The 63,044-nt window shown below is 48.7% G+C and overlaps 5 protein-coding genes across 5 annotated transcripts; all 5 read right to left on the bottom strand.

Moving 5' to 3' along the window:
• Window positions 1–22,584: 22,584 nt before the first annotated feature.
• LOC146762450 (E3 ubiquitin-protein ligase Topors-like) lies at window positions 22,585–24,050 on the bottom strand. Its single transcript, XM_085541775.1, has one exon. It carries the CDS (start codon window positions 24,033–24,035, stop codon window positions 23,085–23,087), a length of 951 nt encoding a protein of 316 aa, XP_085397901.1. The 5' UTR covers window positions 24,036–24,050; the 3' UTR covers window positions 22,585–23,084.
• A 10,967-nt stretch (window positions 24,051–35,017) lies between these two features.
• LOC146762451 (E3 ubiquitin-protein ligase Topors-like) lies at window positions 35,018–36,045 on the bottom strand. Its single transcript, XM_085541792.1, has one exon. It carries the CDS (start codon window positions 35,969–35,971, stop codon window positions 35,018–35,020), a length of 954 nt encoding a protein of 317 aa, XP_085397918.1. The 5' UTR covers window positions 35,972–36,045.
• Window positions 36,046–40,086: 4,041 nt separating this feature from the next.
• LOC146762452 (E3 ubiquitin-protein ligase Topors-like) lies at window positions 40,087–41,117 on the bottom strand. The gene has a single exon (XM_085541779.1). It carries the CDS (start codon window positions 41,038–41,040, stop codon window positions 40,087–40,089), a length of 954 nt encoding a protein of 317 aa, XP_085397905.1. The 5' UTR covers window positions 41,041–41,117.
• Window positions 41,118–45,150: 4,033 nt separating this feature from the next.
• On the bottom strand, window positions 45,151–46,104 carry LOC146762453 (E3 ubiquitin-protein ligase Topors-like). The gene has a single exon (XM_085541797.1). It carries the CDS (start codon window positions 46,102–46,104, stop codon window positions 45,151–45,153), a length of 954 nt encoding a protein of 317 aa, XP_085397923.1.
• Window positions 46,105–50,214: 4,110 nt separating this feature from the next.
• Window positions 50,215–51,248, bottom strand: LOC146762454 (E3 ubiquitin-protein ligase Topors-like). The gene has a single exon (XM_085536784.1). It carries the CDS (start codon window positions 51,166–51,168, stop codon window positions 50,215–50,217), a length of 954 nt encoding a protein of 317 aa, XP_085392910.1. The 5' UTR covers window positions 51,169–51,248.
• Window positions 51,249–63,044: the final 11,796 nt, after the last annotated feature.

Consider the following 63,044-nt stretch of genomic DNA (forward strand, 5'->3'; position numbering starts at 1 on the left):
TATTTTTAATCTAACTCTCAGCAAGCCAGTCTAAAAAGTCCCAGATTTATTATCACACCTTGAAGAATGTGCTTTTGCTAATCTCTGTTAATCCACAGGAGAGGTACTTGAAAATAATCACTATAACTAAGCTGCAAGTCTTGAAATAACAGTTCTTTCAGCTTTGATTTCACCGATCAATTGGTGACCGGTGTAACAGAAATCAAAAAGGAGAAGGAAAACCTGATGTTTTAACTAAGTCCATGTATTATGTAAATATCCAGGAGCCATTTTGACATTAACCTCAGGACTGCTTGATCTTTGTAGGTTTGGACAGTAGATGCTGTAGTGCTTCACGGACCCCCCTCACATTTTCTTTGGAAGGGCCTGGAGAGGTTTAGGACAAGCCTCCATTATCTATGGGCTCAATGGTCAAGTGAGTGCTCTGAGTGAAATCACCATGTTCCCTTACTCAGACTGCAGGACTTCCTTCAAAAGTATGAGATCACTTTGTTCAGCTCCTTGTAGAATCAAGCCCAAGCAATCCAAGTATAGAAAAGCTGTGACTTCTGCTGACCTTCATTTAGCATGGATGCTAATTAGGATCTGAAGAACTGAAGGAGTGGATCAATTATACACTTGCTGAATAAAGGGCCTCACAGCAGTTAAAGCCAAGGCTCCACTAGTGCAAACTGCCGGCCTGTCCTCTGCTACCATGCTTCAGTCATGAAAGAACCAGCTGTCTCCAGGGCTACTCAGCCCAAGGCTGCCCATCAGTAACTGCCATTGGCTTGGCTATTGGGTCGAATACTTTTAGGTAAAATCCTGTTTATTTGTGAATGAGAAAGAGCCCAAGACTGCTTCTCACCTCCTATTTATCCAGTGCCAAGTGTGGTTTTAGTCATTTTTATCTAGATAAACTTGTGTCTAGTGACCTGAAAGAAAGGGAGGGAGATCTCACAGTGTGTCTGGGACAGGTAGGGAATCAGGCACAGCCAGCGGGTGTTCATGAAAGGCAGGTCCGGATTGACTAACCTCGTCTCCTTCTATGACTGAGTGACCCACCTGGTGGATGAGGGAAAGGCTGTTGATGTGGTCTACTTAGACTTGAGCAAAGCCTTTGATACTGTCTCCCACAGTATGCTCCTAGAAGAGCTGTCAGCCTGTGGCTTCAACAGGTACACTCTGCTGGGTAAAGAACTGGTTGGAGGGCCAGGCCTAGAGAGTGGTGGTGAATGGAGTTAAGTGCAGCTGGTGACTGGTCACAAGTGGTATCCCTCAGGGGTCAGTATTGGGGCTGGCCCTGTTCAGTATCTTTATCAGTGATCTGGATGAGGGGATTGAATGCATCCTCAGTAGCAAGTTGCCTGAATGTCTCTGTCCCTGGAGACATTCAAGAAACATTTAGATATTGTACTGAGGGATGTGCTTGAGTGGGAAATACTGGTCACAGGTGGATGGTTGAACTGGATGGTCTTGGAGTTCTAGAATCATAGAATCTTGGTGATTCTATGATTCTAATACTGAACGCATGGCTAATAATTTTCTCTCTACCGTTCTATATTGTTCTTCTCTGAGCCAGACCTGGGACCAGAACTTTACTGGAGTCCAAATAGAGCCTTGTCACTGCCACAGTCCTCACTCAAAATGCCTCTTGAGTCACAGGCACATCTAATTTGGTGGGGAGACTGGGGTCACAAATACCTAATAGGTGTACCTGTTTTACTGCTAGCTTCACATGCTGAAAGGCATTCTGATGTTAGCCCCCATCCCACACTTGGCCTTTTTTAACCAATTGATACAAGAGTCTCAAGACCTGTGTTAAATGTGTTATAAATGATCACCAGTATACCCAAACTCTTGTAGCTGTCTTACTGTATTAGGCACGTAACTGCTTTAGGTAGGACTTTTTTCTCTTACCCTACCAGACAACACCCCAAGGTTTGACTGATAATCCAGGTCCTTACACCTTTTTGAGGACTGATGGTCCATCTTTTCTCCTGTGAATAAGAAGACAAAGACCCTACCATGTTCTCTATGGCAGATAGAGAAGTGGAGGTTAGCATTAAACCATCAGTGTAATGACATAACTTCATACCAGATGGTTTGTTCCAGTTAGCCATGGTCCTGAGCTGGTGGCATAGCATATTACAAAGATTCAGGCAGTGTAGTACATTCCAAAGAAGATGCAGGCAGTGTGATAGATTCCAAGGAAAGAGGCAGGCAGCATAGAGAATTCCAAAAAAGAGGCAGGCAGCCTAGAAGATTCCAAGAGCCAGGTAGTGTAATAGTCTCCAGGAAGAGCCAGGTGGTGTAGTAGAGGCAAGCAGCATCGTAGATGCAAGAAGAGGCAGGTGGCTTAGTAGATTCCCAGAAGAGCCAGGTGGCAGGCAGCAGCCCTGTCACAATACCAAATGTTGCTTGAAAATCTACTGTGCCACTGCTGTGTCCCTGTATTCATGTAATAGGCAGTACAGTAATAGAGCAGTGCTCAGGGAAGCTGCCAATCAGAGAACCAAACCCTGTGGATGCCCCCTTTCTAGTGTTTGTTTCCATAAACATACAGAAATAAAATGAGAAGCAGAGGCCATAAAGGTCCTTTGAAGGCCCAAATGCTGTATCTATTACTTATCCACTGGTGAAAATGATACTCTGATACAGGTCTTAAAGGGGAGTGAGCTAGGGGGAAGTGCATTGGTTACACCTACATAAAGGGGAAAGAAAGAGACCTTGCGTTCACTTGGACTTGAATGTCAAACAAAACTTCAGACAGATATTTGGGACTTTCTTCAACATCATCAACCAAGAGAAGGGATGATGGTAAGTTTTGTACTGCAGTTTTCAACTGTGCCCTACACTTCTGCAATACATGATGGTGCCTTCCAATGTAAGGTTCTACTGGAGGGGTTATTCTCTATTTTAAGAAACTACCTGACATTACAAAGATGTATACCACCTCAGCCTCTAACGGCTGGGCCTGAGAAACTAGTTTTCCATTGCAACCACTTTCCTACATACAAGGGGATTTGGAGGAGCAGAGGCTGCACCCAGGTGGCTCTAGGCTGCTCAACACTACATTGCCCTTTGCTCTCCCTCATCATATAGGATGAGGGAGAGAACTGGAAATGAAACAGAAACCATGGGCTGAGATGTGAGCTACTTACCACAGAAGAAGAAGAAAATGGTAAAAACACAGCTACTTAGCAGTTACTAACTGGTGTACTATTGATCGAGGCCCAGAACAAGCAAAAATACTATCCAGCAACCCCAGCTGCTCCAGCTGCTATGCAGAAGCCTCAACTGCTGACCAGCTGCTCCAGATGCTAACCAGCAGCTCCAGCTGTTACGCAGAAGCCTCAACTGCTATCCAGCCTTACCAGCTGCTTACCAGCAATACTGACCACCAACCGCCTACTGCCCATTATGATACCTGCATGAATGGCCCCAGCCCACTGGTGGCACTGCCATGGCCTAACCCTGCCCTCACTGCCACCCTTGTCACCCAGCCTGTGGTGTTAGCACCTCTTCAGCTGAATGCAGGACTCTTCCTGCCCCTCAGCCTGTCTCAGGGGCTTTAGCACAGCTTGCCTCTAGCAGTGCTCCACAGGCGTAGGCTGAAGGCAGAAGGGGCTGGCAGTATAAAAAAGCATTCCTTTGGCACTCTGTCATGGAATTGTCTCTAGATCTGAGTCTGTGACAGGGGGCACAGGCCATAAAAAATAATAAAAAGAGAGAGGGGGAAAAAAAAAGATGTTAATGGTTTACAGTCTGGTCCAGCCTGGCCCGGCCCCATGACTAATTAGACAGGGAACTTGCAGGTCTGTGCTTCAGGAGAGGGGAGAAGCGGGAAGGGTAGAGATATAGTAGAAGGGTCTAAAAACAGAGGAGGAACGTGAATTTACTAAATGTGATCTCAGAATGCAAGATAACACATTGCAACACAATACAATTGGATTTGAGACCAGCAAATCAAACAAAATGAGTGTCCAAAACCACAGCCTTACTCTACTACTGCAGGTGAAAGCAGCCTGAGACCATGTGCTCCTCTGCAGCACACAAAGAGAGACTCATGATCTGCCAGGAGCTCCACCTTTTTCCCTCAGACATGCCCGTCTGCTGCTGTTTTGTCTTCACCAATGGAACTGTGCCTATACTGGGTGTTAGGTGGTAATTCAGCCTGTTTGACAGGCCATCAAGTGTGTCTGAGCCATGTGGGGGGCAAGGAACACAGCACCTCTAGGTCTGAGAAGCTCTGTCCCTCACCTCTGCTCTGCAGAGCGTTTGCTCTGTGCCAGGGGTTAGCAGTGTGGCTGCTCTCAGCCTTTCCCCACAGCTATGAGTGTTCTGATCACTTTCTGACACATGAGGACACTCAGAGGAGCAGAGGTTTGGGTGCCAGTGGGCTCTGTGGTGTGGTGTAACCTAGCAGCCACTCAGGCCCACACCATCCTTTGATCAGACTGCTGAATTGGGATGAGGAGAGAACTGGAAATGACATTGAACAGGCTTTTAGATGCAGCCTGCATGCCTTCAATTCTTTCTCAGATCTCTGCACAACATAATTCAGTTCTATTTACTTGTAGCTCATTTGCAGTTCTTTTCAGTTCTGAATTATGAAATTATTCCTCTTAATGCTGCCAGGGAAGTTAATAATATCCAAGATTTCAGATTAAAAATTAAGTATGAGTGTAACATTATTTTCCTCTGATAAATACTCATGTGTGGTACATACCTATCCAGAAGGAAATAGAGTAAGATATGTAGGCATCATTCCTACTTTATTACAAAGCAAAAGTTACAAGAGCTTTAGGCAAGATTTATGTGTGCAAATGGATGTTATTTCTGATGGAGGTGTAATGATGATTTTCAAATATGATGGACTGGTGTTTGCTTTTTGTTGTTGTTTTTTTAATACGTTACTATTTATTTATTTTTTAGTTTATTGAAAACTTTTAATGGGCAAGTTTGTAAATAACACGAACAACTGGGATCCAGAGCAGTACATGGAACTGCTGTTTTGTGTAGGTCGTGACCCAAGAAAATTTCCTTGTTCAGTAAGGACTCTTCAGCTTCTTCACAAATGCTTTCTAATATTGGAGACTTAAATCAGTATTGTTATCTTTGCACTTATTTTCCTCTGCAAACACACTTTCAGTCACTGTTATCTTTAAGTATTAATAGTTATTTTCCTAATGCCATGTTACAATGAAGTATTTTCACTGCTTTAAGGGGCAAGCTTGTTCCAACCCAGGATCATGAGGCGGCATGTGCTGGGGACCCTAAAGACCCTTGGCTGAAGAATGATCCTGGGATGGAACAAAGTGTTCTCTCAGTTTTATAGACAGAGCTGACCTCTTGGTAGTTTATGTTGCTTTTGCAAGGACTTGCTTTGTAGGCAGGTGTTATCTCCCACATGCTCTAGGAACCTCCGGGACTGTTCCCTTTCTACTGCATTGTAATTTCAGGAGATATCTGGGAAGTTGAAGTTCCCCATGAGAACAAGGGTGGAGACCATGAGACCTCACCTAACTGCCTGTAGGAGCCAGGCTCTAAGTTTCTGTGCTACAAATAATGTGTTTGAGTTAATCCGTTTGGCAGGAAAAAGTCTCTGCTTTATTTGTCTAAATATATAGCTCTGAACTGATTGTAAATGAATGTCTGATTTTTAAATAAACATCTGAAATAACAGTCAATGCTGTTAATCAAGTTAGTGATTCAGATTAATTTTTGCATTTTCTCTCAGATACTTAATTTTGCTTTTCAAAATGAGTTTATTATAGGATCATATTCTGAAAGTGCAAAGACTTGGTCGAAACTGCAGAGATTAACCTCACAGAGAACACAGTTTGACAGTATTTAAGTGCTTAATTTCTCATGCTTGTTGTGTTATTTCTAGCTCCTGGCACTCCTCTGTAATAACCAAGCATCGTTCTGGTATTTTGGGGGCTGCTAATAGCAGCAGCCTGCAATATCCCAGTACTAAACAAATGGCTTATGGTGGCATGATCTTTTGAGAAGCCTGCCTTGCCTCTGCTTGTGTAACTCTGGCTAACTAACCTGTCTCACAACGGTCTAATCCCAGCTCACGTTCCCTATTAGGTGAACAATCCAACGCTTGGTGAATTCTGCTTCACAATGATAGGAAGAGCCGACATTGAAGGATCAAAAAGTGACGTCACTATGAACGCTTGGCCACCACAAGCCAGTTATCCCTGTGGTAAGTTTTCTGACACCTCCTGCTTCAAACCTGGAAAGTCGGAAGGATCGTGAGGCCCCACTTTCACGATCTGTATTCGTACTAAAAATCAAGATCAAGCGAGCTTTTGCCCTTCTGCTCCTTTCTGTCTCCTGCAGAAGAATTTCATTTCCCTCACCTGGTGACTTCTATAGTGTTCATCTGAGTCCTTGCAGCTGATAAGGCTATGGTTGGGTTGGGTGTATTGTGATTGATACGTACATCCTGAGAGGAACAATAGGAAACTTCAGCCGGAACCTTAACGTTCCTTCACTTTGGCTTCTGAATCCCTCCTCTGACAAAACAACTCTTGAGTTATTCATTTCTCATTATATTTTAGTATCTATTAATTGTTGACCAGTCTGGCTTCTCAGTACTTCCATTTTCTTCTCAGACTGACAGATAGGAGGGAAAAGGCTGTTTCCGCTATTGGCAGAGTCTGAGCCAAGCTCTGTGTATTTCAGGTTTGTCATGCATTTTGCTTGGAAACACATTGCTCTTGTTGATGTCATTTTTGTTGTTGAAGAATTTCACTTTGCATCAAAATGCTCAGCTGTGAACATTGCAAGTGGTTTAAAAATACCCATGGAGCATATTGTGAAGAGAGTGCTTGGAAGCCTCAGCCAAAACCAACTGTTCTTGTGAATCTGAATGTTTCCCTATTGCTGAGGAATGCTAACTAAGCTTTCAGTGCAGACAGGAAACATATTTAGCACACATTTGCACTGCAAAGGAGCTGATTCCTCTGACCTTCTTCCCTCAGCAAGCAGAGGGAACCTTTTACTAATCTACTTCTCCCACTGGTTATCATGGTTATTTGCCCCAGAAATAGAGAATCAAATGAAATGAGGTTTGTTTGTATTATGATGCATTCATTCTCTTGACTTTCCCAAGGACTTCTGTAGTGCACATGAATGCCTGTGTAATTTCCAGTGAACAATTAGAAACATTTGCAGATTCATCTCTTTTCTCTTAGGGCTCTTACAAATTACGGTCAGCACCAGACAATGCTGGTCTTTATAAGTAATGTAAAACATGTGGGGACACTTTTTGAGCAGCAAGAGGTCGAAGTGATATTGCATGGTGCAAAATGAAGTCAACTGCTTTCTCCAGTAGATGAGTTGACCAGCGTGGATCCATAAATTGCTCCTATCTTTAGTAAGATAAAGGAAAATGTCTCAATGTGCTTTCTGCAATGTCATTCACTCTGGCTTATAGCCAAGTTCTCCACCAATCTGGTGCTATGTTTGTGTGCCCGCTGCCATCTTAAGTACTTCTGGAGCCTTCAAGACCTCAAAACAACTTTTCAGTTTCTCACTGGGTATGGATTAAATTAATCTGGAATTCAAAGGTTTGGTGGTGCTGTGGAAGAGGGCGGTCCATCAAAGGAGGCTATTCTGTTAAGCTCTCACAGTATCCTGCAAGTATCATTTATCAGGTACCAAATGTTCTACTGTCATTTTACCACAAACACAGGAATTAGGTTTCCAGTTTACTGCTTTCTCATCCATGATATCTTACGATTGACAGTATGTCTCCCTGTCTACTAGACAGGATGCCAGTCAGAATTATTTCCTTTTCTATTTGTTTACTACATAGAAAACCTTGATGTAATATGCACATGTGTAGCTTTGATCCAGGGCAAAAAAATAAATACCTAAAGACCTAAAATTTTGGAGGAGGGAAAAGCTTGGACAAATCAAAGATGTAAAAAATAATTCTCTGTGATGAAATGTGGAAAACATGCAAGGTCTTCAAGTAATATAAGCAAGCAGCTCTTATGTCTTTCAACTCAATGTTACATTATAAATACCTCAGCGATGCTGGGACAAATCAAGGATTTATACCTGGTTTCGTTGAGGGAGAAAGAAGAGGTTGGGCTTGGTGAGAGACTTTCTTAAGAGTGTAAGGAACCAAAATGCTCCTGTCACTTTTGATGGGTGTGACTGCAGGTGATCGTAGAGGTGTCCTGTCAGCAGCCTCAGGAAGGCGGTAGAACTTACCTGTTTGGTGTTAATTAGCATCACTTACCAAATGAAACATCATCACTATCCTGAGAAGTGCTAACATAGAAACCCTAGGCTGCCACTAAGAGAAAAGTGTGGAGAGCTTTTGAGATGTGCATGCTTCTAAGCACACAAATCCCTTGGAAATATCAACAGAGCTGTCTGAATGAAAGGGACGTTTATTGCCCTTTGCTTCTCTTGCAAGCTGATTGTTATGGGAAATCTGTGTTTGCAAGTGTCAGGCTGACCTGTGAAAAAGCAGTTCTCTTCTGGGTAATTTTGGCAGAACAACCTGACCTTCAAGAAACTATGACTAAGAGTTGCCCCGTGTTTTCGTGTCACCTTTGCAGTATGTGTTCTGTGGCTGAGTTGTATGATGGAGTAATGGAGTCCAGAGATTCACTTCTGAAAGCTCCTGTCATATAATAGCAGTGGCAGCACTTAGGAAATCTCCAGGTGAACTAGCTTAAAGGTGGTGGTCATGACAGTAGAAGTGTGGAGTCATTTAAAAGCTGATTCTGTGGTGAAAGTATGTCTGGGGCTGAGATGAGGTTTGAGCACAGCTCAAGAACTGACATAAATTCAGGGCCAAAGAGTAGAAAGGTTTCTTCATTGCCTGCTAGGAATTTATGGTGAGCTACAGAGTGACAAAGACTTGGTTTTTTTTTTATTTTTTTTTTTCCAGTGAGGCTTGTGGAGATGCTATGAAACAGAGAGTCTAAGAGCATCGACTGGGAGGGAAAAGGACAGGGAGGAGGAAAGTGATGTGATCCATGTTCAGAGGCTGCTAAAGCTTTTGAAGAGTATACGCTATGGGTAGCCAATGCAGCTTGCCAATTTTGGCTCGCTAATGCTTGCTGAAATGCCATTCAACTTAAAGACTTGCAAGAGAAAGACCGATCCTTTAAAGCAAAGGTATCTTGGAGACAGCTAGTGACCTTGCATGGGACTGTAGGTTTTTCCCAGTGTGACTTTATATATAAAGGTTCCTTCATACAGTCAGAGGAAACAAAGGGGTTTTTTGCTAGATACTTGGTTCCTAAATTGACTTTCTTTTTAAAGTAGTTATGTGGAAATAATGACTGTTGTCATCAGCGGGCGCTCTGTGTGCAGGAACTTGGCAGAGGAAATACCCTTCAGTTCCCAGCTCCATGAGTGGGGAAGGCAGAAGAAGGTGTACTCAGTGAACTGGGGTGAGTAGAGCTGCCACTATTCCATTTTTAAATACAAATGAATAACAAAATGCAAAGGGAAGACCTATAGTTTAAAGAAACAGACAAGCAAACACAAATTATCCACAGTGAATAGAAGAATTTATCTATTTTGCTGGGAATACTTTTAATTTTCGTTCTGTGAGTAAGGCCAATGACAAACATGAAGTAACTGGGTTGAGTTATTGCAACTTGATCACAGCAACTCGTTAATATATGCTAACGTTCCTCTGAGCACATGTGGTCGTGTCTATGGTGGTTGTAATATCACCTCCTTCCTCCCATTTATTTGTCCTTCAGCTTCACCACTGTGTCCTTTGGCTGACCTTTTAGCTGTTTTTCATCAATTTGGCAAATTTCCATGGCTTGTTATACCATAATGCACAACTTTCTATCTTGGTGCACAGTATCTGAAAGCAATTCATATGAAACCCAAGGAAAAGTCCTCGCACATGGTGGATGCCAAGATAAACGTAGCTTATTGTGACTTGACTGCCTCAGTGAAGATCATTTGGGAAAAACAAGACTGTACATACCAAGCAAAGCTAAACTGGGAAACTTTAGAACTATCACACATTAATTCCTTTTTGCTGAACTAATATATTGGTTCTTAAGCTAATATATTGATCCCTGTTGCTAAGCTAACCTCTAACAGGGCTACAAAATATCAGTAGATATGCAGATGTTGGAAACATCTCGGGAAATATTAAGTACTATTCAGATTTCCCATCTTTACCTCTTACATTCTTTTGTAAAAGCTGTAAGAATGGATAGATTGTGTCCATCATGCTATATTCAGCTTATTAGTATAGCCATCCTTATAGAATTATGCTGTATGTATTGATATTACTTACAGTGGTTAATGTTGTGCTGTATGCAGTTAGAATGATGTGTAAGTAAAGAGTATTTAGAATAGCCAGCCTATATATGTCAGATAGAAATAGAAATGTAAAGAAACTGCATGATTATTTCTTGTCCACCATGAGCAGACAGGTACATAAAGAAGGGCTCATTTCCCAGGTATAAATATATCACTAACTGAAGTTATCCCTTATGTAAAATGACAGTAATAACACGTCTCCTAGGGGCACTGTAAGTCAGCAGTGTTTGTGAAAAGGTTTTTCCGTCTTGATGTGAGAGGAACTTTAGAAGTGCAGTGAACGAATGTTTTTTCTCAAATGCTTTTTGAGTGAGTCCTACATGGTCATGGTTTTGTGGCTTGTTATTGGTATTCCACATCATACCATCATGTAGTGCACTGGGAGTTAAAGAGTTAATGCTGCAGTTCTATGGGTTGTTGATAGTTCTGGGTACCTGCTCCCAGAAGAGAATGAACTACAGCTCCCAGAAGACTTCATTATTCTGTTTCCGTTTTCTGTTCAGAGGGAAAGATAAAACTGGAGGAAAGTCAAAAGATCGCCCTCTTTTTCTGCTTCTCTCTGCTGTGTGTCCTCTCTGGCTGTGTTGCCTATAACGTTAAAGTAAGGCCTTTGGTTTTGGATACTCACTCTCTTATTTTTGTAATTTATTAGTCTCAATTCCAATTGTATTATATTGTGTTACATTGCATTCCTCTTCATATTTAGTAAATTGGTTTTCTGTCTTAGCTTACTGCCAGTATTTTCCTCCTCTGGGCCGATCTCCCTGTCTTCCCCCTTATTTCCAGGGCGTGGGCCCGTGGGTCCCTCTGCCCCATTACTCACAGTACTAGCCTGACCCAGGCTGGAACATTGACACTCAGTTCCTGAGAAGTTTACTGGATTAAAGTGCCTTGACCATCCAAGAAACCACAGCCACGTGACTTGATTTCTAATCTCTATTTTTGCTACGTGGTGGTCAGAGTTTAATGAAATGACTGCAGTAGTCAAAGACAGCTGTGGTAGTTGAGATCTTTATGGGGAGGAAGCCCTTAGTTTTGGTTTGATGCTGGTTCACACTGTGAACTCTTCACAGCTCAGAAAATAACTCATCCTGGGACATGCAGTGCTTTCAACTAACTGTGGTGACTAGCTCTCTACACGCAATTCTGTCAGAGCAAATGAGGAGAAGAACATGATTTCTTTTCAGCAGAGGAAACTAAACAGAATTGAAGAGAATACTTCACATCTTAGCTGACTTGTAGCTAATCATCAAAGCTATGCTGCATTACAGCTATGCTGCAGAACTCTAAAGATATATCCTTACTTGGCAGAGTCAAGCTTTCATGCAGATATCTGCATCAAAATCTTCTACTTACAAACAAAATATTGTTACTTGGTAAAGTAGGCCAAGTGTTCATCGGGACCCATAGACTTGTTCAGGTTTCTCAGGTGGTCACAAACCTGATCTTCATTTATAGGGGCAGGGATGTTGCTTCCTTGCTCTTCTCCTTCCAAACAAAGTGTCAGAGGGCTGTGTGGTGAGCAGTTGTCAGGGAGGCAAAAAAGTTGTGAAGTACCTCAGCTGCTCATCATCAAAACGTATCTTTTTATTCTGAATGGAAGGGTGAGCATTTCTATTTCTAATAATCATGGGGAATGCGTAGAGGTTTTTGAGAAGTGAACTTGATAGGGCTGGATCAGAAGTACAGCTCTCTGATTCAAGTGTGAGAAGCAGCATGTGAACTGTGGGAGCGGAGAAGAAGGAGATGCCATCTGACCTGGCTCTTTCTCCACCACTGCAGTCACCACCATTCTTTCTCATGAGGAATCCTGGTGAACTGGTGCAGGTACATTTAAAATGTAAATTTCAAGCCAGCGAGGTCCTGTGGCAGACAGGAAGTCATTTTGCCTTTCTGTTTGGTTCTTCTGCATTCACTATTTTTATGTTCTGAGGTTTGTTTTGTTTTTTCAAGCAATGCAAACAAGCTGGACATTGGCACACAATCGGTTGTCAGCATACTTGTGCAGAATTAATATTGATATTCTCTTCAGTGCGTTCAGGTTATCTGGAAGATCTCAGGAGCAAATTTCACCCTGGATTACTGTTAGAGAGACAGTGGAGCTGTCTCTTCTGAAACCCTTTTTTTTCCTCATTTACTTCCACTGCACTACAGACATTTCTTTCGTCATGTCTGGTGTTGAGACTAAATGGCTCCAGCAGTGAGGATGCCAATGACCGATGAGCATCAGGTGCCAGTGCCAAACAACAGAAGTGTGGATGTAAATCCCTTCTGCATGAACTGCACTGTCACAAGATGGCACAGGCAACCCCTTGTGGATGGAGGGTGCACTGTTTTCTTTAAGTCTGCCACTTTCTATGATAAGCAAAATACTTGGTGAATATCAGCTTTGCTGCATGCTTCATACAGGAAACACTGAGATACACAGTGAACTCCCCCACGGACTTGATAGCCTTTAAAAAATGCATTGCCCAACCTGTAGGTTGGTATTACTGTGCATAGACCCAGACGGTACAAGCCCATGTGTCACTGTGCATTTTCTTTAGATAGAGGTCTAAAAACAAAGCTAAGTCCAATGCTATCTGTGTCAGATTTATTGTGAAAGCAGTAGATGTAAACAGAGATTATGAAGACAGGGAGGGTTTTTGTGAATCTTGGGGCACTGTAGATGCTCAGTTTTTAACCTTTCTTAACCTTAGCCAAAAAATCTATCTTTGGTTGCATCTTTTCAGTTTCAAATCTCAAGCCATTGTCACCAAAAGGATGACTGTATAGTAGTCTGTATATATACTTTGTGACTCAGTATATCCTCACTTGACAGTACCAACTCCATCCACTCTGCTAAGGCCATGTTTAGAAGTTTCTGTGGCAGTGCAAAGTGGGATGTAACCATTGGGGAAATAACAAACTGTGTGTACAGAAAGTTGGAAATGCCAGAATTGGGTGGTCCTACGCAACCTCAGCTTAGGTATTTCCTATTGTCTTGTTGATCCTGTCTAGGTCTGGTTTCTCATATCTGAAGTTGGCTGCAACGGGCCAGCTAATCAGCTGGCACCAGGTACATCACATCATATACAGAAACATGAGTGTTTATACATTCATGAATAAACAATTTCTTCACAGGCTTTCTTAGCTGAGTGGGCAATGTACTGCTAAACAAAGCAGGAACATCCCTTCTACATGGCGCAGCACCACCTTCACTAGGCCTCAGCTCTCTGAGGCCAATTTTCTGCTTTTCCTGCAAAGTCCAGGGGAAGAGAGGAGTTACATTTCCTAGTGAAATATAGCCCTCTGTGGCTCCCTGAGTGAGTATCAGTGCTCAACAGATAGTAAATAGCACTAATAGTTCATTTAAAGCCATGAGGCCTAAAGGTAGTTGAAATTCCTTCTCAACAGCTAATATATCCCTCGTAGTAGTAGGAACAAGACACAGACCATCTCCCCTCTTCTTTCCTGAGGGAAGCAAATAGCCAAGGCTGCTGTTGTTGGCTGAAAATGGACTGCCTTCAGTTTATGCTGTGTACCTGCTGGGAGCCTGGCTCTTCATTTGACAGTTCCAACTCTTTCTCTGAAAAAAGCTGCTGCTGCTGTCTTGTATGAATTCTGCATTATATGTATGTAAAAACAACTATAAAGTAACTAGTAACCTTGACCATAGCATCAGCTAAAGGGGAAGCAAAGAACTCCCTGTGGTATATAGTATCATTTATCAAGGAGCATTTCTATTGACCACGCTTCCTCCAGGGAAAATATTTCAGACTTTATTACTGAAACTTTGGGAAAAGTTTGGGTAATTCTTAACAGTGGAGGCTCAAAAGTTTTAAAGCAGCTAAAAAAAAAGTCTTCTACTATCTGTCTCCTCTGGTCCCAAAGCAATTGCCACAACAGCGGCATAGATCTATGGCACACTCTCTTCCCTTTCTGACTGCTGCAGTCCCTTGTCACTTCAGCCATCAGTGTGCTGATTCTGTGCTCTGCAGCATCCCTGAATTCTGCAAAGTGACAGTCATTGTGCATCCAGCATCATGGGATCTTGTTCTCTTGTAAGCCTCTGATGTTCTTCTGGTTTCAGGGGACAGATGCTGTTTTACCTCAGTGGATGAGTAGGCAAATTGTAAAACTCTTCTTTATAACTCCTAATGGCATAGAAGTATGTATATTTTATGTTAGATAGATAAAATTATACGTACACTTACAGAGAAGTGGCAGGGAGAGAAAGGTTAATTCCCCATGAATATTGTTAGATTTCTTGTCTTTTGTGGACTCTGCCTTTTCAGAGCTGGAGTGCACCTCATTTCCCAGTTACTGTTTTCCCATTCCTCTCTGTCTTCTTTTAAAAGAAAAAGTGGCAATGAATGATCTTCCATCATTTCCTTGCTCTGTTTTTGCAGCTACTATTTCCTTTTGCTGCCCTTATTCTTTCATTTAAGCTATACACAGATGATTTGTCACTTCCTGAACTTGAGAAATATCTGCACAATATAGCAGGTTGAGCCAAGCTTTATTTAATCCAATGGGAAATTCTGGTGCAGTTTAGAAGAGCTCCTAAACATCCCTTGCATAAAGGTTCTCCCCAGTCAGAGAGCCTTCGAGCTTTTCAAGCATTGTTTTTCCTTTCTTCAGAGCACCTTCGTAAAGCTGGCGCCTCTGGACAATGTGTCTGTGTCAACAATAGACTGTATTTTCTTAAAGCATATTATGATGATGGCGCTATGATGATGATTTTATGCTCCAGAAAAACGGGGGATGCTTATGGATCTGCACTGTACTTGCTAGCAGAATGGAAACTCTGGGTTTCTGCACTCAGCTCAGCATCTCAAGGAAATTGCTCAGATTCCTGTTTACCTCAGTTAACCCATTTGAATCCAGGGCACAGTGCCTTTGTGAAGTCTAAATGATGCATGTTTTTGGAACGCTTGAAACAAAAGAGATTATGTAATGTGGGGAGGAAAAACATACAAGTTGTTGAAGAAGAAAAGAAAAATTCTACAGTGTTTTCATAGGCCTGATGAACAAAAGCAAAAAAGGATTTGCTAAATACAGGCTTAAAGCAAAACTTGAAAATGTGCTTTTACTCTTAGTTTGGGATCTCATAACAAACATACCAGCTTCATCATCTCAAAGAAATTAGGTAACGAATGAGAATCTTACCCATACTCTAATCATGCTTCCTGGTACATAAATCAAGCAGACTGACTATTACACTTGTGTCTCTCCCAAAGAGCAGATGCAGTCTCACTTGAAATGTGTTGAGACAGTTATGATGGGCCAAAACACTGTGTCCTCAGCAGTCTGGGCCCATAAAAAACACTGCAGGTGGAAAACCACTGTGTAGCTTGGGTGCATGTAGTCCTGTTCATCCTGTAAGGATGTTTTGCTACATGAACCTGTGGGTGCAGAGCTCATTGATTGAGTGAGCAGGGTGCTGGGCTGCAGAAAAACCTTCAGCACGCATAAAAACATCATCTTATTTCAGCCGTTGCTTCTGCATGACAAATATATTCACCTTATAACTATGCCACATTCCACTAAACTACATGCTCTGTGGTTTGCTGTGATTGTATGATGGCATCACTCACTGTAACCGCAAACCACAGCGAACTGACATTGTTTCCATGATTTCACTGGTTTTGTTATAACCGTATCCCTTTGGCACTTCTGCCAGTTTCACCATAGGAAATGCTAAGCTGGAACACAAGAGAGCACTTCTACATGCACTTATTTTCCAGCTCCTTTAAATGCAAAGGCCTATAGCGCTTCTGTTTAGTGTAAACCTCCTTCTCAATGTGAATGCAGCTTAAGCAGCTTCATCGTGCCCCATTGGATGCCAGGTCATGATGGGAAGCGTGTTGGGCAGATAGCCAAGGTTTGAGCAGGGAGCCAGCCCAGGTTGTCTCAGAGCAATGCTGGGCACTGACGCATGAGCTCTTCTCTGAGCCATCCCAGTACATGCTCCCTGTGGTGCACAGCCACCAACACTGGCACTGAAACCAGTTTGTGGGGATTTAGTAGATCAGCTTTTGGCAGAGCTGCTTCTGCTAGAGGAAGCAGTACAGCCTCAATCAGCATGGCTTCATTCATGAGAGCTGTGCTCTGTAGTGAACCTGAAACTGCCTAGATTCCCTTCATGGCACGGCTTGTCTGGAGGAAAGGGAAATTTGACTGTAAAGTTGCTTCTGTTGGCAGGAATAACACAAAATCTCATTGCAGGGTTGAAAATACATTGCCACCTCTTAGTCAGATCTGTTCCTTGGAAGAACAGTGAACTTCAGTTTCAAATGCTGTTTATCTATCACATTTAGGTAGCACTGAGGTGGTTTCTAAATGGTAGAGGTACAGGCTAAGTGGAGATCTGGTGTATCATGGGTGTGTTTTGTTCCAGGCAGCAGTGGGATTTCTCGCTTCATTAGTTTTCATGTTATCCAGCTGCTCTATTTCAATACATTAGAGCACTTTCATGGCCGAGTTGAGCACTGTGGTGCACAGTCCACTCATGCTGTACAGATAGTTCCACATATATCTCCTGCCAAGGAGGCAGTAAACAAAGGCTGTGAATATCTGCACTCAGCCGCAGTAGTTCTGTGCCTCCATTATAATTTGTGACCAACATGACAAGATATGCTGTATACTAATGCTGGGGCATATATTTGGCTGTTCTGAACGTGCATCCTCCAAGATATTGCATACACACACATGCGCATGTGCACACTCTTGATTTGCTCCTTCTCCGTGAGGGTGTACAAAGAGATGTGACGCACATAAATCTTATTCCAAGAATCTCCTGGCATTAAAAAATCCTTACCTAGAAACAAACTTATATAGAGTGGATTCCAAGGCAGCAGACTTTGTGTTTCAAGTAGATAAATAATGCACAGGCCGGATGCTTAATTGACCTTCCTCTGTTTGCAAATTTAATTAAAAAGAAGTGGAAGAATCACTGTACAGTCTTCTGCATTTTTTTCCTCAGAATTTAGCAGAGTAGTCAAGAAGAAATTCATGGATGTTTTATTTAAACTAGTTGAGCTTTTGGAGTTTCTTTAATTTCAAAGAAAAATGATGCTTCTTCAGCCCTGTTGATTCTCATGAAAGACATTTCTAAACACTGAATTACCATCACTTACCTTCCAGGAATTTATCAGTGCCTGTTTTTATGTAATTACTACCAAATGAACGAGATCTACCCATTTTTGTTTTAAATCTAATGATTTCCCAGCTATAGAGAAGCTAATGAACCCCATCTCTGCACCATCAGTGGGACGGAACTCTGTTGGGAAAGGAAGAAGGTGAGGTTGACATCCCTTCTGCATCTCTATCAGCACCAGCAAGCTGCAGCTGCAATGCCCTCTTAACCTCATCATTTTTGGAAGTTCAGCAGTCATTTGGTAAACAAAGACGGGAGGAAACCTTGAGCTGCTATAAACCAGTGCACCTCTGCTGTCAGAAATGAACCTTGCCAGACTACTCCTTCAAAGGACCTGACCTGAAGTCATGGGAATTTGCTACTGGTATATAAGTCAAACATTTGGGGACTGTATTCCTTCTCCTGAAAACACACATCAGGTTTGGTGATCCTCCAGAGAGCATTTGCAGAGACTGTTTTTTCAATTACTTTGAGATCAGGTAGACAGGAAAAAAATCAGCAGAGCTGGCAAGAAAAGACAGTACTGAGAGGAGAGGGAAACGCTCCAGCTCTGAGGTAGCTTTCAGCTGGCAGAAAGAATGGAAGGAGTCTGTCAAGTGAGTGACTGGAGCCAAGGTGTTTTGCTTCATTTTTCTGGGTTTTTTTAATCGTTGGCACCACTATTGTTAGTGATATGGAGTCTAAGTAAGGTACCTGAAGCAGCTCCTTCGCCATGGAGGTGGAGGGAACCTGCAGAAACCACAGTCAGAAACCGTGAGTCCAGCCAGTGGGTGGTGCAGAGCTGCTGCACACAGGCAGGCTCCTGTCACGAGGTGTGCAGCAGCTTTGGGAGCTTCTAACATTTGACTTTGCATAGTCCCTTGCTAAGCCAAGATTTGCATTTTCTTTTTTCTAGCCTTTTGTGTCCATACACACAAATTCTATCTGTCCTGGCCATCATATCCATGGAGCAGAGCCTCCTGCCCTGTGGCGTGGGCTGTTACAAAAGCAGTGTGCATCAATCATGCTGTGTACACCTATTTGAGATGCTCTCAAATTCAATGTTGTTCCTATTTTTTGCATAAAAAGGCAATTCAGAGGAGACTCTGTTTACAAGGCTGATTGGTTTTACTTTACATACTGAAGAAGCACCAAGAAATTGTATAAATACAGCATGTGGAAAGCTTTAAATGTTATATTTAAAGATAATTTTTGTTGACTGCACTTGGCACTAAGCAGGAGGCATAGCAAAGTAACGTATGGAGTATGCCCAGAGCTTCTGTTATATTTCCAAGGGGAAAGTGAAAACACAGCATGACTTGCTTTGCCAAGCTTAAGATTGCCACCTAGTTTTCAGGAGATTGCTCTAGGCTTGATCGGTCCTGTCTTAAAATTGGCATTTCTAGAATAAATAGTGCTTCACATTTCATTCCTAGGATCATTAGCATTATCTCTGATTACTTTTCCTTGACAGAGCGGTGGTTTTATATCATGAAGACACAGCAACAAATTGTTTGGATTGAAACGTGATGATACTACAGTCTTGAGTAGGACTTCCTTGATGGTTGGATCAGATGATCTTAGAGGTTTTTTCCAACCTTAATGATTCTACGATTCTTTAACTTAACCTCAGACATTAAAAAAAACTGGATATCTAGTCTCGGTCTGAGCCCTATCTGTAGTTAGCAAAAGGAGACGTGCTTCTAGAAGATGATTCATCCTGTCCAAAAATAGGTGTATAGGACTGACTGGATTCTTTTCCCACCAGGGGTATCTTTTTGCATCCACAGACTAGAAAGGGAACTTGTATAAATAAATTGGACAGGATACATGTCTTTAGGTGGCTACATATCTGTGAGAAACGTGTTGAACTCTTGGTTACTTCCTTGTAGCTTCTTCAGTGCTATGGACCGACGTGAGCCTGCAGTAAGGTTGTAGTATAATTGACAACAATACATGAAATAATGTATTTCTTGAGGGGAAAAAGAAATACAAAAGAATATGGTATCTGTATGCATTACATTATAGTTTCTCTTTTTTAGTATACATTATTTATATATTTACATACATTTTTATATTTGTTTACAGTTGCTGTTGACAAATGTGGGTGCATTTGACGAAAAAAAAACCACAACAAAACAACTGAACTATAAGACTTTTGAAAGGCCTCAAAAAAACCACATGTATTACAAAGTACAGAACTGAGACTAACTGGAGACAACCACATTGTAAGCTGGCAAAATAAACACGTTGTGAAGCTGAGGATAAAACCTCATTGTGCAGGATTCACATCCCTGTTCCCCACTCAGTACAAATAGATGCAGTTTATGTAATGGATCTGTGCCCATTCACTTCTGTCTACAGTGTGGCATCTGTGTGCCCTAACCCTCTCTTCCAGGTTCAAATAGTATGCAGGCCTTCACCTAATCCCTCTGATTATCCCAGGCCCAAGAATGGAGTACGTAACAGAAAAATGGGTTGTAAGGAAATAAATCATACAAGTTGGAATCCCTTAAAATATGGTGTTCATCGTCCTTCCTGAGTGAACATGTGAATGAAGAGCAAAACTTTATAAAGTATGTTTTCAGCAGCTCTGTGAGGCAACAGTGACTTTTGCTGGAGTGAAGCAGTACTCAGGAGATACTCAGCCCCACAGTCATGGGTCATACTGGCAGAACTCAGCGCATTGACTGTCTGCTGTGTTTTCCAGAGTTGGGGTGCAAGGTGGTGTCAGAACTTCTGCATTTTTATTTCCATCATTAACCACATCAGACTTCCTCTCCAGGAAAATTCAGTTCTAGGAGAATGGTGACTTTATCCCAGAAAAAAAAAAGCCCTCTGGCTTTAGATACGCACCCTTTATTCCAGAGTGAAAGCAGCCTCTTGTCTAGAACACTGAGCTGGCACAGATTTATTTTGGTCAGCACCCCATACAGAAAAGCTTTGCACTATGTAGTTCTATACTGATTACAGAAAATCCTGAGCTGAAACTCCCTCAATCCCGTGGACAAAAATGAGCTGTCCTTTTGCTGCCCTCTTTCTTCAACTTGCAAGCATATCTCCTGCATGTAGTAGTTTAGCTCCTGCATGTAGTAGTTTAGTGACTTTCTCTTTGATCCGTGGAAGTTGACACGTGGAAATGAGGTGGCAAATTTATACTCAGATTATTTGGGAAATAATCAGAGTAGTCAAAGGATCTTAAATCCATACTCTTACTAAATCCCAGTCTATTTAAATATTAAAAAATGCTTAAAATTTATATGTTGTTAACATTTTAAATCATTATTTAATTTAAAATTCCCCTTGCAGTTGCTTATAGTCACAGTGTTCCTTATTCCTTCTCTAAAGAGTCTGAGCCCTTATACTTCCTTCAGATCATGGAAGCTCACAAGACTTTGGTCTCCTCTGGCCAGCAGGCATGACTTACTTTGCCCTCAGATTATTAGCAGATCCCAGTATCTCAGCCCTATTTGTGAATGACTGTAAAATGAATCAAGAACGTTAAATGACAGTGCTCAGTAAATAGCCTGAATCCCTGAAAAGCAGCAGTACACTGCAGTGATGGGAGGGGAGCAGAAACAGGACAGAAATGGATCCTCATGCTTATGGAGAAGCGGTGGTGGTGGCATTGAGGCTTGGACCAGCTGCAGTGAAAACAAAGCCTGCTTCTCACTGGTAGGTAACTGCTTCTCACTGCCAACTGCCCTCATGAGGATCAGCCAAGTGATTCCTCAATCCTTTTTCTGGGGATGACCAAGAAGGTCCAGAATGACCCCTCTGGATGCTGAGGTAGGGAGGAACAAGGGCAAGAAGAAATGCTTTTACAATTAAATCAACGGTAAGAGAAGAATCAAGGAGAATTTCCATCCTTACTTGATGCAGCAGGGACTGTGACCAATAAGGATGAGGAGAAGGCTGAGGTCATCAACGCCTTCTTTATATCTGCCTTTAATATGCAGATCAGTTATCCTCAGGGTACTTTATGCCCTGGTATGGAAGTCTGGGATGGAACATAGAATACACCCCCAGTGATTCAGTTGGAGACAGTTAAAGAGCTCCTCCTCCATCTGGACTGTCACAAGTCCATGGGACCAGACGTGTTCACCCTTGGGTGCTGAGGGAGCTGGTGGGGGTGATTGCTGAGCACCTTTACCATCTACCAGAGCTCCTGGTTATCTGGAGAGGTCCCAGAGGATTGGAAGCTTGCCGATGTGACTCCCATCTACAAGAAGGGCCATAAGGAGGATCCAGGGAACTACAGGCCTGTCAGCCTGACCTCAGTACCAGGGAAGTTATGGAACAAATCATCTTGAGTGAGATCACACAGCACGTGCACGGCATCCAGGGGATCAGACCCAGCCAACATGGGTTCATGAAGGGCAGGTCGTGCTTGACCAATATCATCTTCTTCTATGACTGGGTGACAAGACTGATAGATGAGGGAAAGGCTGTTTACATTATGTAGTCTACCTAGACATCAGCAAAGCCTTTGACAGTCTCCCATAGTACTCTCCTGGGGAAACTGGCTGCCTGTGGCCTGGACAGGTATACTCTTCTTTGGGTAAGGAACTAGCTAGAGGGCTGTACCCAATGGGTAGTGGTTAATGGAGTTAAGTCCAGCTGGCAATCTGTTACAAGTGGTATCCCCCAGAGGCTGGGGCTGATCCTCTTTAATATCTTCATTGATTACCTAGATGAGGGGATTGAGTGCATCCTCAGTAGGTTTGCAGATGACACCAAGTTGGGAGGTGGTGTTGATCTGCCTGAGGGTAGGGAGGCCCTTCAGAGGGATCGGATAGGCTGGATCGCTGGGCTGAGGTGAATGGGATGAGGTTCAGCAAGGCCAAGTGCCGGGTCCTGCACTTTGGCCACAATTACACCATGCGGTGATATAGACTTGGGGATGAGTGTCTGGATAATTGTGAAGAGGAAAGAGAACTGCGGGTGTTGATTGATGCTCGGCTGAACATGAGCTGACAGTGTGCCAAGGTGGTCAAGAGGACCAACAGCATCCTGGTCTGCATTAGAAATAGTGTGGCCAGCAAGAGCAAAGAGGTGATCATCCCCCTGTACTCAGCACTGGTACAGCTGCATCTCAAGTATTGTGTTCAGTTTTGGGCTACTCACTACAAGAAAGACATTAAGGCCCTGGAATGCGTCCAGAGAAGCCCTGCTCCTAACACTGAGCCCTCCTGCCTTCCAGGGACACCACATCCCACCAAGCCCAGCAAGCCCTGGTCAGGTGGGACAGAGACAGTTTGCACTGCCAGGGGCATGGGCATAAAAAATGAGCAACACGCAGTCCACCTTGCAAGACTCGGTCCACTCCAGATGGCAAACCCCAGCTGTCGTGCGCTCTGGGGATGTTCCCCCAGGTGCAGAAATCTGCCCTTGCCCTCCCTGAAGCCCGTGGGGTTCCTGTCTGGGTTGCAACAGTGCCAGCAATGGCACAGCAGCAGGATAAAGGGGAGAAAGCGTTGAGGATGGGGAAGCAACAACAGCTGTGCCGTTAGCAATACCATGACATATTTTTGTAGTCTTTCTATCTAGTTTATTTGAATGTTGGAAGTGGACCCTGATGGCAAGGGTCCATTGGGGCCGGTGTGTGTCCCAGCTGCTGCCCGGCCCCAGTCTCATCAGCTCTGTGGCTGTTCTATTCCTGTCGGCGGGGTGGCCTCTTCTCTGGTGATGCTGAGGCCTGGCAGTCGCTGGCTTTCCTCTTTGGGGCTCTCTGGGGCTGCTGAGGTTGGCTGTTCCCAGACGGCCCTGCCACAGGCTGTGCTGGCTCCTCGCTGGGTGCTGCCTGCTCCGTGGTGACCGCCGCAGGGTTGGAATGTGGGCGGCTGGGATGCCCATTGATGTCTCCTGTCCTGCCCAGCATTTCTTCCCTGTTGGAGCTGGCAGGGCTGATGGAGGGCGCTGGGTCAGAGACAGGAGCCTCCTGTTGTGGGGCAGCTCTGGGCTCTGATGCTGTGCTGGCTTCTTCTGCCCCAGCAGCAGGGCTGATGTTGAGGCCCAGCAAGCGGTGAGCCTCCCTGCTGCACCTCTGCACAGCGAAGGCAATGAACTGCCTTACAAAGGGCACCGTGTGGCTGTGCAGGTCGGGATCCAGCATTTCTATGAGTGTCTCCTTTGCCAGGCCAACGAGGAGCAGCGCCCAGATGACACTGTTGACCAAAACATTTGCTTCTGGCCCCTCAACGCCCGGGATGCGGCTCAGCTTCCATCGCAGCCAGGAGCGCAGGGGCCGCAGCAGGGCTGGGTGCTCCCTGAAGATGGAAGCCCAGGTGGCAGGGGAGAGGCCGCCCACAGGACGCCTGGGCACTGCAGGCCATGGCCGGGCTGCCTGGGGTCCTGCGGGGCTCCTCGTGGCAACGGGTGCCACAGAAGCTGGTCTGAGGACCAGCTCCTCGTAGTCACCGTCCGCTCGCACGGTGTGAATGATGGACTGCACACCCTGTTTGCAAAGCGGACACTGTGGCCTGGTGCTCGTCCACCGCTGGATGCAGGTGAAGCAGAACTGGTGGCAGCACGGCATGGCATACGCCGCGCTGTCCCAGTTCTCCAGGCACACAGGGCAGCGAGTGTCTAATGCTGCCTCCATGCTTCCACCAGTTGTGGTGGACCAGGGGGAGCGGGAGATGGCAACGCGCTCCCCAGCACTGGCGCTGCAGCAGCAGCAGGTGTCACGCTGGAAGAGGACAAGAGGACAAGAGACGTGAGTCACACAGAGGCCTGGGAAGGGTCCCTCGAGATGCCCCCCACCCCAGCCGGTCCTCATGCCGCCTACCTATGCTGCTGCACTCGCCTCTCTCGGCTGTCCCGTCTGCCTGCTCCCAGCAGGGTCGGGGAAAGAACAAGTGGCTCTGAGACGGCCGCTGAGAGCTGCGCTAGCAGCACCCAGAGCACGTTTCAGCACCAAAGCTCGCCCTGTCCACACTCCAGTCCTCGCACACACGCTCGGTCGGAGGCCAGGCACGAACTGCTGGGCTGAGCCGCTGCGCCCACGTAGAAGGATCCGTGGGCTATGGAGTCACAATCTGTTGCCTGGAGATGTCTCACAGCATGGCCTGGCCAAGCTCCTGGGCGTCACCTTCACTTCACCTTCACCTGGACACATCACTGCCCAACCCCCAGCCATGCCACAGTCCATTGCTGGCTCGTCACAATGAGCTGTCCTTACCTGCAGCATGTGCTCCAGCACAAGTGCCACAAGTTTCTGGGCTTTTCCCTGTGCCGCTGCCCACTCCATTGCCCACATCTCGTGTGCTTGGCATTGGTGTTTCACACCACTCACCGGGGCCTTGGACACATCTTCCCATTGGCCCCATTGGGTTGCTCTGGCCGTGGCTCGCAGCCCCAGGCGTGTACTGCAAGAAGAGTTATTCAATAAAAGTTCATTTTTCTCCTGATAGTTGGACTTGATGATCTCAGAGGTCTTTTCCAGCCTTAAGGATTCTATCATTCTATCATTCTTAGGCTGGAGGAGGAAGTCCTGCAGGCTCTCCCCACACTCCCCCTCTGCTGGCCTGCCCTCTGGGACATCCATGTTCCTCCCAAGGGATATCAAAACCCAATGCTCTTTCTGGGGGATTTTCTCCCCTTTGCAGAGCAATCAAACCACAGGTAGGGCTGCCTCCCGCTGCAAGCCTTGGCCTTCCAATCGTACAAGGCCTTGCAACAGCTGCCCCCTGGTGGCTCGTCCTTATTTTCAGGAGTCATTTGACATTATCTATTCGCCAGTTTGTTGGTCATAGTGAAGGATAAAAGCCTGGTGTCCCTCAGCCAGTGTATGGGAGAGCAGGGGCGGTCCATTTGAGCTCCACTGAAATGACAGAGAGCTGAAGGGCAAGGCAGCATAGCAGGAAAGGTGTCTGGATGCAGGGAGATCTGTAAAACTTGGAAATGTGTGTATGTATTTATACTGAGATTATTTGTGAAAGATTCTGAGTTCAAAATGTCCTGAATCTGTAGCCTTACTTAAGCTCAGTCTATAGATTAATTGTTTATTCTTCAGACAGTTTTTAATTATGTTTTCACGTAAGTACTGAAATTATGTTTTGAGAATATTGGTCCATGCAGAATCATTCCTATAATAGGTCTGCTGCCTTATTGGGTAAATATGATGATGCTCTACCTCATTGTACATAATGGAGTTTGCTTTTCATCAGAAAATACTTATTCTTCCTGGATAAGAATTTTCAACTGCTGATTTAATGAAGACAAAAGATCTGAACAGTTTTTCTAACTGCACTGCATTGCAGTATAGCAGTCCTAAATTGTCAGTAGGCTGACTTTGTCTTCCCTCGTGATATTATAGTTTAAAGGATGACTGCAACTTGCCATTTGGAGCATAAGTGGAATAGACAACACTAAAGTAAGAGTCATCAAATAAAGACAACTTTTCATGTAGTAGTTCTTAATCAGAACACCTTTTACTTAATCTCTCACTGCCAATATCCAAGCATCAGTTATTAGGTTTGTTGTAACCATGTTAAGCATCATATAAGTTACTGCTCAGCATTATAAATCGGTTAGCACAGAGAAGGTCAAATATGAAAGAGATGACGTTTTCTCATTGGCAGAAGATTAGCAGCAGGTGTTGTGATCCATACAGTTGGGTGGTTTCTCTGCTGTTTTTGTTATTGATCGGGAAAACTGAGCGAGAGGTGAGAAACTGTGCAGATGACACAAAATTCCTAAGAAATAGGAAGGTGCAGAACTGGGACACTGAAATGACTGAATCAAAGTGCTCACTGGAAGAGAAACTGTAAAGCTGGGAACTATTGCTTAGAGATGAATGAAAGGAAAAACAGTAGAGCGAGGGTAATGGCTTTGCTTCAGCTTATTCTTTCTTTTCAAACAGATTAAAAGGAATTTAATTAAACGGAGCATTTAAAGCAGATCAAAGAGAACCCTCCTCCGTGGCATATGGTTAATGACAAGGTCTTCTGGCTACAAGAGGTAACAGAACCCAGGACTCGTCCTGTGGGAAGGCTCCTCTCAAAGTTCCCACTTCTGCCTTTGTTTCCCCTTCTTTGGAAGCTTTTGGCAGGGCCCACTCTCGGAGGCTGCCGTGCCACTAAGTGAGTCACTGCTCTGGGATTGCTACTGCAATATTCTTTCATTCAGCATGAGCTCCCTATTCCTTACACTGGGAAATACTTGCAAGGTATTATTTTATACTGCAGGTTCATTTACAGCTAGAAATACTGGCACTCTGCAGGGAATTGCACCAGACTAACTGCAGGGGTGGCACCTGCCAACACATTACTGCTAAATCACTCCAGGTAGCTGATCCTGAACATAACCAGCTACAGGGCTCAAATTATTGTGGTGCAGTTTTCCACCCTTAAGTGGATTTGAAGCTTGAAGACTGTGATTAATTAAGCCTCTGAACAATCCCTACATCCTAAGTGTTATTAGAAGGATACCTAGAATAACTTTTCCAAGGTCACCATGTAGGTAGTTTTGCCAGTCACAAATCTCCAAGTTTCTCTATAGGACTACATTTCCACAGTAATCTTGCTTACTCCTCTCTGAACTTCCAGTCATGGCACTGCAGTTATTACGAGCATCAAAAACCATCTTGCAGGCTCTGCATACCACCAACTCATGAGCAGGAGTTTTTGACAAATGTGTCAACTCTCCTATGTCTTACACTTCACCTTCTAAGTGAATGGAAAATTCCAGTTGTCTAAACGTAGTGTATAAGAAAGATCTGGGAGTGGTACCTACTTTGCATCCCAGAACCTTACAGATCAAAGAATGGTTGGAAGGGACCTCTAGAGATCGAGGCCAACAACCCCCCTAAAGCAGATTCCCTACACAAGAAAGCATCCAGATTTGTCTTGAGTATCACCACAGGAGACTCCACCAACTCTTGGGAAGCCTGCTCCAGTGCTCTGTCGCTCTGATAGTAAAGAAATTCTTCCTTGTGTTTGTATGGAAATTCCTGTGCTCCAGTTTCTGCCCGTTGTAACTTGTCTTGTTGCTGCTCGCCACCAAAAAGAGTCCACTTTAGGTATTTATAAATAGTGATGAGATCCCCTCTCTGCCTTCTCTTTCCAGACTGAAGAGTCACACGTCTCTCAGCATTACAAAGGCCTTATGGAAACTCCCCTGACTTAGGAAGAGAATACAGCATTTGCAGTTGCCAGAAGCACTCTGTAGTTCAGCAAGCTATTTCTGAGGTACCAAAGCCTATAAAAGACAGTGGGAGATTCCTACTGACCTTGATGACCACCACATTTCAATTCTTCACTTTGTGGGTGCTTTAGAAGTGATAGCATCATTCTTTGCTAAAATTCCAGTTTTCCTCTGGATTCTGCCCCTCCAAAAGAAAAGAGCTAGGTAAATGTAGGATGGTGAGCTGGAAAAGACTGGGATTTCATACTATTAGCAGCTTGGCTTTTATTTCAACCGTCAGTTTTTCATTGTGATGGTCAGTTTACAGCTGGGGGAGGGCTAAATGTCAAAACACATGCTGTCTAATTCATAGTGAAGGAATGAAAATGGAAGTAACACTATGATTTTCTCTAACATGAATTATTCTCCTCATAGAAGACACTGGAAGAAGACCCCAGCACACAGAGGGCATTTGTAGGACCCCTGGTGTCAGGGCTGAGGCATCAGGGGTGGCATACAAGATGTTTCTGTTGTCACTTGACTTGCTAAATACTGAATAAATAGTCATAAGCACTTATGAGTATCTAGATCACTAAGAGGAAAGAATCATAGAATCATAGAATGGCTTGGGTTGGAAGGCACTTCAAGAATCACCACATTCCAACCCCCCTGCCAGGCAGGGCTGCCAACCCCCACATTTAATACTAGACCAGGCTGCCTAGAGCCCCATCCAACCTGGCCTTGAATACCTCCAGAGATGGGGCATCCACAACCTCTCTGGGCAGCCTGTGCCTGCATCTCACCAGTCTCTTGGTAAAGAACTTCCCCCTGATATCCAACTTCAGTCTAGAAATCTAAAGCAAGAAAACCTAAAGTAAATTAGCAGCAGTATCATTAAAAGTACTGATTGAATGCTACTTGCAATGCCAGTACTTGTGAGAGCTCGTTTGTTTTGCAGACTAATTTTGGTGGAGTTCTGCATGTAGGGTCTCTCCCCATGGCTGGCTCTTCTCTCCAGAAGTACTTCATCATTCCATCCTACAGCTCCATGATAAAAACACATCACTTGCAATAGTTTCCAGCACCAATTCCATTGAAAGGAAGAGCTTTCTCTCTTTATTTTTTAATTGTTTGCAAAATGGTTGTGCAGACTTTTTTTAAACTATAAGAAATCTGGAGATCTGGATCTGTACGGACACTAGATAACATTAATTTTACCAGTACAGACTGGTATGTCCCATCAAGTTCACTTCAATTGTTATCAGCATTTTGCAGTAATTCCGTGTTTGTACTGATGCAGTGAGGTGTGTACAACAATCCCAGCTCCCTGAGCTGCTCCTCATAAGGCTTGTGTTCCAGACTGCTCACCAGTTTCATTGCCCTTCTCTGGACACATTCCAGGGCCTCAATGTCTTTCTTGTAGTAATGTGCCCAAAACTGAACACAATACTCGAAATGCAGCCTCACCAGAGCTGAGTACAGAGGGATGATTACCTCCCTGTTCCTGCTGGCCACACTATTTCTAATGCAGACCAGGATGCTGTTGGCCTTCTTGGCCACCTAGGCACACTGTTGGCTCATGTTCAGCTGAGCATCAATCAATACCCCCAGGTCCTTTCCTCGTCACAGTCATCCAGACACTCTATAGCCTATAGCAAGCCTATAGCACTGCATGGAGTTATTGTGGCCAAAGTGCAGCACCTGGCACTTGGCCTTGTTGAACCTCATCCCATTCACCTCAGCCCAATGATTCAGCTTATCTAGGTCGCTCTGAAGGGCCTTCCTACCCTCAGGCAGATCAACACCACCTCCCAACTTGGTGTCATCTGCAAACTTACTTACTGAGGGTACAATTTGTATGCATGGGTACAAATATACATGTATGTACATAATGTTTAAGAGAAGACCTTGTGATATAATGGACAGTGTAGAAGCAGCATCTATTTTGCCTGCAAAAGAAAGGGATGTTTAAGAGTCTGTGCAGTTCTCATGCAATCATTGTTTGCTTTCTGCCTTGTAAGCCTTACAAGTTACTGACGATCCTTCACTTGGAGTGGAAACTGCTCATACATCGGAATGAGTGGGCAGAGAGCCGGTCAGATGGAGTGTCCCAGAGGCCAGCAGGAGGTGGTGATCAGATTAGCTGAGTCATAACAGCAAAGCACAGCTATCTATCACAGCTGCCTGCAGATGAACTCTCCTAATGAGACTGGTCCCCGGGAATGTGTCTGCCCTGTCTGGAGCTGTTTTCCTAGGTGCCAGTTCCTGTCAACTTGGGAGTGCTGATATCCCAAAAGTCCTTTTGATTTTTTTCAAATACGAGAAGGTTATGAAATCTCAGTCCCAACTAAATGCCTCATTGTCATCCAGACATGGAAAGCTGCAGTTCAATCCAGCTGTCAGCAAGAAAAATGTGCCTTTCAGTGCCCTCCAGTTCTTTCTGCAGACTTTTACAGAAGCCTTTTTTTTTTTTTTTTTTAGTGGGCTTAAATAAAGTAGCCTATGAGCTTTGAGCATCTTCTCTGCATTTTGAAATCATGCCCTCACATGAACGCCAGAGATCAGTCAGTCAGCCCACAGGAGATCTCAGAGGTGTGTTTTCTGCCCACAGAAGAAATGCCTGTGCTGCTGGGGAGGGATGAGGACAGTTTTTGTGTGCTCACATTCTGCATCTCCGGAGGCACTTTGTTGACCTTACTGATTTTAACATTGGACCCATATAACAACAGCAAAGCCAGAGAAGCTCAAAGCTTTCAACCAATGACCCCGAAAAGGTGAGGAAGAAGTCAGCTGAAGTCATATAGGAGGAGGCGAAGCAATTCCCATTTCCTGTCTCTGAAGTCAAGAGGCTTTTTTGGCCACTTGCATTTGAATCTTTCCCCGTCATTAACCCCTGCAGTGCTGTTCAGGTGACCTGCTCTGATCTGTTAAGGCATAATGGGGAGAAACAAGTGGGAATAGACAATTTGGAAATTTTTCCTCCAGAATCTGCTTGTGTGGATTGCACCAAGGCATCTCTTAAGCTCTCTCCTTGTTACAGACAGCCTATTCGTTCCAGCTCTGCGGAAGCAGTATTTCCTACAGTTTACATTACAGTGCAGCAGTTCTGAGCCAATGAGCTCAACTTCTCTCTGCTGTTTATTTGCAAAAACAAAAGTAAAGGTTTTTATATGGACATCAAGAAGGGCCTTTAAATCATGGGTGTAGTATATACGTGCAGCTGGGAAAAGACCTGGCAGCAGAGAAGTTTTCCCCCAAACCTCTGCAGACATATAAGGCACTATTTTGGAAGCAGCATTAAGCCAACAAAAAAACTCTGTTGCAGTTTAATAGCGCAGAGGGAGCTGCACAATTCCATGTAAGCCAGGGAGACAAAGTCTCTCAACACTAAAGCCATGCCCTGCCCTTTTGCTCTGTGCTCTGCTTTACACTACATTTGTAGCCTCACATTGCTCAGTTTTTCTTCCCTTTTGTTTTTCCAGATTGTTACTGCTGCATAGAAGTCAGTCCACACAATTTTCATGGCTTTTTTTATTTGTTTGTTTTGGTTTTTGTGAACATAACATTGCCATTATTTTTTTTTCACGGTAGCAGTTTGTCTAGAGGGATATTTTGCAGCAATGTGCTTACTAAGAGAAAGAACCGTGAGGCTCCGTTGGCCAGCTGGAAATGCAGTGGTAGGAGATGATCCCGTTTAGCTCCCTCAAAACAGCCCCTGATGCCATTTTACAGCTCTGTGCTCATTCCTTACCCAACGGATCATGGATACCATATTAGCCTGTCATCAGTGTTTGATGAAGGGGAACTGGATGCAAGCACACCTCTTTGTAAGGTCCAGTCGCCTACCGTAGAGCTTTATGAAGTTCCTGAGGTCCCCTGAACTGATTAACTTGAGTAGACATCACAGTGGGTTAGGCAGAGCCAATACTGCAGCAAAAATCCCCCTCTTTCTCCTCTCACAGTGTCAGCATCATGGCAGGACCTCTAGTGCAATTCTGCAGACTTGACTAAAAACATGTTTACATCTTCTTTGTGTCACTCCCTCCCCTTCTCTGATATGCACAGGGTATGTATATCAGTGCAAGGAGGGAAAAGGAATTGTTTAGGGTGGGACAAAGTGTAGCTAGGGGCAATGGGAGGAAACAGAGCAGAGCAATGTCTAGGCTGACTATCAAGAAAAACATCCTAACACTGAAGTCTGAAAGGCTGTTTAATGATCTCCCAAAGGAAGTAGTGGGAACCTTTATCAATGAGTCATTTCAAACTGTGAAGGACAAAGCTCTGAGTGTAGGGAATAGTCATATGTTGGCAGGGCATGAAGGGTCTTTCCCATTCCTCCATGCCGATTCTTTGCCCTCACTCTTCTAAAAGAAACAGAGCCTGAAAAACAGTGCTAGCAGTGGTTTCCTAATGCTCACACACAAAGAAAAACAACATCCCTAAGTGATCCTTCTAGACTGGGAGCCAGAGAAATGCCTTTAAATTAGCATCAATAACATGATGAGTTTAAGAGCAATTCTCTTTTTTGTTTAGCCACATTACCAGAGTGTGTTCATATCCTGGCAGCGGCCTTCTTGCAATATGAAATGAATATGCAATAATGAAATATCAAGGCTGTACTACCAGTCAGATTGGAGGAGTGTATTTAACAGAATCACAGAATGGCCTGGGTTGGAAGGGAAATCAAGTATCATGAATATCCACAACACCCCTGCCAGGCAGGGCCACCGACCTCCTCATTTACTAGACCAGGTTGCCCCGGTCCCCATCCAACCTGGCCTTGAACACCTCCAGGTACAGGGCATCCACAGCCTCTCTGGGCAGCTTGTGCCAGCACCTCACCACTCTGTTAGTAAAGAACTTCCCTCTGACATCCAACCTAAATCTTTCCTCCTTCAACTTAAAGTCATTTCCACTTGTCCTGCTGTTATCCACCCTTTTAAATAGTTGAAAACCCTCCTGTTTATAGGCTCCCTTTAGGTACTGAAAGGCTGCAATGAGGTCACCCCACAGCCTTCTTTTCTCAAGGCTGAACAAGCCCAGCTCCCTCAGCCTGTTTCTGTAGTGGAGGTGCTCCAGCCCTCTGATCATCTTCGTGGCCCTCCTCTGGACCCTCTCCAACAGCTCCATGTCTTTCTTTTGCTCAGGGCTCCACACCTGGACACAGTACTCCAGATGGGGCCTCACAAGAGCAGAGTAGGGAGGAACAATCACCTCCCTGTCCCTGCTGGCCACCCCTCTCCTGATGGAGCCCAGAATCCCATTTGCTTTCTGAGCTGCAAGAGCACACTGCTGGTTCATGTTCAGTTTCTCATCCATTAGGATCCCAAGGTCCTTCTCTGCAGGGCTGCTCTCAAGGACTGCTCCTTCCAGTCTGTATATATGCCTGGGATTCCTCTGGCACAAGTGCAGAACCTTGCACTTTGCTGTGTTGAACCTCATTACTTTCAGCTGGGCCCACCTTTCAATTCTATTGAGGTCCCTCTGAATGGCATCCCTTCCTTTCACTACCGCACCACTTAGGTGCGGTATTTCCAGGAGAGAGTTTGAACTGGCAGATCATCAGCTGCTAGAAATCAATTAAGATAGACAGCTCAATTCCAGTGCAGAGGGCCACTGACTTACAGCAGCAGATGATCTGTCCCATTTCATACTGAAACAGAAATGCTGCTTTCATTTTACGGAGAGCTGGCTTATTTAAAATTTAAATGATACTAAAATTTTAAATCATTCTTAAATTTAAAATTCCCCTTGCAGTTACTTATAGTCACTTATTCCTCCTCCAAAAATTTGAGCCCTTATACTTCAGATCATGGAAGCTCACAAGACTTTGGTCTCCTCTGGCCAGCAGGCATGACTTTCTTTGCTCTCAGATTATTAGCTGATCCCAATATCTCAGCCCTATTTGTGAATGACTGTAAAATGAATCAAGAACGTTAAATGACAGTGCTCAGTAGATAGCCTGAAACATGACAGAAATGGATCCTCATGCTTATGGAGAAGCGGTGGTGGTGGCGCTGAATCTTAGACCAGCTGCAGTGAAAACAAAGCCTGCTTCTAACTGGCATGTCCTACCAGCTGCCCTCATGAGGATCAGCCAAGGGGTTTCTCAATCCTGTCTTTGGTGGACGACTGAGAAGGGTGAGAACATCCACAAAGAATGCTGGGGTAAGGAGGAACAAGGGCAAGAAGAAGCATCCCCCCAGTACAGATGAAAGACACAAGTGAGGCAGAAGTTCAGAATTTGTCTCCTACAGCCAAAGATGTGCTTCAAAACAGAGGCATGCCAGGCTAGGTGTGGCCATTGCTACAGTAGTGACTATGCAAAACCCACTCTGAGCTGGCAACCTGGAGATGGCCTTAAGCACAGCCCTGCCATCCCCATGTCCATTTCTGTGTAGCTGCTTCCCATCCAGGTTCCCCCAGGCTGTCCTGGTGCTGGGGTTCATCCTCCTCAGTGGAGGAGGAGGGGGAGGACTCTACACTGATCTGTGGAGAACTCAGCCCTCGGAGGTGGTTCTTAGCATGGCAGGTCCCTCTCAGCAGAGCTCCTCTACAGCAGGTCAAAAAACTGAAACTGCCCCCAAATCCTCACCCTCCCAGTGTCTGGGAATGGCCTGACCCCAGCATGGTCCTGAAACACCACAGCAGCCAGGAAGTCACAGACAACACATGTCACAGGGGAAGTGTAACATTTTAACTAAAAACACCTCCCACAATAAAGTAGAGGCCGTGTGCAGCCTGTGATGCAGATACTGGAGGACACATCACACATGGGTGGAGGACGGGCTCCTGTCCACGGTGGGGACAAGCCCTGCTCCTCACATGGAGCCCTCCTGCCCTACAAGAACACCACATCCCACCAAGCCCAGCAAGCCCTGGGCAGGTGGGACAAGGACAGTTTGCAATGGACGTGCAAAATGAGCAACACCCGGTCTGCCTTGTGCTGGGGAGCCCAGCTCCGGGCGCAGTGCTCCAGCTGTGGCCTCGTCAGAGCTGAGCAGAGGGCAGGATAACCGCCCTTCACCTGCCGGTAGCACCCGGCTTCATGCAGCCCAGGACAGCGCTCACCAAGGCGGCCTGGGCTCCTTGCTGGCTCAGCCTGGTGTCCTGCAGGACTCCTCGGTCCGCTCCAGCTGGCAAACCCCAGCTGTCGTGCGCTCTGGGCATGTTCCCCCAGGTGCAGAAATCTGCCCTTGCCCTCCCTGAAGCCCGTGGGGTTCCTGTCTGGGTTGCAACAGTGCCAGCAATGGCACAGCAGAAGGATAAAGGGGAGAAAGCGTTGAGGATGGGGAAGCAACAACAGCTGTGCCGTTAGCAATACCAAGACATATTTTTGTAGTCTTTCTATCTAGTTTATTTGAATGTTGGAAGTGGACCCTGATGGCAAGGGTCCATTGGGGCCGGTGTGTGTCCCAGCTGCTGCCCGGCCCCAGTCTCATCAGCTCTGTGGCTGTTCTAATCCTGCCGGTGGGGTGGCCTCTTCTCTGGCGATGCTGAGGCCTGGCAGTTGCTGGCCTTCCTCTTTGGGGCTCTCTGGGGCTGCTGAGGTTGGCTGTTCCCAGAGGGCCCTGCCACAGGCTGTTCTGGCTCCTCGTTGGGCGCTGCCTGCTCCATGGTGACCGCCGCAGGGTTGGAATGTGGGCGGCTGGGACGCCCATTGATGTCTTCTCCTGTCCTGCCCAGCATTTCGTCCCTGTTGGAGCTGGCAGGGCTGATGGAGGGCGCTGGGTCAGAGACAGGAGCCTCCTGTTGTGGGGCAGCTCTGGGCTCTGATGCTGTGCTGGCTTCTTCTGCCCCAGCAGCAGGGCTGATGTTGAGGCCCAGCAAGCGCAGAGCCTCCCTGCTGCACCTCTGCACAGTGAAGGCGATGAACTGCCTTACAAAGGGCACCGTGTGGCTGTGCAGGTCGGGATCCAGCATTTCTATGAGGGTCTCCTTTGCCAGGCCAACGAGGAGCAGCGCCCAGATGACACTGTTGGCCAAAACATTTGCTTCTGGCCCCTCAACGCCCGGGATGCGGCTCAGCTTCCATCTCAGCCAGGAGCGCAGGGGCCGCAGCAGGGCTGGGTGCTCCCTGAAGATGGAAGCCCAGGTGGCAGGGGAGAGGCCGCCCACAGGACGCCTGGGCACTGCAGGCCATGGCCGGGCTGCCTGGGGGCCTGCGGGGCTCCTCGTGGCAACGGATGCCACAGCAGCTGGTCTGAGGACCAGCTCCTCGTAGTCATTGTCCGCTCGCACGGTGTGAATGATGGACTGCACACCCTGTTTGCAAAGCGGACACTGTGGCCTGGTGCTCGTCCACCGCTGGATGCAGGTGAAGCAGAACTGGTGGCAGCACGGCATGGCGTACGCCGCGCTGTCCCAGTTCTCCAGGCACACAGGGCAGCGAGTGTCTAATGCTGCCTCCATGCTTCCACCAGTTGCGGTGGGCCAAGGGGAGCGGGAGATGGCAACGCGCTCCCCAGCACTGGCGCTGCAGCAGCAGCAGGTGTCACGCTGGAAGAGGACAAGAGGACAAGAGACGTGAGTCACACAGAGGCCTGGGAAGGGTCCCTCGAGATGCCCCCCAACCCTGCCGGTCCTCGTGCCGCCTACCTATGCTGCTGCACTCGCCTCTCTGGGCTGCCCCGTCTACCTGCTCCCAGCAGGGTCGGGGAAAGAACAAGTGGCTCTGAGACGGCCGCTGAGAGCTGTGCTAGCAGCACCCAGAGCACGTTCCAGCACCAAAGCTCGCCCTGTCCACACTCCAGTCCTCGCACACACGCTCGGTAGGAGGCCAGGCACGAACTGCTGGGCTGAGCCGCTGCGCCCACATAGAAGGATCTGTGGGCTATGGAGTCACAATCCGTTGCCTGGAGATGTCTCACAGCATGGCCTGGCCAAGCTCCTGGGCGTCACCTTCACTTCACCTTCACCTGGACACATCACTGCCCAACCCACAGCCATGCCACAGTCCATTGCTGGCTCGTCACAATGAGCTGTCCTCACCTGCACCATGTGCTCCAGCACAAGTGCCACAAGTTTCTGGGCTTTTCCCGGTGCCGCTGCCCACTCCATTGCCCACATCTCGTGTGCTTGGCATTGGTGTTTCACACCAGTCACCGGGGCCTTGGACCCATGTTCCCATGGGCCCCATTGGGTTTCTCTGGCCGTGGCTCGCAGCCCCAGGCATGTACTGCAAGAAGGTTTATTCAATAAAAGTTCATTTTTCTCTCTGATAGTTGGACTTGATGATCTCAGAGGTCTTTTCCAACCTTAAGGATTCTATCATTCTATCATTCTTAGGCTGCAGGAGGAAGTCCTGCAGGCTCTCCCCACACTCCCCCTCTGCTGGCCTGCCCTCTGGGACATCCATGTTCCTCCCAAGGGATATCAAAACCCAATGCTCTCTCTGGGGGATTTTCTCCCCTTTGCAGAGCATTCAAACCATAGGTAGGGCTGCCTCCCGCTGCAAGCCTTGGCCTTCCAATCGTACAAGGCCTTGCAACAGTTGGGCCCCAGGTGGCTCATCCTTATTTTCAGGAGTCATTTGACATTATCTAGTTGCCGGTTTGTTGGTCATAGTGAAGGATAAAAGCCTGGTGTCCCTCAGCCAGTGTATGGGAGAGCAGGGGCGGTCCATTTGAGCTCCTCTTAAATGACAGAGAGCTGAAGGGCAAGGCAGCATAGCAGGAAAGGTGTCTGGATGCAGGGAGAGGGGAAAGGAGGCCTCGGGACAGCAGCTAAGAGAAAGGAAGATTGAAGGCAGTATGAAGGGCCTGGAGAGGAGGACAAAGGGAGTAGGAAGAAGGAGGCAGGGGGTAACAGAGCTGCTGAAAAAATCAGGGAAAGGAAGGTAGCCCGTGGATAGGAGTGCTGTGGTGTGTCTGTGGGCAGCACTGCCCTGCGGAGGCCTCTGGCACTGTGCTGGCACCCACACTCGCGCTGACAGGGAGAGCTGCACCATCAACTCAATTCACTGCAAGTTCTCCTGAGCAGATGTGATGTTGCCGTCTTCCGACTCCCAGCTGGATTTATAACTTGACAAGGAAACTACAGGGAGGAAAAAGCACCCCAAACCACATAGTGACAAATAGTTACAACACGTGCATTAGCGCCTCAGCACAAGGCCCAGCTGAGAGCCCACTTTCCGCTGTAATTTTCCTGCACATCTGCCAAGCACTGCATGGAAAGAGCTGCCTGTGACATCTTGTGGGGGCATTTCCCAGTCACAGCTTCCAAAGGGTAATGAAAGCCTGAGTTCTGTAAAACATAAGCCATCACCCAAATGACCAGAGTTTTAAATCATGTAAGTTACAGCCAGGAGAAGAAATGATGACTCCCGCTGTTTGGTCTGCTCTAGCTGTGTCTACTTGGAGTTCATCAGCTCCACTGGCAAAATTAACATCTCATAATTACTTTATAATTCAATTTATGTTTTACGCATTTTATCTAAAGAATTAACAGCCACTGTGTGAACCACTGATCATTAAACATCTTTGGATCAGTCAACATCCTGGATCCCCGTGTCTGTGCTTTCATTTTTATCTCAGGATGACTGACTGCTGCTGGAACCAGCAATCAAGGAAAGCAGCACATTGCCCATTCCTGGGAAGTAACAGCCCCAGGCTGAGCACCTTGATGGGTTTGCCCTGCTACATGTTGTAGAGCAGAGGAAGAAAGCATGCAGATGAAAGTTCATACACAAGGGAGCAGGCAAAATGATCTTACGGTCCCCTTCTGCCTTACAATCTTCAGACAATGAACCAAAATCTAAGAAAATGAGACCACCCAGCAGGGACAGAGCACAACCTATGCAAAGCTGGAACAGGAGATGGTGCAGGGTGATAAGGTGCAGGCGAGAGCCACAGTGCCATGGAACTCAGGGGTTTTGGCAGCTGGAGGAGCTGAGGAAATGTCTCCAGCCCTGCATGACTCCCAGAATCACAGAACCACAAAATCACAGAACCTCAGGGGTTGGAAGGGACCTCCAGAAATCATCGAGTCCAACCCCCAGGCCAAAGCAGGCTCCCTACACCACATTGCACAGGTAGGCGTCCAGGCGGGTCTTGAATATCTCCAGAGAAGGAGACTCCACCACCTCCCTGGGCAGCCTGTTCCAGTGCTCCGTCATCCTCACTGTAAAGAAGTTCTTGCATACATTCATGCAGAACTCCCTATGCTCCAGTTTCTGTCTGTTTTCCCTTGTCCTGTCTCCACACACTACTGAAAAGAGTCTGGCCTTGCCACTTTGACCCCACGCCTCAGATATTTATGAACCTGGATCAGATCCCCTCTCAGCCGTATTTTCTCAAGGCTAAACAGACCCAGTTCACTCAGCCTTTCTTCATAGGGGAGATGCTCCAGGCCCTTCACCATCTTTGTGGCCCTCCGCTGGACTCTTTCCAAGAGATCCCCGTCTTTTTTGTACTGGGGAGCCCAGAACTGGACACAATATTCCAGATGAGGCCTCACCAGGGCAGAGTAGAGGAGGAGGATCACTTCCCTCGGCCTCCTGGACACGCTCTTTTTAATGCACCCCAGAATACCATTGGCCATTTAGGCCACAAGGGCACACTGCCGACTCATGGCCAACCTGTTGTCCACAAGAACGCCCAGGTCCCTCTCAGCAGAGCTCCTCTCCAGCAGGTCAAAAAACTGAAACTGCCCCCAAATCCTCACCCTCCCAGTGTCTGGGAATGGCCTGACCCCAGCATGGTCCTGAAACCCCACAGCAGCCAGGAAGTCACAGACAAAACATGTCACAGGGGAAGTGTAACATTTTAACTAAAAACACCTCCCACAATAAAGTAGAGACTGTGTGCAGCCTGTGATGCAGATGCTGGAGGACACATCACACATGGGTGGAGGACGGGCTCCTGTCCATGGCGGGGACAAGCCCTGCTCCTCACATGGAGCCCTCCTGCCCTACAAGGACACCACATCCCACCAAGCCCAGCAAGCCCTGGGCAGGTGGGACAAGGACAGTTTGCAATGGACGTGCAAAATGAGCAACACCCGGTCTGCCTTGTGCTGGGGAGCCCAGCTCCGGGTGCAGTGCTCCAGCTGTGGCCTCGTCAGAGCTGAGCAGAGGGCAGGATAACCGCCCTTCACCTGCCGGTAGCACCCGGCTTCATGCAGCCCAGGACAGCGCTCACCAAGGCGGCCTGGGCTCCTTGCTGGCTCAGCCTGGTGTCCTGCAGGACTCCTCGGTCCGCTCCAGCTGGCAAACCCCAGCTGTCGTGCGCTCTGGGCATGTTCCCCCAGGTGCAGAAATCTGCCCTTGCCCTCCCTGAAGCCCGTGGGGTTCCTGTCTGGGTTGCAACAGTGCCAGCAATGGCACAGCAGAAGGATAAAGGGGAGAAAGCGTTGAGGATGGGGAAGCAACAACAGCTGTGCCGTTAGCAATACCAAGACATATTTTTGTAGTCTTTCTATCTAGTTTATTTGAATGTTGGAAGTGGACCCTGATGGCAAGGGTCCATTGGGGCCGGTGTGTGTCCCAGCTGCTGCCCGGCCCCAGTCTCATCAGCTCTGTGGCTGTTCTAATCCTGCCGGTGGGGTGGCCTCTTCTCTGGCGATGCTGAGGCCTGGCAGTTGCTGGCCTTCCTCTTTGGGGCTCTCTGGGGCTGCTGAGGTTGGCTGTTCCCAGAGGGCCCTGCCACAGGCTGTTCTGGCTCCTCGTTGGGCGCTGCCTGCTCCATGGTGACCGCCGCAGGGTTGGAATGTGGGCGGCTGGGACGCCCATTGATGTCTTCTCCTGTCCTGCCCAGCATTTCGTCCCTGTTGGAGCTGGCAGGGCTGATGGAGGGCGCTGGGTCAGAGACAGGAGCCTCCTGTTGTGGGGCAGCTCTGGGCTCTGATGCTGTGCTGGCTTCTTCTGCCCCAGCAGCAGGGCTGATGTTGAGGCCCAGCAAGCGCAGAGCCTCCCTGCTGCACCTCTGCACAGTGAAGGCGATGAACTGCCTTACAAAGGGCACCGTGTGGCTGTGCAGGTCGGGATCCAGCATTTCTATGAGGGTCTCCTTTGCCAGGCCAACGAGGAGCAGCGCCCAGATGACACTGTTGGCCAAAACATTTGCTTCTGGCCCCTCAACGCCCGGGATGCGGCTCAGCTTCCATCTCAGCCAGGAGCGCAGGGGCCGCAGCAGGGCTGGGTGCTCCCTGAAGATGGAAGCCCAGGTGGCAGGGGAGAGGCCGCCCACAGGACGCCTGGGCACTGCAGGCCATGGCCGGGCTGCCTGGGGGCCTGCGGGGCTCCTCGTGGCAACGGATGCCACAGCAGCTGGTCTGAGGACCAGCTCCTCGTAGTCATTGTCCGCTCGCACGGTGTGAATGATGGACTGCACACCCTGTTTGCAAAGCGGACACTGTGGCCTGGTGCTCGTCCACCGCTGGATGCAGGTGAAGCAGAACTGGTGGCAGCACGGCATGGCGTACGCCGCGCTGTCCCAGTTCTCCAGGCACACAGGGCAGCGAGTGTCTAATGCTGCCTCCATGCTTCCACCAGTTGCGGTGGGCCAAGGGGAGCGGGAGATGGCAACGCGCTCCCCAGCACTGGCGCTGCAGCAGTAGCAGGTGTCACGCTGGAAGAGGACAAGAGGACAAGAGACGTGAGTCACATGGCGGCCTGGGAAGGGTCCCTCGAGATGCCCCCCAACCCTGCCGGTCCTTGTGCCGCCTACCTATGCTGCTGCACTCGCCTCTCTGGGCTGCCCCGTCTACCTGCTCCCAGCAGGGTCGGGGAAAGAACAAGTGGCTCTGAGACGGCCGCTGAGAGCTGCGCTAGCAGCACCCAGAGCACGTTCCAGCACCAAAGCTCGCCCTGTCCACACTCCAGTCCTCGCACACACGCTCGGTCGGAGGCCAGGCACGAACTGCTGGGCTGAGCCGCTGCGCCCACGTAGAAGGATCCGTGGGCTATGGAGTCACAATCCGTTGCCTGGAGATGTCTCACAGCATGGCCTGGCCAAGCTCCTGGGCGTCACCTTCACTTCACTTTCACCTGGACACATCACTGCCCAACCCACAGCCATGCCACAGTCCATTGCTGGCTCGTCACAATGAGCTGTCCTCACCTGCACCATGTGCTCCAGTACAAGTGCCACAAGTTTCTGGGCTTTTCCCGGTGCCGCTGCCCACTCCATTGCCCACATCTCGTGTGCTTGGCATTGGTGTTTCACACCAATCACCAGGGCCTTGGACCCATGTTCCCATGGGCCCCATTGGGTTTCTCTGGCCGTGGCTCGCAGCCCCAGGCGTGTACTGCAAGAAGGTTTATTCAATAAAAGTTCATTTTTCTCTCTGATAGTTGGACTTGATGATCTCAGAGGTCTTTTCCAACCTTAAGGATTCTATCATTCTATCATTCTTAGGCTGCAGGAGGAAGTCCTGCAGGCTCTCCCCACCCTCCCCCTCTGCTGGCCTGCCCTCTGGGACATCCATGTTCCTCCCAAGGGATATCAAAACCCAATGCTCTTTCTGGGGGATTTTCTCCCCTTTGCAGAGCATTCAAACCATAGGTAGGGCTGCCTCCCGCTGCAAGCCTTGGCCTTCCAATCATACAAGGCCTTGCAACAGTTGGGCCCCAGGTGGCTCGTCCTTGTTGTCAGGAGTCATTTGACATTATCTAGTTGCCGGTTTGTTGGTCATAGTGAAGGATAAAAGTCTGGTGTCCCTCAGCCAGTGTATGGGAGAGCAGGGGCAGTCCATTTGAGCTCCTCTTAAATGACAGAGAGCTGAAGGGCAAGGCAGCATAGCAGGAAAGGTGTCTGGATGCAGGGAGAGGGGAAAGGAGGCCTCAGGACAGCAGCTAAGAGAAAGGAAGATTGAAGGCAGTATGAAGGGCCTGGAGAGGAGGACAAAGGGAGTAGGAAGAAGGAGGCAGGGGGTAACAGAGCTGCTGAAAAAATCAGGGAAAGGAAGGTAGCCCGTGGATAGGAGTGCTGTGGTGTGTCTGTGGGCAGCACTGCCCTGCGGAGGCCTCTGGCACTGTGCTGGCACCCACACACGCGCTGACAGGGAGAGCTGCACCATCAACTCAATTCACTGCAAGTTCTCCTGAGCAGATGTGATGTTGCCGTCTTCCGACTCTCAGCTGGATTTATAACTTGACAAGGAAACTACAGGGAGGAAAAAGCACCCCAAACCACATAGTGACAAATAGTTACAACACGTGCATTAGCGCCTCAGCACAAGGCCCAGCTGAGAGCCCACTTTCTGCTGTAATTTTCCTGCACATCTGCCAAGCACTGCATGGAAAGAGCTGCCTGTGACATCTTGTGGGGGCATTTCCCAGTCACAGCTTCCAAAGGGTAACGAAAGCCTGAGTTCTGTAAAACATAAGCCATCACCCAAATGACCAGAGTTTTAAATCATGTAAGTTACAGCCAGGAGAAGAAATGATGACTCCCGCTGTTTGGTCTGCTCTAGCTGTGTCTACTTGGAGTTCATCAGCTCCACTGGCAAAATTAACATCTCATAATTACTTTATAATTCAATTTATGTTTTACGCATTTTATCTAAAGAATTAACAGCCACTGTGTGAACCACTGATCATTAAACATCTTTGGATCAGTCAACATCCTGGATCCCCGTGTCTGTGCTTTCATTTTTATCTCAGGATGACTGACTGCTGCTGGAACCAGCAATCAAGGAAAGCAGCACATTGCCCATTCCTGGGAAGTAACAGCCCCAGGCTGAGCACCTTGATGGGTTTGCCCTGCTACATGTTGTAGAGCAGAGGAAGAAAGCATGCAGATGAAAGTTCATACACAAGGGAGCAGGCAAAATGATCTTACGGTCCCCTTCTGCCTTACAATCTTCAGACAATGAACCAAAATCTAAGAAAATGAGACCACCCAGCAGGGACAGAGCACAACCTATGCAAAGCTGGAACAGGAGATGGTGCAGGGTGATAAGGTGCAGGCGAGAGCCACAGTGCCATGGAACTCAGGGGTTTTGGCAGCTGGAGGAGCTGAGGAAATGTCTCCAGCCCTGCATGACTCCCAGAATCACAGAACCACAAAATCACAGAACCTCAGGGGTTGGAAGGGACCTCCAGAAATCATCGAGTCCAACCCCCAGGCCAAAGCAGGCTCCCTACACCACATTGCACAGGTAGGCGTCCAGGCGGGTCTTGAATATCTCCAGAGAAGGAGACTCCACCACCTCCCTGGGCAGCCTGTTCCAGTGCTCCGTCATCCTCACTGTAAAGAAGTTCTTGCACACATTCATGCAGAACTCCCTATGCTCCAGTTTGTCTGTTTTCCCTTGTCCTGTCTCCACACACTACTGAAAAGAGTCTGGCCTTGCCACTTTGACCCCACGCCTCAGATATTTATGAACCTGGATCAGATCCCCTCTCAGCCGTATTTTCTCAAGGCTAAACAGACCCAGTTCACTCAGCCTTTCTTCATAGGGGAGATGCTCCAGGCCCTTCACCATCTTTGTGGCCCTCCGCTGGACTCTTTCCAAGAGATCCCCGTCTTTTTTGTACTGGGGAGCCCAGAACTGGACACAATATTCCAGATGAGGCCTCACCAGGGCAGAGTAGAGGAGGAGGATCACTTCCCTCGGCCTCCTGGACACGCTCTTTTTAATGCACCCCAGAATACCATTGGCCATTTAGGCCACAAGGGCACACTGCCGACTCATGGCCAACCTGTTGTCCACAAGAACGCCCAGGTCCCTCTCAGCAGAGCTCCTCTCCAGCAGGTCAAAAAACTGAAACTGCCCCCAAATCCTCACCCTCCCAGTGTCTGGGAATGGCCTGACCCCAGCATGGTCCTGAAACCCCACAGCAGCCAGGAAGTCACAGACAAAACATGTCACAGGGGAAGTGTAACATTTTAACTAAAAACACCTCCCACAATAAAGTAGAGACTGTGTGCAGCCTGTGATGCAGATGCTGGAGGACACATCACACATGGGTGGAGGACGGGCTCCTGTCCATGGCGGGGACAAGCCCTGCTCCTCACATGGAGCCCTCCTGCCCTACAAGGACACCACATCCCACCAAGCCCAGCAAGCCCTGGGCAGGTGGGACAAGGACAGTTTGCAATGGACGTGCAAAATGAGCAACACCCGGTCTGCCTTGTGCTGGGGAGCCCAGCTCCGGGCGCAGTGCTCCAGCTGTGGCCTCGTCAGAGCTGAGCAGAGGGCAGGATAACCGCCCTTCACCTGCCGGTAGCACCCGGCTTCATGCAGCCCAGGACAGCGCTCACCAAGGCGGCCTGGGCTCCTTGCTGGCTCAGCCTGGTGTCCTGCAGGACTCCTCGGTCCGCTCCAGCTGGCAAACCCCAGCTGTCGTGCGCTCTGGGCATGTTCCCCCAGGTGCAGAAATCTGCCCTTGCCCTCCCTGAAGCCCGTGGGGTTCCTGTCTGGGTTGCAACAGTGCCAGCAATGGCACAGCAGGATAAAGGGGAGAAAGCGTTGAGGATGGGGAAGCAACAACAGCTGTGCCGTTAGCAATACCAAGACATATTTTTGTAGTCTTTCTATCTAGTTTATTTGAATGTTGGAAGTGGACCCTGATGGCAAGGGTCCATTGGGGCCGGTGTGTGTCCCAGCTGCTGCCCGGCCCCAGTCTCATCAGCTCTGTGGCTGTTCTAATCCTGCCGGTGGGGTGGCCTCTTCTCTGGCGATGCTGAGGCCTGGCAGTTGCTGGCCTTCCTCTTTGGGGCTCTCTGGGGCTGCTGAGGTTGGCTGTTCCCAGAGGGCCCTGCCACAGGCTGTTCTGGCTCCTCGTTGGGTGCTGCCTGCTCCATGGTGACCGCCGCAGGGTTGGAATGTGGGCGGCTGGGACGCCCATTGATGTCTTCTCCTGTCCTGCCCAGCATTTCGTCCCTGTTGGAGCTGGCAGGGCTGATGGAGGGCGCTGGGTCAGAGACAGGAGCCTCCTGTTGTGGGGCAGCTCTGGGCTCTGATGCTGTGCTGGCTTCTTCTGCCCCAGCAGCAGGGCTGATGTTGAGGCCCAGCAAGCGCAGAGCCTCCCTGCTGCACCTCTGCACAGTGAAGGCGATGAACTGCCTTACAAAGGGCACCGTGTGGCTGTGCAGGTCGGGATCCAGCATTTCTATGAGGGTCTCCTTTGCCAGGCCAACGAGGAGCAGCGCCCAGATGACACTGTTGGCCAAAACATTTGCTTCTGGCCCCTCAACGCCCGGGATGCGGCTCAGCTTCCATCTCAGCCAGGAGCGCAGGGGCCGCAGCAGGGCTGGGTGCTCCCTGAAGATGGAAGCCCAGGTGGCAGGGGAGAGGCCGCCCACAGGACGCCTGGGCACTGCAGGCCATGGCCGGGCTGCCTGGGGGCCTGCGGGGCTCCTCGTGGCAACGGATGCCACAGCAGCTGGTCTGAGGACCAGCTCCTCGTAGTCATTGTCCGCTCGCACGGTGTGAATGATGGACTGCACACCCTGTTTGCAAAGCGGACACTGTGGCCTGGTGCTCGTCCACCGCTGGATGCAGGTGAAGCAGAACTGGTGGCAGCACGGCATGGCGTACGCCGCGCTGTCCCAGTTCTCCAGGCACACAGGGCAGCGAGTGTCTAATGCTGCCTCCATGCTTCCACCAGTTGCGGTGGGCCAAGGGGAGCGGGAGATGGCAACGCGCTCCCCAGCACTGGCGCTGCAGCAGTAGCAGGTGTCACGCTGGAAGAGGACAAGAGGACAAGAGACGTGAGTCACATGGCGGCCTGGGAAGGGTCCCTCGAGATGCCCCCCAACCCTGCCGGTCCTTGTGCCGCCTACCTATGCTGCTGCACTCGCCTCTCTGGGCTGCCCCGTCTACCTGCTCCCAGCAGGGTCGGGGAAAGAACAAGTGGCTCTGAGACGGCCGCTGAGAGCTGCGCTAGCAGCACCCAGAGCACGTTCCAGCACCAAAGCTCGCCCTGTCCACACTCCAGTCCTCGCACACACGCTCGGTCGGAGGCCAGGCACGAACTGCTGGGCTGAGCCGCTGCGCCCACGTAGAAGGATCCGTGGGCTATGGAGTCACAATCCGTTGCCTGGAGATGTCTCACAGCATGGCCTGGCCAAGCTCCTGGGCGTCACCTTCACTTCACTTTCACCTGGACACATCACTGCCCAACCCACAGCCATGCCACAGTCCATTGCTGGCTCGTCACAATGAGCTGTCCTCACCTGCACCATGTGCTCCAGTACAAGTGCCACAAGTTTCTGGGCTTTTCCCGGTGCCGCTGCCCACTCCATTGCCCACATCTCGTGTGCTTGGCATTGGTGTTTCACACCAATCACCAGGGCCTTGGACCCATGTTCCCATGGGCCCCATTGGGTTTCTCTGGCCGTGGCTCGCAGCCCCAGGCGTGTACTGCAAGAAGGTTTATTCAATAAAAGTTCATTTTTCTCTCTGATAGTTGGACTTGATGATCTCAGAGGTCTTTTCCAACCTTAAGGATTCTATCATTCTATCATTCTTAGGCTGCAGGAGGAAGTCCTGCAGGCTCTCCCCACCCTCCCCCTCTGCTGGCCTGCCCTCTGGGACATCCATGTTCCTCCCAAGGGATATCAAAACCCAATGCTCTTTCTGGGGGATTTTCTCCCCTTTGCAGAGCATTCAAACCATAGGTAGGGCTGCCTCCCGCTGCAAGCCTTGGCCTTCCAATCATACAAGGCCTTGCAACAGTTGGGCCCCAGGTGGCTCGTCCTTGTTGTCAGGAGTCATTTGACATTATCTAGTTGCCGGTTTGTTGGTCATAGTGAAGGATAAAAGTCTGGTGTCCCTCAGCCAGTGTATGGGAGAGCAGGGGCAGTCCATTTGAGCTCCTCTTAAATGACAGAGAGCTGAAGGGCAAGGCAGCATAGCAGGAAAGGTGTCTGGATGCAGGGAGAGGGGAAAGGAGGCCTCAGGACAGCAGCTAAGAGAAAGGAAGATTGAAGGCAGTATGAAGGGCCTGGAGAGGAGGACAAAGGGAGTAGGAAGAAGGAGGCAGGGGGTAACAGAGCTGCTGAAAAAATCAGGGAAAGGAAGGTAGCCCGTGGATAGGAGTGCTGTGGTGTGTCTGTGGGCAGCACTGCCCTGTGGAGGCCTCTGGCACTGTGCTGGCACCCACACACGCGCTGACAGGGAGAGCTGCACCATCAACTCAATTCACTGCAAGTTCTCCTGAGCAGATGTGATGTTGCCGTCTTCCGACTCTCAGCTGGATTTATAACTTGACAAGGAAACTACAGGGAGGAAAAAGCACCCCAAACCACATAGTGACAAATAGTTACAACACGTGCATTAGCGCCTCAGCACAAGGCCCAGCTGAGAGCCCACTTTCTGCTGTAATTTTCCTGCACATCTGCCAAGCACTGCATGGAAAGAGCTGCCTGTGACATCTTGTGGGGGCATTTCCCAGTCACAGCTTCCAAAGGGTAACGAAAGCCTGAGTTCTGTAAAACATAAGCCATCACCCAAATGACCAGAGTTTTAAATCATGTAAGTTACAGCCAGGAGAAGAAATGATGACTCCCGCTGTTTGGTCTGCTCTAGCTGTGTCTACTTGGAGTTCATCAGCTCCACTGGCAAAATTAACATCTCATAATTACTTTATAATTCAATTTATGTTTTACGCATTTTATCTAAAGAATTAACAGCCACTGTGTGAACCACTGATCATTAAACATCTTTGGATCAGTCAACATCCTGGATCCCCGTGTCTGTGCTTTCATTTTTATCTCAGGATGACTGACTGCTGCTGGAACCAGCAATCAAGGAAAGCAGCACATTGCCCATTCCTGGGAAGTAACAGCCCCAGGCTGAGCACCTTGATGGGTTTGCCCTGCTACATGTTGTAGAGCAGAGGAAGAAAGCATGCAGATGAAAGTTCATACACAAGGGAGCAGGCAAAATGATCTTACGGTCCCCTTCTGCCTTACAATCTTCAGACAATGAACCAAAATCTAAGAAAATGAGACCACCCAGCAGGGACAGAGCACAACCTATGCAAAGCTGGAACAGGAGATGGTGCAGGGTGATAAGGTGCAGGCGAGAGCCACAGTGCCATGGAACTCAGGGGTTTTGGCAGCTGGAGGAGCTGAGGAAATGTCTCCAGCCCTGCATGACTCCCAGAATCACAGAACCACAAAATCACAGAACCTCAGGGGTTGGAAGGGACCTCCAGAAATCATCAAGTCCAACCCCCAGGCCAAAGCAGGCTCCCTACACCACATTGCACAGGTAGGCGTCCAGGCGGGTCTTGAATATCTCCAGAGAAGGAGACTCCACCACCTCCCTGGGCAGCCTGTTCCAGTGCTCCGTCATCCTCACTGTAAAGAAGTTCTTGCACACATTCATGCAGAACTCCCTATGCTCCAGTTTGTCTGTTTTCCCTTGTCCTGTCTCCACACACTACTGAAAAGAGTCTGGCCTTGCCACTTTGACCCCACGCCTCAGATATTTATGAACCTGGATCAGATCCCCTCTCAGCCGTATTTTCTCAAGGCTAAACAGACCCAGTTCACTCAGCCTTTCTTCATAGGGGAGATGCTCCAGGCCCTTCACCATCTTTGTGGCCCTCCGCTGGACTCTTTCCAAGAGATCCCCGTCTTTTTTGTACTGGGGAGCCCAGAACTGGACACAATATTCCAGATGAGGCCTCACCAGGGCAGAGTAGAGGAGGAGGATCACTTCCCTCGGCCTCCTGGACACGCTCTTTTTAATGCACCCCAGAATACCATTGGCCATTTAGGCCACAAGGGCACACTGCCGACTCATGGCCAACCTGTTGTCCACAAGAACGCCCAGGTCCCTCTCAGCAGAGCTCCTCTCCAGCAGGTCAAAAAACTGAAACTGCCCCCAAATCCTCACCCTCCCAGTGTCTGGGAATGGCCTGACCCCAGCATGGTCCTGAAACCCCACAGCAGCCAGGAAGTCACAGACAAAACATGTCACAGGGGAAGTGTAACATTTTAACTAAAAACACCTCCCACAATAAAGTAGAGACTGTGTGCAGCCTGTGATGCAGATGCTGGAGGACACATCACACATGGGTGGAGGACGGGCTCCTGTCCATGGTGGGGACAAGCCCTGCTCCTCACATGGAGCCCTCCTGCCCTACAAGGACACCACATCCCACCAAGCCCAGCAAGCCCTGGGCAGGTGGGACAAGGACAGTTTGCAATGGACGTGCAAAATGAGCAACACCCGGTCTGCTTTGTGCTGGGGAGCCCAGCTCCGGGTGCAGTGCTCCAGCTGTGGCCTCGTCAGAGCTGAGCAGAGGGCAGGATAACCGCCCTTCACCTGCCGGTAGCACCCGGCTTCATGCAGCCCAGGACAGCGCTCACCAAGGCGGCCTGGGCTCCTTGCTGGCTCAGCCTGGTGTCCTGCAGGACTCCTCGGTCCGCTCCAGCTGGCAAACCCCAGCTGTCGTGCGCTCTGGGCATGTTCCCCCAGGTGCAGAAATCTGCCCTTGCCCTCCCTGAAGCCCGTGGGGTTCCTGTCTGGGTTGCAACAGTGCCAGCAATGGCACAGCAGGATAAAGGGGAGAAAGCGTTGAGGATGGGGAAGCAACAACAGCTGTGCCGTTAGCAATACCAAGACATATTTTTGCAGTCTTTCTATCTAGTTTATTTGAATGTTGGAAGTGGACCCTGATGGCAAGGGTCCATTGGGGCCGGTGTGTGTCCCAGCTGCTGCCCGGCCCCAGTCTCATCAGCTCTGTGGCTGTTCTAATCCTGCCGGTGGGGTGGCCTCTTCTCTGGCGATGCTGAGGCCTGGCAGTTGCTGGCCTTCCTCTTTGGGGCTCTCTGGGGCTGCTGAGGTTGGCTGTTCCCAGAGGGCCCTGCCACAGGCTGTTCTGGCTCCTCGTTGGGTGCTGCCTGCTCCATGGTGACCGCCGCAGGGTTGGAATGTGGGCGGCTGGGACGCCCATTGATGTCTTCTCCTGTCCTGCCCAGCATTTCGTCCCTGTTGGAGCTGGCAGGGCTGATGGAGGGCGCTGGGTCAGAGACAGGAGCCTCCTGTTGTGGGGCAGCTCTGGGCTCTGATGCTGTGCTGGCTTCTTCTGCCCCAGCAGCAGGGCTGATGTTGAGGCCCAGCAAGCGCAGAGCCTCCCTGCTGCACCTCTGCACAGTGAAGGCGATGAACTGCCTTACAAAGGGCACCGTGTGGCTGTGCAGGTCGGGATCCAGCATTTCTATGAGGGTCTCCTTTGCCAGGCCAACGAGGAGCAGCGCCCAGATGACACTGTTGGCCAAAACATTTGCTTCTGGCCCCTCAACGCCCGGGATGCGGCTCAGCTTCCATCTCAGCCAGGAGCGCAGGGGCCGCAGCAGGGCTGGGTGCTCCCTGAAGATGGAAGCCCAGGTGGCAGGGGAGAGGCCGCCCACAGGACGCCTGGGCACTGCAGGCCATGGCCGGGCTGCCTGGGGGCCTGCGGGGCTCCTCGTGGCAACGGATGCCACAGCAGCTGGTCTGAGGACCAGCTCCTCGTAGTCATTGTCCGCTCGCACGGTGTGAATGATGGACTGCACACCCTGTTTGCAAAGCGGACACTGTGGCCTGGTGCTCGTCCACCGCTGGATGCAGGTGAAGCAGAACTGGTGGCAGCACGGCATGGCGTACGCCGCACTGTCCCAGTTCTCCAGGCACACAGGGCAGCGAGTGTCTAATGCTGCCTCCATGCTTCCACCAGTTGCGGTGGGCCAAGGGGAGCGGGAGATGGCAACGCGCTCCCCAGCACTGGCGCTGCAGCAGTAGCAGGTGTCACGCTGGAAGAGGACAAGAGGACAAGAGACGTGAGTCACATGGCGGCCTGGGAAGGGTCCCTCGAGATGCCCCCCAACCCTGCCGGTCCTTGTGCCGCCTACCTATGCTGCTGCACTCGCCTCTCTGGGCTGCCCCGTCTACCTGCTCCCAGCAGGGTCGGGGAAAGAACAAGTGGCTCTGAGACGGCCGCTGAGAGCTGCGCTAGCAGCACCCAGAGCACGTTCCAGCACCAAAGCTCGCCCTGTCCACACTCCAGTCCTCGCACACACGCTCGGTCGGAGGCCAGGCACGAACTGCTGGGCTGAGCCGCTGCGCCCACGTAGAAGGATCCGTGGGCTATGGAGTCACAATCCGTTGCCTGGAGATGTCTCACAGCATGGCCTGGCCAAGCTCCTGGGCGTCACCTTCACTTCACCTTCACCTGGACACATCACTGCCCAACCCACAGCCATGCCACAGTCCATTGCTGGCTCGTCACAATGAGCTGTCCTCACCTGCACCATGTGCTCCAGCACAAGTGCCACAAGTTTCTGGGCTTTTCCCGGTGCCGCTGCCCACTCCATTGCCCACATCTCGTGTGCTTGGCATTGGTGTTTCACACCAGTCACTGGGGCCTTGGACCCATGTTCCCATGGGCCCCATTGGGTTGCTCTGGCCGTGGCTCGCAGCCCCATGCGTGTACTGCAAGAAGGTTTATTCAATAAAAGTTCATTTTTCTCTCTGATAGTTGGACTTGATGATCTCAGAGGTCTTTTCCAACCTTAAGGATTCTATCATTCTATCATTCTTAGGCTGCAGGAGGAAGTCCTGCAGGCTCTCCCCACACTCCCCCTCTGCTAGCCTGCCCTCTGGGACATCCATGTTCCTCCCAAGGGATATCAAAACCCAATGCTCTTTCTGGGGGATTTTCTCCCCTTTGCAGAGCATTCAAACCATAGGTAGGGCTGCCTCCCGCTGCAAGCCTTGGCCTTCCAATCATACAAGGCCTTGCAACAGTTGGGCCCCAGGTGGCTCGTCCTTGTTGTCAGGAGTCATTTGACATTATCTAGTTGCCGGTTTGTTGGTCATAGTGAAGGATAAAAGTCTGGTGTCCCTCAGCCAGTGTATGGGAGAGCAGGGGCAGTCCATTTGAGCTCCTCTTAAATGACAGAGAGCTGAAGGGCAAGGCAGCATAGCAGGAAAGGTGTCTGGATGCAGGGAGAGGGGAAAGGAGGCCTCAGGACAGCAGCTAAGAGAAAGGAAGATTGAAGGCAGTATGAAGGGCCTGGAGAGGAGGACAAAGGGAGTAGGAAGAAGGAGGCAGGGGGTAACAGAGCTGCTGAAAAAATCAGGGAAAGGAAGGTAGCCCGTGGATAGGAGTGCTGTGGTGTGTCTGTGGGCAGCACTGCCCTGCGGAGGCCTCTGGCACTGTGCTGGCACCCACACTCACACTGACAGGGAGAGCTGCACCATCAACTCAATTCACTGCAAGTTCTCCTGAGCAGATGTGATGTTGCCGTCTTCCGACTCTCAGCTGGATTTATAACTTGACAAGGAAACTACAGGGAGGAAAAAGCACCCCAAACCACATAGTGACAAATAGTTACAACACGTGCATTAGCGCCTCAGCACAAGGCCCAGCTGAGAGCCCACTTTCTGCTGTAATTTTCCTGCACATCTGCCAAGCACTGCATGGAAAGAGCTGCCTGTGACATCTTGTGGGGGCATTTCCCAGTCACAGCTTCCAAAGGGTAACGAAAGCCTGAGTTCTGTAAAACATAAGCCATCACCCAAATGACCAGAGTTTTAAATCATGTAAGTTACAGCCAGGAGAAGAAATGATGACTCCCGCTGTTTGGTCTGCTCTAGCTGTGTCTACTTGGAGTTCATCAGCTCCACTGGCAAAATTAACATCTCATAATTACTTTATAATTCAATTTATGTTTTACGTATTTTATCTAAAGAATTAACAGCCACTGTGTGAACCACTGATCATTAAGCATTTTTGGATCAGGCAGCATCCTGGATCCCCGTGTCTGTGCTTTCGTTTTTATCTCAGGATGACTGACTGCTGCTGGAACCAGCAATCAAGGAAAGCAGCACATTGCCCATCCCTGGGAAGTACCAGCCTCAGGCTGAGCACCTTGATGGGTTTGCCCTGCTACATGTTGTAGAGCACAGGAAGAAAGTGTGCAGATGAAAGTTCATACACAAGGGAGCAGGCGAAATGATCTTACAGTCCCCTTCTGCCTTACAATCTTCAAACAATGAATTGAAATCTAAGAAAATGCATCCCCAGATGTATGAATGAGTTGTCTTAATTGCAAATAGGTCAATTAAGCCTCGAATGACAAGCTCCTGGGTCTTCTTTGAAGTAAAGATTGGATTGAAAGGGATAGAAGTATAATTAAACTTCTCCTGTAATTTCAAGCTAATACAGAATTTCTCACTGCCTGTACTATACTCTCGTGTAATATTCCCATGTTCCCCCGCAATGCTGATCCATTGTTTTCCATCTCTTTCTACAAAGATAGCTTCTAGGTGGGTCACAGCATAGTGACTGCAGTGCCAGACTCCCCAGGTGAGAGCCCCTTTCACTCTCTAGGCAGGAGTTGCCGGAAGACCCCTCTGTGTCAGAGCTATCTCAAGAGAATGACCCATGGAGCAGACCAGGTCCTTCCTCTGTGTCTTGTTCCTACTGCCTGCAAGAGACTGCACCAAGGTCCTGAGGGCCTGCTTGACACTGCCACACTGATTAGGATGGATGGGGAGCAATCTGATAAAAGTGACTTCAATGTTTCCCACCCCAGCTTCTTAGCCCTCTCCTCTCCTCTCCTCTCCTCTCCTCTCCTCTCCTCTCCTCTCCTCTCCTCTCCTCTCCTCTCCTCTCCTCTCCTCTCCTCTCCTCTCCTCTCCTCTCCTCTCCTCTCCTCTCCTCTCCTCTCCTCTCCTCTCCTCTCCTCTCCTCTCCTCTCCTCTCCTCTCCTCTCCTCTCCTCTCCTGCCACTGGCAGCTCAGAGCTGCAGTGTCACAATGGGATGCAGTGCATCTGCAATGTTAATAGTGCCATCTTTTGGATAAGGTGGAAAACTGTACTAGCTCCCCGATGCCATCAAAAAACTCTCAGTGCAATCCTTAGAGGGAAAAAGGCAGGTTTTTCTTGCTCTCTTGAAAATCTCTGTCTCAGTTCACCTTAAAGTTCTAATTGGGAAAAGTTATTCTTCCCTTCAGACCCTGAATTGCTCCGTAGTGTCTCTGTGTGGCATCCAGCAGTGCTGTCTCACTTCACTCAACTGCTTTTCAGTGGTATATCACAGAGAAAAATACTTTTAATGACATTTTTCAAAGGAATTTGGGTGCCTGACAAAAGCCACTATGGCTTCTGTAGCTCCTGAAGGCTGAAAGCCCAACTCGTGGGATAACGGCAGCAGTTCCAGGACTGCTCTGCTCTGCTCTCTAGGACTGAATAAAAGGAAAAGGCCAAACACCTCAAATGCCCTGTATGCAATATGATACTGCTACATGTAATACACAAGTGATGCTATCTTAGAAACAAACCCTGCATCTCCTCTGGAACTGGGCCTTTAAAGTTCAGTAAAATGTCCCAGTTTTTGGAGAGGCCAGCCCTAGCTGAGAACACACTCATCCTTGGTAGTCATGCTGATGCTTTTTGTGTCCAAGCCAAGGTTTTATAAATCTAAGTCAGCCCCGTCTCTTGTGCCTCATAATATGAAGCAAGAAATAGCCCAGGCTTATAAAAATTGTGAGGTTTGGCCTCAGCTCGTATTGATTATGCAGCTCATAAATGAAGACCAAACTTCTGGTTCCTGTCCAGACAACAGTTGTCATGGAGCTCAGTGGCAGACATGGGCTGCTCTCTGTTAGCTCGGGCTTGCACTTCATAGTTTAAGCTGAGCTTCCTTTTGTTTGTATACATTTCTCTTAAAAAAAGGTTTATGGTTTCTTTCTTTCTTTCTTTCTTTCTTTCTTTCTTTCTTTCTTTCTTTCTTTCTTTCTTTCTTTCTTTCTTTCTTTCTTTCTTTCTTTTTTTAATTTTTTTAATTTTTTTTTAAATTTTCAGTTGTGTGCTCTTCCCAGAATCAAAATACTGAATTCAAAAGGCTTGTTTTGGTCAAACACTACTGCCATTAAAATGTAGGCAAAAACGTTGCTGATTTTATTATAATCAGGATGTCCCCACTGGGAAACTGCAGTCCTTAGGACAGCTGCTGGAAAGCAGTGTATGCAAGCAGGCAGATGTTCTGCCACCCCTCCAGTAACCACAGAAATGAGGGCTAAACAGACATCCGAGCTACTGCTGTTGGCTCAGCTGGGAAAAAACATAAATCTCTGACTAGCGCTGGTCACTTCTGAGTGCCAGCCTCTATCATCCAATCTGCAGTAGGAATTCTTTCAGTCCACGACTCATCTCATAAAGCAAGCTGGCAGAAGTTAGCCCAGAGCATCTCTCTGTCACCCTGGGTGGCATGGGCCTGGCAGAGGTCCTTAATAGCTTCTCCTGTGTTTGTATGTCTGCAAATTACAGCCACTGATTGTCTGAAATGACTGTGCTCTGCTGAGAGGTTCCCTCCTCCTCTCTTTGCACCTGGAATCCATTTGTGCCACTAAAATACCATTCGTAGATTTAAATAGTGCATATAAAGGCTGCACTGAAATGCTGCTCCAATTATGCCAAATTAAGCACATGCTTTTGAAGAGGTGAACTGGGCCCATAATGAGCTTTAATTCGTAGGTTATTGATGTGAGGATTTCAGCTGCATAGGCAAGCATGCCCCCTAGAACCCAGTTTGGCCCTGGGGCCTTGCTCAGCATGCTTCTGGCAGAACAAGGCTCCATTTCGATGGCTGGTTCAGCTGCTGGCCCTCCTTCCCTGCGGCACAGAGCTGCAGCTCTCCAGAGAAGAGGGGGAAAATTCCTCCACTTGGCACGGGGACACTGATGGAAAGCTCTTGAGCGTGGATGACTTTCCATCCAGCTGGAGAGCCCTTGCACAGGCTGATGGCTACCGCCCAGGTTGAATTCATTTCCTCAGCACTGAACAGCAGAGAAGGGACAAAGCAAACACCAAACAGGGGGTTGCAACCAGTCAGTGAAGGGCACTGGAGCCGTGAAAAAGCAGAGTCCCTGCCGCCTGTTTGGCCAGCTGGGAAGGATGACTATCCTAGGACAATGTGGGTTTTTACCCTGCCCGGGCAGCTGCAGCCTCAGGGAATGCCTTGTGAGTGACGGAGGGTACTGAGCTCCATCATGGACTTTGGGAGAAGCTCTCATCATGCCAGGGATATGCCTGGATTATTACATGTGCACTATTATTCTCTCTGAACTGCTTTGTATGCTGGCTGAAGAACTTCTTGATCCTTTACCAAAACACATGCAAAGGTCCTCGAAGAGGCAGGTTGTATTCTGGGTGCCCACAGGAATTATGGTCCGAAGCCACACTGTGTGATCAGGAGGGAAGGAAAAGCATCCTGGGGTTCATGAGAGCTGTTTTACTAGGAAGTACCATGTCCTGCAGGCAAACACTGTTAGTGCACTGCAGATGTGGCAGGGGAAGCTGTAAGAGTAAGAGTCACCCTGGAGTCCTGCTATGAGGAAGGGATGCCTTAGAGAAATCCAGTCCAGCACAAAAGGACTTTACGAGGCCTCCTCAACAGATGGCTTGAATTATTCAGGCTTAAACTAATGCGAGCTTTCCATGTCAGACACTGTGCATTTCACTTAATGAGAACTAAAATGTTTTGGGCAGTGTCTCTTTAACGTGCTGCTGAAGTTTACATAGAGAGATATGTATTTTGGGCTGCTAAAATAATTCTGTGTAAGAGGGAAACTATGAGCAACCGAGGGAGGAAATAACACTTCTGAAAACTAAAATCTGTTTCAGAAACTGATGTATGCTTCAAAGAAGAAAACACGTTATCACCGAGGATTCCTGGCTTTCCACTGCGTGCCAATCTGAATCTAGTTTTGCAATTTCCACTCAGCCCTATCAGCTCTTGCTCTTGGTGGAATTTCTGTCTGAGTGAAAACAGGAGCAGTGGGCCCTCTGACAGCAGGGCTGTTCCTCCCCCAGGGAGTGCTGGGATGGTGGGGCATGGCAGTGGTTTTCCTGAGAACGTGATGCCACAAATGTACAGCATCTATTTAGCTGTTCGGCTCACCCTGGCAATGTTTATTTCTGGCCCTGGTTTCTTCCAGACAAGCTTAAAAGCAGCCTCCTTGAAACAAAGCTGAGTACGTGCTTGAGTATGTTGCAGGACAATGTTTTCATAGCCTGAAGCCCAAATAACAGAGTGGGGTTTTTTAGTTGGTTTTTTGCTTCGTGAGACATCAAGCTGTTCAAGGCGCACATTCTCAAGCTAAACACTATCAGTTCAGCTGATGGAGTTAACAACAAAAATGTAAAAGGAAACAGAGCCGATGAAATAGCTTGTGATTATTATCTGAGGGCTGGGTGGAGTACCTATTGGAGAGGCAGCAGCACTCCAAGCAAGCACATCCAGATTAGAGAAGCTGATGTTACAGAACTTCTTTCCTTGCTAAATGTTTTGCTTCTCTCTGAACTTCCCAGCTCACTGGGAGTGACAGCTCTGTGACCTGCATGCACTAGGGAGACCGGTCCTGGCTTCCCATCAGGGAACATCAGGTCACGCTGAGGAGACAGAAAAAGAACTGCCTTTCTTTAAAAAGAAAGGAATGCACTCTGAATTATTCATGTGCTCCTGAAGTCTATTTGGTTCCTCACTACACGAGCTATGAGGCCCTTTTAATTACAAGCATTTAAGACACATGCAGATTACCTTGCTAGCTAAGACAAATGCTGCTTTAAAGGCCACAGGTATTACTCTTACAACTACAGCCAAGAAACTTTGATAGACTACGTGAGAGGTGAGACACACAACTGTCAGCATCTTACAAACTATCTACATCTCAGTGAAAAGAGATGAGGATCCCTCAGTGCCCTGGAAACCCCCAGGCACCTCACGCCAGCTCCTTAGGTGTGAACCTTTTGAAAGTCCGGGAGGACTGTGATCTGGCTCTGAAAGTGTCCAAAGCATTGCTGTTCACGTGGCACAGGAGAACGGCAGCCGACTTTTCCTGGCTCCCCACCCCTTTTTGGTTTCTTGCCAGCCCTGGGAAGGCATTTAGTGAAATCCTCACCAATATTCAGTGGTTGTGCTGGGGAAAAAATGACAACATTGAACTTGAGCACTGACATGCAGAGGCTCCATGGGTGATGGTGACACTGACAGAGGCAGACTACTGAGAATGCATGGCAGACTTCAGATGCCAGGTTGCTTTCAGAGCCCTAAATAACTGCTTAGTCTGCTGCAAATCTAGCTCCTTGCATACACGGCCTGTGATCTTTCAATGTGTTCAGAGTCACGTGTTTGTGTCTCAGACACTCCGTCCAAAAGCCTTAAAAATGGCCTGAAGCAAAGGTCTGTGTCAGCTGGCAAAATGCACAGTTGTGATGGGATGCAATGAAATCATGTTCCTGCTGCGGTTAGATGCAGGGTGCTGCACTCAGGCTGCAGACAGATGCTCTCTGGCAGCGAGCAGCTGGGGGCAGCAAGCACCGCTCAGATGGAGCCGGAGCCACACGCCCTACCTCCAAAGGTGGCTGTCTGTGTGAGGAAGCTTCTCAGCCCTCAGAAATTCACATCTGGGCCTGTGTAATGCTCTGGCCTTCAAAGCAGGACTTCCAGGGGACAAAAGCAGAGCCTAAACATGTGAGATATAGGAACTAGATATGCTTTTAGCTGTGTAACTCGCTCTCAGAGAGGGCCTCATATGCCAGCGTAGTGTGAGGAAAACTTTGGAAGCATGTACTGAAGCATCTGTACCAAGTGTCTACCAGTGCAAGGGTTGATTAAGGTTGCCTGTTTTCTCTGCAGAAAGCCTCCAAAATGAGTGACAGCCTGGAGATCACTTCAGTGTCCAAAACAATGCCACCACAGTCTTTGTACCTATACCCTCTGCAGCAGAATACTCTGACCAGTTGTTAATGGTGCTTAATACCTGTATCAGCAAACGCATTGCCAGGAGCCTTCTCTCTAGGCCTGAGGACTGCACCTGCATGGCCAACCTCATATCCTTTAGACCAACCTTCTTTCTTCGCAGGGTGGGGCTAATAGATCCCCTTGTGCTGTTAGAACCAGGCCCAGGCCAGGCTGCCATGAGGGAGAACCCAGGGTACCACAGGCCAAAGCTTCCCTTTGCTGAAGGCCCTGTGGCCTCTTCTCCCTGTCCCTTTGCCACCTCTCCCTGCCCTCTCAACCAGATGGGACATGGGCTTTGGGCACAACAAGGCTCTGCTCTGGAAGCCCTGGGAACACAGCAGGTTTATAGCTCTATGCCTTTTATGGAGCAGCTTGTTCCATACTGGGGCTTTTACCACATGGATCTGGCTGCAGCCTTCTGTCACTCTGCACAGAACAGCTTCACTTGGATGGCAAAAATGCGTGAGTCAGATCCAAGCTTGGTGTAACCTGCTTGTTTATAAGGACTGTATACAAAGATAGTTCTTTTCTCCTCCTTGGCTCCCACAGATACTTAGAGCACAGAGTAACTTCTGCTCTGAACTCACAGAGTTCCTCTAGCATCAGAGGACCCTCACTTCTCCATCCTTTCTCTGCAGGATGTTCTCAGACCATCTGCAGTCCCCGGAGCTTGTAGCAATTGACAAAAGCCCAATACACTTACTTGCACTTTCAACCTGCAGCAAGCATCCAGGGCAGAGTACTAGCTGTGGCAGTCAGGTTGCAGGCAAGGCCTGCAAATGCATGTAGCTACCTGAGGCTTGACTAAAGAGAACCAAAATGCTGAAGTGCATAGCTGTGACACCCTCCCCATCCAAAAAGACCAAGACCCTTTCAGCTTCCACCTAACTGCAGAGGCAGCACCATTCATATTTGACCTTATTTTTTTCTAAGCACTGCACCTGAGTCCAGCCATCCAAGTCGGCTTCCTGCCATGAGCCAGGTATTGAAATGACATAGCAGGGCAGGGCTTTAGCCATGCCAAGGCCTCCTTCATTTGCCTACATGTAGTCATCTTGCTATTTTAAGTGCGTTAGTTCCCCGTGCACAGCCTCCAACCAGCTGCTTTACCCATCCCAGAACATCCATAACACCCACATGAGACTGGTGTGTCTGACACAAAGCCCAGCAGGGATGAGCAAAGCGGGATGCATTGCATCCACATGCCTGAAATAGCATCACACAGCTCCAGCTGGGCAGCCCCTCTGTCCATCAGGCTCAGACCACGCTGTGGGTGCATGCTCAGCAATTGCATGGCATTGCACACAGCAAGGTGCTGAGACTGCTGCCCCAAGAGCAAGGAAATTCAGAGCAGGAAGGGATAGAGGCACGACAGCACTCCCTGCAAACAGTAAGCAGTCCTGGGAATAGCAAGGGAGCTTAAATAAGGGTGTTTAAATAAAGGTAGGTTTAATTAGAACTGCTCAGAAATTAACTGCAGAGATAGAGTGTATTTACATGTGCACTCAAAAATCCTCAGGCAGATCTGGGTCAGCACAGCTCCAATAGGATCAGTGCTAAGTGCAGCATACAGGAGGTACCGCATGCCCTGCATGCCAGCTCTCAGGGCTGCACTGCCTGCATTCACAGCTCCCATTTACAGAGCAAATCCTGGACCTGCTCCACCTTCAGTTTTCATGTAGCCCATCTTCTGCACGTCATGAGATCCAGGAGCGTTTTAACTTCCTTTAATAAAGCCGAGATTCTCTCGAAGTCATATGATTTGCTGCCACAGGATCTGAGTTGGAACAAACTCCCACATATGATGACCCCCGAGCCGCATTGCTAAGCTGCCATGCCCTAAAACGACACAAATAAAGGGCGCTTTTGTTCTCCAACCAGCACGTGGGGTTGGGGTGCTGCTCCCCAACATGAGCATGGAGCACGGAGCACTGAGCTCACAGCAGGTCAGCTGAGGGAGGGCCCAAAGAAATGAGGGCAGCGGTGGAAATTCCAGGAGTTGTCAGAATTCCAGATTTTTTTTTTTCCGTGCCAAGAAACCTCACCATTGTCTAATACAACTTCAAGCTGATTCAGCACAAAGCGAGCAACCCTGGCTCTGCGTTTGGCTTCGGCTGGGACAGTTGCGGACTCAGAGGCTGAGTCCTCGGGCACGGCCAACACGATCAGTCAGCAATGCCCCGTGGTGGCAGCAATGCAGCGTGAAGGCAGCACCGAGGCACGGCCTGTCCCCCACGTAACCCTCAGTCCCCGCCCCTCCATGCAATTCAGCCGGCAGGCGGCTGCCAATAGGGAGGCGAGCTGGGCTGTTGTATTTATAGACGCTATTTAAAGAGCCCCTGGGAGTCTCCGAGCGGCGCTGGGCGGTGGTGGCGGCTGGGGAGAGTGTGGGGAGGGGCGGCACGCGCGGCCAACCGCCGCTACGGGCTGAGGCGGGCCCACAGGGAGGAGGGGAACGTGACCCAGAGCAGCTCGGATACATCGCCCTTATGGATCGCCTCCCTTCGGCCCTGGGATGGTGGCGAGCTCATTCGCTGCTCCCTTGTTAAAGAACGGCCGTGCCTTTTTTTCTTTTCTTTCTCTTGTATTTTTTTTTTGAGGCCGCAATGGAGATGCAGCGTCTCACGGTGCTCGTGTCGTTTCAAGGAGGCGATGAAAGGCAGCGCTTTGTCATCGCTGTGCAGACGATGGGAGCGATGAGCTGCTGCTCGCACTCAGTCAGCGCTGAGGAATGGCCACCTGAGCGCTGCCCTGTCCATTGCCCTGTCCACAAACAGAGCCGCCGCTCTGTGACTCTATCAGCAATAACTGCGTTTCCTTGTGCGGGCTGAGTCACGGTGTGAAGTCCTACCGAAACACCCCCCCACACACACACACACACCTGGAGACAAAGCTCTGTGTTTGTAGGTGTGTTTTTGTTCAAACCCTCCCCCCCAGCTGATGGCTGCCCGCAGCACCGCAGTGCACCGGCTCTGTAGTAAACTGCAAATGTCTTCTGCTGTGTTTTGAAGGAAATAAGCTCCAGAGTGTGCCTGGTAGCGAGGCAACCTGCAGGCTGCTGACTGGGTGGAGAGGTGAGGGATGGGGGCAGGAACTGCTCCTAATACTCAGCATGCCTAAAGGTAGGCTGAAAGGCTTCCCTCTAGCTTTTATTTGGGTTTCCTCAAGCAACCAAGAAAGGGGGAAGGAAAACAAAACCAAAACATTGCAGGGGGGGAAAAAAAGCCCAACACAACCACTCAAAAATGCAGCCCGCAGCCCACCGCTGTGTAGAGAACTGACTGACCGCAGGCTTCCAGGAGCCTCAAATATGCATTGCTAGTTCCTGGCCAACCATTTGCTTTGATGGTGCTGAGAGTGAGCAGATTGACTTGACCCCTGTTTTGTTTGTGCCTGACGGTTGTTTCCAGGATGAAGCGTAAGTGGATCTGGGGAAGGGAGAGGCACTGTGAGTAAATCAGTAAAAAGCAGCAGATCTCTCATGCTTGCACTCTTAACCTTACATCTGATGCCCATGCAATCACTTCAGAGATTTTAGTTGTGTTTTGGTCAGGCCTTCCACGAACCTTTATGCTAAAATGCTGTAATGGGTAAAGTACATCTTATGAGAGTTTTTTGAGACACTTAGGCTGCCAGTTTCCTTTCCTGTCAAGGATCTCATTGCTGCCACAGTGGGAGAGAGGATGAAACATATTTCACAGATGGAATGTTCTTCAAGCGAGCTGTTTCAGTTTGGTTGTAGCTTTTCCCCCTTCTGCTTACTCTAACCCTATTACTTGCACTTCTGTTGG

Source organism: Coturnix japonica, chromosome 1 (assembly GCF_054131305.1).
Source record: "Coturnix japonica strain WE chromosome 1, WE-NBRP24, whole genome shotgun sequence".
Classification (NCBI taxonomy): Eukaryota; Metazoa; Chordata; class Aves; order Galliformes; family Phasianidae; genus Coturnix; species Coturnix japonica.

What these genes read in the sequence shown, in the direction of transcription:
- LOC146762450 (XM_085541775.1), bottom strand. Translation starts at nt 24,035, where the DNA reads ATGGAGGCAGCATTAGACACTCGCTGCCCTGTGTGCCTGGAGAACTGG.
- LOC146762451 (XM_085541792.1), bottom strand. Translation starts at nt 35,971, where the DNA reads ATGGAGGCAGCATTAGACACTCGCTGCCCTGTGTGCCTGGAGAACTGG.
- LOC146762452 (XM_085541779.1), bottom strand. Translation starts at nt 41,040, where the DNA reads ATGGAGGCAGCATTAGACACTCGCTGCCCTGTGTGCCTGGAGAACTGG.
- LOC146762453 (XM_085541797.1), bottom strand. Translation starts at nt 46,104, where the DNA reads ATGGAGGCAGCATTAGACACTCGCTGCCCTGTGTGCCTGGAGAACTGG.
- LOC146762454 (XM_085536784.1), bottom strand. Translation starts at nt 51,168, where the DNA reads ATGGAGGCAGCATTAGACACTCGCTGCCCTGTGTGCCTGGAGAACTGG.